General features: G+C 37.4%; 1 protein-coding gene across 7 annotated transcripts; it reads right to left on the reverse strand.

Annotated features, from left to right (window-relative positions):
• Positions 1-8,052: 8,052 nt before the first annotated feature.
• On the reverse strand, positions 8,053-59,610 carry FSD1L (fibronectin type III and SPRY domain containing 1 like). Of its 7 annotated transcripts, XM_036433143.2 has the most exons (14): positions 59,399-59,610; positions 44,481-44,576; positions 42,606-42,737; positions 41,497-41,598; positions 34,207-34,229; positions 29,842-29,963; positions 28,429-28,638; positions 25,250-25,348; positions 21,715-21,844; positions 21,055-21,087; positions 18,046-18,146; positions 17,385-17,636; positions 13,479-13,567; positions 8,053-9,738 (listed from the first exon to the last, which is right to left on the reverse strand). In XM_036433143.2, the coding sequence occupies exons 1-14, from the start codon at positions 59,411-59,413 to the stop codon at positions 9,616-9,618; spliced, it is 1,527 nt and encodes a 508-aa protein (XP_036289036.1). In that variant the 5' UTR covers positions 59,414-59,610; the 3' UTR covers positions 8,053-9,615. The 7 variants fall into 7 exon arrangements, with proteins under 7 accessions (XP_036289036.1, XP_045435902.1, XP_036289042.1 ...); XM_045579946.1 differs by lacking the exon at positions 28,429-28,638; XM_036433149.2 differs by lacking the exon at positions 25,250-25,348.
• Positions 59,611-62,314: the final 2,704 nt, after the last annotated feature.

Below are 62,314 nucleotides of genomic sequence, written 5' to 3' on the forward strand. Positions count from 1 at the left end.
AATAACGCATTAAATAGCTGTAACTTTGTAATTTCTACAAAAATTATCAGTTTATAGTAAAAACTGAAAACATCCCCCTCATACATTTGTTTTCAAAACTGACTTTTGGAAGAGTATAAAATGAAAAATCTTTTTATTTCCCAGGGTTATGACCTATGGCAGTTTGTTTTTCCTTCCAGAAAATTTGTGTACGTACAAGCTTATTCTGGAGATTTATTACTTAGAACTAGTTTTTCTTTATTCTTAGAGCCTCTAGTGGGTAGGTTAATAAAAAAAAATGTAACATCCAGAAGAAGGAAGTTATCACACATTAATGGGACCACCGGACACAGGTGTTAACTTTAGGGACCTAAACTGGGAAATTTTGAGCATGCAAATGAGTAACTGCTATTTGACTGAAACACATCAAATATATAAAAAATGTTGGCTTCATAATGCTTTCTTAAAACTGAAACTCATTAGTTATGATTGAAAAGTGTCCAGGGCACCAACTCATTGTGAATCTTGATAAAGGAAAAAATAACTATCCTGCTTTTCTTGTATGAATTGCATTTCAGTGTAACTAAAATGCTAATGAAAATCACATCTAATAATGATTGAACAAACACCAGTTTGTTACTCCAATGAAATAACACAAAGGACAATGCTCATCAATAGATGCTAAAATTAAGGTGAAATGTTGATGAGGAACTTTTTAATAGATGAATTAGGCTGCCACCACCTGAACCCACTGATCAATCTTACCATTAAATCTGGGACAACCAGACATTATGTAGGTCCTAAGGTGATGCAACCAACAGAAAATACACAACATCACCTGTAAAGGATTCTTGTCTAAAAATTGAATCTGCATTTAATAAAACTCTAGATTTAATGTCAGGTATAGAGAAGTGACCAGCATTTAATAAGAGGGTAAGTAACTACTACAAAATCAGAGATTGAAGAGACATATAACCAAATGCAATGTGTGGACCTTGTCTGGATCCTAATTTGTAGAAAGCCACCATAAAAACAAACAAACAAAAAACCCCACCTAAAACAATTTTGAGCCCTAGCTGGTTTGGCTCAGCGAATGGAGCATCAGCCTGCAGACTGAAAGGTCCCAGGTTTGATTCCAGTCAAGGGCATGTACCTTGGTTGTAGGCACATCCCCAGTAGGGGGTGTGCAGGAAGCAGCTGATCAGTGTTTCTCATTGATGTTTCTCCCTTCCTCTCTGTAAAAAATCAATAAAAATGTATTTTAAAAAAACCAATTTTGAGACAACTGAAATTTTAACATGTACTCAGTCATTAAATATTATGATTGCTGTTAATTTTACTAAGAATGTTAACAAAGTGTGGCTTTGCTTAAAAGAGAAAATAATTATCGATGCATATTACAATTCTTATCCATGCCATTTTTAGTTACTTTAAAGTTTAAAGGATAGCAAACTTTAATAACTGATAAATCTAGGTGATGAGCATAAAGTTATTCATTTTCTGTATGTCTGAAAATTGTATAATAAAAATTACTAATAGCCCGGCCAGTGTGGCTTAGTGGGTGAGCATTGATGTGGGAGGGGTGTGGGGGGAAGCAGGAAGGGGGAAGCAAATCAATGATTCTCTCTCATCACTGATGTTATCCCTAGCTCCCTCATCCTTCCTCTCTGAAATCAATAAAAATTTATTTTAAACAAGATCCCTTCTAGCTTTCACAGTAAAAAGCGGGGGTGGTGTGAATCATTAGGTTCTTATAAGTAAATACATTTCAAGGTATTTGTTCCATGTAAATCTAAAAAAAGATAGTTAAAGCAGAGAGTTTACACTGGCCAATCTTTTGATTCCAGCTAAGGTCTTAAGTATGGATCAACGTACTGGAGTTTCTGTTTTTCTTAAGTAAATCACATCTATAATTTTTAGTGTGTTTCTTTAAAGTAGACCTGGAACTTAAAAATACAATCTGAACCGAGAGTCTTAGATTTTTATTTTTTTTGCAGTCCTCCCTATTATTTACAATTATATTGAACTCTTGACTTGACAGCAACTTTTCTTAGATCTTCATCTCTAAAGTTTCCCCAACTTTCCTCATAAGTAATTTTTCATACTCATATTTCATTGGTTTATGTAACATTTAACATAACAGCAATAACTGCTATTGCATTTGCAGAATAAATTTGCAGATTTGGGGATAAACAATTCACTAGAAGTAAACATACAGCTTCTGCAGGATACTAGAGGGGAGTCTGCAGGGAGCCTGCTAGTCAGTATGCTTTCATCTGGTTGGCCAATCCAGTTGAAGATGGGGTACAAGGATAGGTAAAAACAGCCTTATTATAAGCAAACAACCATCTTCTAAAAATCACTCAGTTGCAGGCACACACACATCTTAGACTACCCAACACTGTAGGGCCTGAAGCAAGAGTACAAATGGAGGCCAACCCTGACATATTTTAAGTCTCAACAGGTAAAAATTAACTAGATTAGCCTGTTCTTCCCCCCAAGCTCCTGGGTCTGTCTCCATTTCTATCTTCACCTTTGCCAGAAGAGCCCTGGTATGCACATATGTGGACTCCCCAGTCTGCATTACTAAGCCACACTCCTCACAAACTTCTGCCCCTCAAGCATGGAGGTGTATACACCTGCAGAGCATTCTGTCCAGGATGGACTGGGAAAGTGGCCTGCATGTGTTCTGGAAACAAGCTTTGTGTTGGTTCAGCAGAGGAATGCAGGCTCCAGGTGGGTGCAATCCCTTGGCTCCTTCACTTTTTCAGTCCATGGAGGAACCGCCAGAGTGAGGATCAAGGCAGGGGCCCCTCCTGCCCAACTCTAAGTGCATGGATATGCTCACAGTATAATATATACACTGTTAGACTTGCTTTTTCCATTTCATATCATGAATACTCTCTTCCATTAGCAGAATATTCTGTAACAACTGTGTAAGGTTTCTTAAAAACTCCACAATCTAATCATGGATGACAGGCAGAATATACCTAAACAAATACATAGCAACAGTAGCTTGCTACTGCAGCAAGTTAGAAAGGAGAGCCTTTGGAATACAAGTAGGCCATTCTTTTTGCAGCTAACAATGAGCTTGCTCATAGTAGATATATATATGAGAAATGCCTAGAAATGGAATTACATTGTCAAAGGTAAGTGTATTTAAGCTCTTGCTATTGCTAAATTGTTCTCTAGAAATGTTGCAGCAATTCACCATCCATCTTTAATATGAAAGGCTACTGGTTTCTCAATATCTTGATCACACTCCGCTCTCTATGACTCAAGACTATCTAGTTTCCCTTCATTCTTCTCTTAGTGAAAATGATCTTAGTTACAGGAGCTCCCCTTCATCTAGCCAATGACTGGTTTTCTTTTTTCCTCCAAAATTGTTTTCATGTTAGAATACACATTTTAAGAAGTTTTAGGTTCTAGTTCTTACTCTTAGCTACCATCTACCAAAATGCAATCTGAGATGTGACAAGCTCCAAAGTCCCTAACTTCAAGCATGTTTCATCTTCCATCATAGCTGCACTGTCCTAAAACGGCAGCTACCTAGAACTTTCCCTCATTGCATAAAATTCTGTTGAAAGTAGTGCCCCTTTTGGGGCAAAGGAACTATGACTTTTTTATCTTGACATCCTCAAAAGCACATTGTATATTTTTAATGAGAACTGATAAAATGCACACAATGAAGCCAAAGCAGAAAAAGAAATTTAATTTTTAGATGATATATTCCAGGTGCTTTTGTAAGAATTTAACTTGGTCATTCTACACAGAGCACACAATCATTTCAACATACAAATTACTCCACTTTGAATACACTATTTTAAATTTAAAAACGATTTAAAAGTCTTTGTCTTGTTTCCAAGGAAAATGAGGCAATATGTGTATTAAAACACTAGTTTGCAGCACTGAGTGTATTATAAGTAGTTCATGTTTTTCATCCACAACTTAAAATTTTAACCTGAGGAATTAGGATTTTTATTATCAGAACTGCATAGCAAAACCATGTCCAGATGATAACATACCAAATAATCAATAAATAAAGATAACATGTAAACCATTTAATAAATCCAATTAAAGCAAAAACAATTTTCCTTAGGATAGACACAAAATGATATCCAGGTTAAGGTTTTGAAATGCTTCATATGTGTGTGTGTTTTTAAATGACAGTGCAACAAAAGTCTAATGTTAAATGGGCACATACACCTTAAATCATTTATCCAATAACAACAAACTTTAACCATTGGTTGCTTGGAAAGAATTATTTAGGCCAAATTCAGTCTTTGCATATGTGGCATTGAAGAGTCATAAACAAAGTGCAAATGACTGGATGGAAACATAGCTTAGATCACTTACTTATGCTACTATTCTACAGTGACACACACTACTGCTGTGGGGGACATTTTACAGTTCTAGAAAGTTGCTACTGAGTAACAGGCCCAATGAGAAAATACAAAAAGGCCAAATCATGCAAACTAAAGAATGTTAAAGGGCATGTAGTCAGGGTTTTGTTTTTTAAAATCATGTTTAAAGTCCTAGTGATACACTTTAAGCACACTTTAACAAAGTAAAGGACATTTAGAAATATCCAAACATTTAAATTCATTAACTGAAAACAATCCCTTACATTTATGTAGCATTTTACTGTTGGAGCAATTTCATATACCCCATTTCATTTTGTTCCTCACAACAGCCCTGTGAGGTAGGCTGAGTAAGTTACAATTATTTTATGTGAGGCAATGGATGCCCAAAGATGAGAAATTATTTATATAGAGGATATAGATCTAGTGTATGGTAGAGTTAAGGTGATTAATTTTAAATACTTTTTAAAAAATGAAGCCAAATATTTTTATATCGAGAAAGTGTAATGACTAGTGGTTTTCAATATAAATTACTTTAAAACTTTGGCTATTATATATCTTATAGTATGAATTAAGTATAAATTTGATTTTAAAGAGTCTCCCTTAAAAGGCAAACTAGACTCAGTGCTTTGGTACCTAAGATATATTGGAAAAGTTAAATCAAAGCAAAACACATTCTCCTAGCCCTTAGGCTCTCAAAAAAGTTCCAATACGAATAGGAATGCCTTTTACCAATTACTTACATTTTGACTTAACAAAAATTGGTCTAAACTTAAGAAGCTCCAAGCCAAAGCGAACATATTCACCTACCTTCTGTCCTATATACTGTGAAATCTTCTGTATGTCTATTCCAAAGGACCAGCTTTTACTGGATGGGTGCCATTAAGGAAACATATCAGTTTAAACTAACATAGCGCAAATGGTTATAAATAAAAAGTTATTACCTTATATTGACCCAGAAATAGCAAATACTGTTTTAATTTAATTGAGTAGTCTGAGGAGAAAGTACTATGGCAATCTCTGGTATTTATAAGCCAATACTAACCTTTATATGGCATGCCCAACACTATCTTTTCAACAAAATATACTAAATGTAATGCTTAACTCCAAATTACTAAAAAAAACAACAATTAATACTCTTTTCTCAACAACAAAAAACCAACCTTAAAGTATTTGCATTAATCAAATATTCCAAGTAACAAAGCTATCATAGGTGACATATCAGAATCACAAGTATTGGCATAATGTGAATACTGTAAGATACAAACAAAAACTACACTGAACATGAGGTATGCTTTCTGTGATGATTAAAGAAACATTCATGATCTCATAATGCTCTAGCACTGGCATTATGAAGTGTACATTTTGTTTAAAAGTAACAAATAACTTTATGGTTACTTGATTATTAAGTAGACTTATGCTGACCATTCACTTCCCTAAAAGAATATATCCAGTGTAAAGATAAAATCAAGGGAGAAACTTTTATAGATCTATTTTATGTGACTACATAAAAATGAACATATTATGTGTAATACACTTATCAGAATTTGAATTTTTAAACTATAACAGATTTACCTTTTAAAATTTCTGATTTTTAAGATGTAAACTTTGTCATCACACTACCCAAAAGCAGCAAAACTATAAGCACAGTAAATCAATCTTCATTAATTTTGGAAATCTGAATACAAAGTATTACTGTCACATCACAGACTTAAAAAATAATTGTGGTATTACTTAGCCAAAGAATGAACACTGATCTAACAAATATAAGCTTTCTGAAAGAGAATTATAATGATTTAAAAATACAGTTCTTAGATTTTTTTCAATCTGGAACCACATATTTTATAGTAAGAAGTCTACACTTCCCTCTTCTGAAATTAATACTCTTTTTAAAGTAATCACTTTTCATAATATCCTTTTCCATTTGTTAACTATGTTTCTGAAAGAAACAATATAAATAATAATAACTTTATGGAAAGAGTATATTGAAAAAAAATCATTCTAGGTAAGTCATGAAATAGAATATTGTCATCTAATTAAAGTATTTCATGACAAATTATTTGCTTTAATTAGTCCTACCAGCAAGGATCAGTCACAAAAATTCAAATTATACATGATATTGTTCATGTTTTAATTTCATAAATGAGTTAATAAAACTAAGCCAATATGTTTCTTTAAATTATAACATGGGAAAAACTTTATAGAACAAAGCAGGCCAAGTTTAGCTGTACAGCAGCAGTTCATGGTTTGTCATAATGGTACACATGCCATCAATTAAACCCATGTACAGACAGGCATCCCTCTAATATTTTCCATTTGTTTACCTACACCGGGAACATTCAAAGAATCACTGTATATTAAATTTCTATGTGCAGTTATTAAATGTTTGGTATATACATATTTACCAAAAACTAAAGATGTATGTTACATGGTCAGCCCAAAGAATCAAAATGAATTGTAAAATTCTTTTTCTAAAGTGCTTAAGGCAATTCCTTCATTTCTTTATCCAATTTATTAAAACTGGTTTGGGATTCAACTGCTAAAAGAGAAATACAATACTAAAAGCATGTTTTTATAAAACAATTGTTTTAGACCTTTGATACATCCATTACTGTCAACCTCTCATGCATTTCTTTTACAGAAAGCAATCATGTTTGACCTGTCAAAACAAAGAGTAAATAAACCAATAAAAAATGTTTGAAAGGGTATACCAACTTAATACAAGTATTAAATTGAGCAAAAGAGCTCAATCTTTTTAATTTAAATGTCAATTATATATATATATATATATATATATATATATATATATATATAATTGACATATATATATACACACACACACACACACAGAGAGAGAGATGGTCAAGTTGAAATAGTTGATTAATTTGAGACTATTTAATTAGGCACTATAGCTCATTTTACTCCAGTGTGAAATGAAGGTGGCAAATTTTCTCCAGTTTAACACAAATAAACTTATAAACAACTAAACCAAAACCCCACGTATTTTGCTCTTTCCTTTTTAGAGTCCTTTAAGAAGCAGAGTAAGAGGTAAGTAAACCTCAGATTCTTATTTTGAAGTAATAATAGTATTACTTCAAGTGCATTTTCCAAATGAGAATTAGAGAATTTGTTATGAAGGGTTTTAAATGATAGCATGAGTACAGGAAAGAATCATATGCACTCCAGCAGCCCCTGATTAGTATCTCCTTTCCCCATGCCCCTGCAATAGAAGCCCTCACCAGTATAACATAATGGCCTCTGGCTTCAGTTGACAATGAATGGGATATGGGACATGGAGTAAAAAAGAGCATCCTTAGAGGAAGAAGGCACTGAATTAAAGAGAAGACATTTATATAAGATATAATAGTAAACAATTTATACAAGAATTTCTGGCTTTTTCTGTGTCATTTTTGCTAAAATATATATGTATAACAGTTCATAAAAAGCAGCTCCACCACTAAATTACTGCTTTCAGGTTTGACTCTATGAAAGACAATTATAACTTCCTGTTTCCTTAGGTCCTGGATAATCTGCTGTAGGAAAGAGAACATCCAAAAATTTCTATCAAAATCTTGAGGAGAAACAAAAACCAAAATTGTATTTGTTTGAAGAATCAAAAGAATATCTATTAATAATATTTCGTTCTCAAAATTCTCTCAGTCTTTATACTTTCAAATATACTATCAGTGGTGCAGGTATGAATATCCTCTGGAAAAATAATACCTAGTTTAAATAAAATTCCTCATTTAGATTTGTTTCAAAATGAACAAAACATCCTATCAGTAAGCAGTAAAATTCAAAAAAGAATGAGCTATTCCTATTCCGCAGGACTTTCTGTGATAACAACTGATGTAAGCAACGTCATCACTTCTTGGAAGAAGGTTGTCATAGTACAACATACTTAAAATGAGAGTGAATGTTAAAATGTTCCAAAAATTAAGGAACATACCAATTCAGATCTCTTTAAAACACTCAAGAAATTCTTTAATACTACTATTATTGCAACTTTCAGTTTGGCTCAAAGGACTTGTGTTATAAATTTTAACTTAAAAAAACAGGTATGTTCTCAATAACCATGGGTATTACTAGTTGTTAACACATTTTTCCTAACTTTGGGGAAGATTATTCTATGTTGATTTTTTCTAAGTAATGACTGAAAAACTTATATGCCAAGTAAGTCTCAGATAGGTTTCCCCCTCCCTCAAATACTTGTTTAAACTATTCCATATCTTACCAAAAGCATATATAAATGACCAGTATGGAATAGTTTTAGGCACCTCCCGTTAGAGCCTATCTTTCTTAGGTAAAATCTGAGTAGTGTAGGTTTTCCACCTTCCATATAATTTTAATAAACTTCCTTCCTACTAAAAATGTTAAAAATCAGTATAAGTATATTATCAGTTATTACCAAATCCAAGTGGGAATTTTACCAAAGATAACTACTAAAGATAGTGTTAAACTAGACAGCAAAATTAGAAAATATAAAGCATTTAAAAATCTTACCAATCATCCAAAATGATGGAATGCAAAGCAATCTAATTAAATAGGGCAACATATAAAAAATATCATTTGCCATAGTTAGCGCAGCAGGTAAAAAACTGAAATGTGGGTGATTTTAAGCTATTATGTTTAGAAACTCTTTCTACCCATTTTTTATTTTGAGTTATAACCACAAGAAAAATACCACGACATTTAGAAAACAGAAAATTACATATAATTTAGTCAATAAAACAAAAGAAGATAATTTGGCAAAACTCAACTTATTTATAAACGGGGAAAAACAAACCATTGGAAGAAAACGTGTCTAGAATCTCCAAACAATTTTAATATTTTGGAAACCTCAGAGGACTGTATATTTTTAAAAGCTTCAGTGTAAGAACTAAATGATATGCAGTAATAAGTGGGGGAAAAAATAAAGACAAAAGAAGGCCAGATTTAAATGCTTATTCTTCAGGCCCTAGGGCTACCATATGTAACTAAATATATCAGAAGAACCAAAGTAATCCAAGAAACACAAAGATGAGTTTCTAATTAAGTAACTATTTAAATACTGCCTTTTTCTCCATTTGCTCTTCAAAATATCAGTTTCTTGCTCAATCTCTGCTTGCTTCTATGACATTGCACTGTAGGTTCCTGTGAATATGTGGTACTAGATGCTTAATGCTAACAGATTCCAGGCCGTAAAGCAGAACGTAGCAAACTCATTTCCACCACTCACAAGTTCTATGATTAGACCACCCAATCAAAAGGAAAGGTGAAGCATTCTGAGTAGGCATTATTGAGTAACAATGTTTAGGCTGCTAGCTGAACCAGTCATTCCATTTTCACTTTTCTGAAGTGTTCTCACAGCACTTGGAACCTGCATCCCAGTGCTCAAAGAAAGTCCACCACACCAAACCTAAGAAAAAATAAAAACAAAGCTTCAGTCAGATTTCAAATTAGAATTTAAGTGATCCTAAAATTTCCATCTGAAAGGCAAAATGCCAAGTATGTGAATATCAATAAGTTGTAAACTGATAACCGTCATATTTGAGCTGAGGGGAAGTGGAAAGGCTAACTCAAGAGTGTTTTAGAATCACAGAGGCCAGAGGGAGTCTTTCTGGTAGCTGAACCCCCTGGAGTTGCACACCAGACTGAACTGAGGGCTGCAGAAATGTAGTGGTTAAGCTGGATTAATCTAAACAAAAGAAATTGGCTATCATTACTGATGCTAACTTTCACATCTAAGAGAAGTGCACAAAGAGCCAATTTCCTTATTCTAGTAACAACTTTAGATTTTGATGAAGTGTGCCCTGAGACTATAGGAATCTAACACCCACCCCCAATACAATAAAATACATTAGCTTCTTTCCTAATCTAACAATAACTCTTTTATAATTTTGTAAAGATTTCTGAGAAAAATAAAAACCCAAATAGCAATATCCAAATACACTTGTCATATTATATGAATGAGTTTATGAAAGATAAAATTGCTTTGCTTGAGAACAGAGAGCAGTGATTGTTTACAGTGCCTTTATTCAGAACTAGAGGCCTGGTGCATGAAATTTGTGCACTGGAGGGGGGAGTCCCTCAGCCCAGCCTCCCCCTTCTCACAGTCCGGGAACCCTCAGGGGATGTCCTAAGCCATAGTCTGGCCTCCCTCTGCCGAAGGTGACTGGCTGATCAGGGAAAGGCACTGCCCCCATCTCCCCCTTGCTGCTGCTGCCTCTGGCCTCCCTCTGCAGGAGGCGACCTGGCGATCAGGGGAAGGTGACACCCCCATCATGCCTCTGCTGCTGCCACTGCCAGCTGTGAGGCTGCCTGAGCCTTGGCCTTAGCAGCCACTGTAGCTTGCCTGAACCTCACCCGGCCCTCATTGCCAGAGCTTTGAGCCCTCGCAGTGGCAGTGGCCATCGACAGCTGGCCTGAGCCTCGGGTCGGCCCTGTGCAAGCAGCAGCAGCCATTGGCAGCTTGCTTGAGCCCCGCGCCAGCCATGGGCAAGCAGCAGCCACCATTGCATCCCCAACACTGCAAGTCCCTACCTATCCATGCCTGCTGCACACGTAACCTGCTGATCAGTAATTACTGTGACGGTATCCCAACCAATTTGCATCTTACCCTATTATTAGATTGCCAAAAACTGGAATGTCCACAAGTCCTTTAACTGATGAATGGATGAAAAACCTGTGGTGCATACATATTTGGAATACTACTTAACAATAAAAAAGAAGGGGCTACAGCCCAGCAGGTGTGACTCAGTGGTTGAGCATCATCACATGAATCAAGAGGTCATCGGTTAGATTCCCAGTCATGGCACATGCCCAGTTTGTGGGCTTGATCCCCAGTAGGGGGCATGCAGAAGGTAGTTGATCAATGTTTCTATCTCTCTATTCCCCTCCTTTCCTCTTTCTCTAAATTCAATAAAAACGTGTGTTTTTTTAAATAGGGCTACTGACAAACACAACAACACAGATGATTTCAAATGTCTGTGGGTGGACCTGGAGATTATTATGCTAAGTGAAATAAGTCAGAGAAAGACAAATACCATATGATTTTACTTATATGTGTACTTTAATGAACAAAGTAAATTGATGAACAAAATAGAAAAACAGAGGCATGGATCCATAGAATAGACTGACAGATCTCAGAGGGCAAAGGGAAGGGGGACTGGATAAAAGAAGAAGAGATTAGCCAAAGAACATATATGCATAGCCCATGGACACAGACAGCAGTGTGGTGATGGCTGGGGAGGAAAGTGTGGAAGCTGGATGGAGGTGGCCAAAGATGGGAGAAATAGAGGGCATCTGTAATAGTGCCAACAATGGGGGGGGGGGGGTAAAAGTCTACAAACCATATAATTCCTTTCTATGATATTTTGGAAAAAGCAAAATTATAGGGACTAAAAACTGGTTAGTGATTGCCTGGGCTGGGTGTGATAGGAGATGTCTACTACAAAGAAATATGAAGGAATTTTCTAGGGTGATGAAATGTTTTATGTCAGTTATGGTGGTGGTTATATAACTGTATGTATTTGTCAAATCCCACAAAGCTCTACACTACTGTAAATTGTACCCCAATAAACCTGACTTTAAAAGAGAAAATTAAGCCTCACTAGTGTGGCTCAGTTGCTGACCGCTGACATGTGAACCAGGAGGTCACAGTTTGATGCCTGGTCAGGGCACATGCCAGGGCTGCAAGCCCCATCCCCAGGGGGGGAATGCGGGAGGCAGCCAATCAATGATTCTCTCACCCTTGGTGCTTCTGTCTCTCCCTTCCTTTCTGAAATCAATTTTAAAAATATATTAAAAAGTTAAAAAGACACCAATAAGAGAGGGAAAAGGGAAGCCAGAGTGGAGAAGATATCTATAATACATATGTTTGGCAAAGGACTCAGGCTGTATAAGAACTCCAATCAATCAATAAAAAATAGGAAGAAAACCAAAGGAAACATAGGCAAAAAACTTGAACAACCATTTCACAAATGAGTATATTATAATCCTACCTAATAAAAGTGTGATATGCAAATTAACCACCACTCTGCTACACCCATCAACCACGCCCACCAGCCACGCCCACCAGCCCATCAGAGCAAATATGTAAATTAACCCCAACCAAGATGGCTGCCACCACAGAGAGCAGGAGGGAGACTTGGGTTTCTCTGGCAGTGGAGGAAGCCAAGCTTTCCACACATCCTGGCCAGCCCAGACCTCTACTCAAGAATACAAACTTTTAATTATAGAAGGTAAATCCCAAGAAAAATGGCAGCAGCCACGGAGCTGGAGAGAACAGGCTAGGGTTGCCCCCCACAATGAAGGAAGCCAAGCTTTCCACCTGCCCCTGCCAGCCTAAGCCTCCACTTCAGGCTACAAAGTTTCAATTATACAAGGTGAATAAACCCCAGCAGAAATGGTTGCCACCACAGAGCAAGCAGAAGGCTAGGCTTTGCTCCAACCTACGAAGTTTCAATTGTAGAAGATAAATATATCCCAGATACCAGGACCTCCACTTGGGTCGCTGAGGGGCATGACAGACCTGCAAACCACCACAGGCCCCTCACCCATGCTGCCACATGCCCCAAGGGAACCCCCATCCCCATCCTTCAGGGTAAACCAGCTGGTTCCCACTCATGTATCAGGCCTCTATTCTATCTAATAAAAGAGTAATATGCAGATTGACCATCACTCCAACACACAAGATCAAGATAGCTGCCCTCATGCCGAAACAGGTTTGGCTCAGTGGATAGAGTGTTGGCCTCCGGACTGAAGGGTCCCAGGTTTGATTCCGGTCAGGGGCATGTACATTGGTTGCGGGCACAACCCCGGTGGGGGGTGTGCAAGAGGCATCTGGTCGATGTTTCTCTCTCATCGATGTTTCTATCTCTCTCTCTCTCTCCCTTCCACTCTGTAAAAAAATCAATAAAATATATATTTTTTAAAATGAGTGCAATCCTATGAAAAGTCATCAAACTGCATGCTTATGATTTGTGTTCTTTTTGTATTATCATTTACTTTAACAAAATATAACAAAAATACACAGAAAATCAGATTTAAGAGGTGGATTGGTGAAAAGAAGGGAAATATGAAAAAAAATAAAATAAAATCTGCTTCCCAATATGTTCTTAAGTTGCCAATCAAATAAAATATAAATTAGATACTCACCATGAAACCAGGTAGTACTGGCTGAGTAAATTTTGTCTTAAAGGAATACAACAACTGTTTTGAGTTTGCATCATAGAAAGAAAGTTGACCTAAAAGGAAAAGAAAAAAACCCTGATTATACAAAATACTATAACACCTAATTAAGGCTAACATAAATAATGTATCTAAGTGGCAACTAAATGCATACTTTGACATTGTTTTTGCTACAAACTATAATGGATTGACTTAATAATTTTTTATTGAAAATCAGTAGAAAACATGCTTAAGAAAAAGCCAAAATCCAATTTTGTTTCCCAGGTTTTCAAGATCTCCAGAGTGCTTCCTTAATCTGGCAGTATTCTACTTATTCAACTATAAACTATTTCCTTATCATTATTTAACAAATGGTTCCCCAGTAAAAACTAAGGTGATTTCTTCCTCATTTTTACTATAACTAGTCTTTACCCAAATCCTATCACCATTTAAAGTTTACTCTATTAAACTTTGTCTTCTAACTACTTGAAGCCATAGTCAATACCTCAGTCTCTGAAATCATAGTGTAGCTATCATGGCTTCAGCTTTGTTAATTTTTAAAATCCTCTGACAGCTGAAACCGGTTTGGCTCAGTGGTAGAGCGTTGGCCTCCGGACTGAAAGGTCCCAGGTTCGATTCTGGTCAGGGGAATGTAGGTTGGTTGCAGGCACATCCCCAGTAGGGGGTGTGCAAGAAGCAGCTGGTCGATGTTTCTCTCTCATCGACGTTTCTAACTCTCTATCCCTCTCCCTTCCTCTCTGTAAAAAATCAATAAAATGTAGTTTTTTAAAATTAAAAAATAAAATAAAATCCTCTCACAGTTTATCTTTCAAAATGATCAAGCAATTAAAATAATGGTGTTTTTGACTACCTAACTGTCCAACCTGATGGCCTCCTTTCAACTGATATCACTTCTTCAAATTCTTATCCATGACTATGCTCTTGGTTTGTACCCTAACCTGAGGATATCTAATTTTCTCCCTATTCTAAATGTAGATGCTGATCCAGACTCTTCTTTCTCCCTTAATAATCCGCTGCCACATGAGAAGAAATTAAACTAACATTTATCCTACTATTAAAACACTGGGTGCTGCCTAGTAGGCATGGCTCAGTGGCTGAGCATTGACATATGAACCAGGAGGTCACAGTTTGATTCCTGGTCAGTGCACATGCCCCAGTTACTGACTCAATCCCCAGTATGGGTCATGCAGGAGGCAGCTGATTAATGATTTGATCTCATAATTGATGTTTCTCTCTCTCTCCCTCTCACTTCCTCTCTGAAATCAATAACAAAAACAAGGAAATACTGGGTGTTTTACCTAAAAATATTAAGCAGCCTGATATCACAAAGTTGATAAACAGTAAAGCAGTAATGCTTAGTTGTTCTGTGCAATCTTCAGGAGCCACTCTGATGCTGTCTCTAATAATTTGCTTCGGCTCTGCTTTTCTTCTGAGTTCTAGCACTGAATTTCTAAATACTGCCAGACGTGCCATAATTTGTCCTGTTGGCATCTCATAGTTCTCCAGGACTCTGTTTCCTATTGATAACACTATCATCCTCTTATTCATATTGGCTGGAACCTCAGTCATCAACTCTTCTTTGTCTATCCCTCCAATACATATCTAGTTTTCAAGTTCTATGAATTCTACCTTCACACCATCAAATCCATTATTTTTCTTTTATTATTATTTTTTAATCTTCACCCAAGAATGTTTTTTTAAAGTAATTTTTAGAGTGAAGAAGGGGGAGGGAGGGAAACATCTATAGGTTGCCTCCCATACATGCCCTACTGGGGATTAAACCACAACCTTAAATGTGACCTGACTGGGATTTGAACCCTTTTTGATGTTCAGGACAGCACTCTAACCAACTGAGATAGTCAGCCAGGCACCAAATCCATTCTTGACTCTCACTGTTTAGGCCCTACTAACCACTCAGCAAACACTTATTAAGGGAGATATATATATATTTGTGTGTATGTGTATGTGTATGTGTATATGTATATGTATATAATTTATAATACATATATAATATATAATTATATATTATATATATATATAATTTTCCAGACAATCCTATATAATAAAACTCTAATATGTAAATTGGCCAAATGGTAGAACAACCAGTCGCTATGATGTGCATTGACCACCAGAGGGCAGATGCTCAACACAGGAGCTGCTCCCTGGTGGTCAGTGAGCTCCAACTCAGCCAGAAGCCAAGCTTACAGCTGGCAAGTGCAGCACCAGTGGCAGGAGCCTCTCCCACCTCTGCAGCAGCACTAAGGATATCTGACTGATGGCTTAGGGGAGCAAGCCTAAGCCATCAGTTGGACATCCCCCGAGGGCTCCCAGATTGCAAGAGGGCACAGGCCAGGTTGAGGGATCCCCCTCTCCCCTGAGTGCACAATTTTCATGCACTGGGCCTCTAGTATTATAACTGTGTATGGTGCCAGTTGGGTACTGGAAATATTGGGGGAACACTTTATAGGGTATGTGACTGTCTGGTCACTATGCTATATACCTGAAACTGATACAAAATAATGTTCAATGTAAACTATAATTGGGGGGGAAATATTTATTTTAATTTTTAAATATATTTTTATTGATTTCAGAGAGGAAGGGAGAGGGAGAGAAAAACATCAATGATGAGTGAGAATAATCAATTGGCTGCCTCCTGCATGCTCCCCCACACTGGGGATTGAGCCTACAACTGAATCGAATCAGGATCCTTCAGTCCACAGGCTGATGCTCTATCCACTGAGACAAACCAGCTAGGGTGGAAAAAAACTTTTAAATAAACAAAAATGACATAGTGCTAGAAACTATGCTGCCAAATCACTGCCCTATGATGGCCAGAAGTTGTGTGTACTACTTTGAGAATCAATCTTTAAAAGAAATGTTCTGATACAATATACAACCACAGGCAACTATGTTTGAAAAAATTAAATAAGAGGAGTGGCTAATGGTCAGAGGATGATAATCTGGGAAAAACAGGGCAAAAGCAGCAGTATTAATAGTTTTTAAGAAATAAGGATTATCTAGTAAATGTGAATTAGGGAACATAATTCTGTTTTTTTGTGTTTTTTAATGTATTTTATTGATTTTTTACAGAGAGGAAGGGAGAGGAATAGAGAGCTAAAAACACTTATGAGAGAAACATCAACCAGCTGACTCCTGCACACCCCCTACCGGGGATGTGCCTGCAATCAAGGTACATGCTCTTAACCGGAACCGAACCTGGGACCCTTCAGACCGCAGACTGATGCTTCAGCCACTGAGCCAAACTGGTTTTGGCTCTGTATTTCTTAAGATGTCAAAATTTAAGAGCAACAGTCTCCGAAGTTATTAGAAGACAAAGCGAGTCAATTTAAGTAAAACCTTCTACCAAATGCTATCTAACAACCAAAGAGGCTGCTTTTTAAGACAATAAACTTCACATAAGAAAAGTTCATCAAGCACATGAGTGGCAATTGCTTGTAGAGATAATGTAAAAAAGATTTTACACTGTTTGGTAGATGTATTGGGTAATTACTAAGGTCTACCCAACTAGAAAAATCTGACTCCACCACTCTTTACAGGTAATAAAACAAGGTCAGAAGAAATTAAAATGGATAAAAGAAATTTTAGCTTTAAGATTAAAATTAGAAAAATTTTCCTTTCAGACTAAATTAGTATATTATAGACAAGTGCTTTTGTAAGGCTGCAGGTGGACATCACACACCTTTCCAGATAAATCTGGAGCTCAAATTATGCTTATGATCAAATAAATCCTGATAGGTCAAAATACCCTTCCCACAATGTTAATGGAAATTCTCTATAGATGATTACCAGAGAAAAGTACTGAAATATAGGCAACTATGGTGAAATGAATTGTGAAAAAATCAGTAAACTTACCCCCATCAAAATCACAGAATACACCTATTCTCTCAGGAACAGTAACATCCAAGGCTTTGACTTTGTTATTATGCTTTGCTGCAAATGTGTTTTGTAGCCAGTTGTTGACATGGATACACCAACTAGTGTTTGTTTTTCCTAACTGGTCAAATTTCCCCAAAGTCTTGTATGCTACTCCCACACTATAGGATTTACAATCCTTCTGGGCCTTGACCTCCCAATAATGTTGTCCGCTTTCAATAGCAGTGTCTCCTGCAAAAGACCAGAAGGCAAATGTGACTCTTACCTCTTCCTTGTGAGTCACAGAGATTTGTACCTATCTCTTGTCCCATAAAATGGCACAAAAATCTGATTCAGGATGTTAACACTTATATATTTCTTATTAACTAATTTTTCTGAATATAAAAAGCTTCAGAACTTTTCCTTCTTACTATCCCCTCAAGAGTTATACAGATATGTGGAGCACTATGTAAAATGAAGTATGTTTTAAACGTATCAAAATAAGACAATCTGAAAACCTGCCAAAGTAATTAAAAGGGAGAAATTTTGGCAAAGATTCATTCAACAGAGGCAATCACTCCAGCTCAAGGTGAGTAGACAGTCCACCAGTATGATTGTAAGGTCTTTACTATGAGATAATGAAGAAGTGTATTTATCCTACCCAGCACTGTGTATGATTCCCCAGTAAAACGGTCTCTGCTGCCTCTTACTGCAGGTGGTCTGGAGCCTACAGATGTCCGTTTGGGGGATGGTGTACCACTTCTATATAAACAGGAACAAAAAGAAAAACATATATTATTATAGATGTTGTAAATGTTTCATAAACTAAAATTACAAATTACAAAAGGAAACTTTGGAAAGTTTTAAAAATTATGTTGCACAAAGAGCACCATTTAATTTTACATGAATTATTTCAGAGTTGTCAATGATAAACACTCACGTCTAAGTCATTAACACAAAGCAAGCTGAAAACACTAATATCATGCAGACTGAGCAAGGCTTACATAAAGATACAAAAGGGGGTAAAAACTCAAGAGTTTTTATAGTTTACATTTCTTGCAGTTAAATTTAAATAGAAGCAAAAGCAAAAATAAACTTATTACAATAAAAACTAAAGCAGTATTTATTTTTGTTCTGGATCTTTTCTTCTTAAAAAGTGAAACAGCAATTGCCCAAATCCATGCTCAGGATAATGTCAAGTAGTAGAAAACATTTCTCCTACTAGAATGGACAAGATCCAACCTGACCTCCTTTACATCAAATTATATTATACTAGAGGCCTGGTGCACGAAATTCATGCATGGGAATGGTCCCTCAGCCCAGCCTGCACCCTCTCCAATCTGGGACCCCTTGGGGGATGTCTGACTACCAGTTTATGCCCAATCCAATGGGATTGGGCCAAAACCAAAAGTTGGACATCCCTCTCGCAATCCGGGACCACTTGCTCCTAACCGTTCCCTGCCTGCCTGCCTGCCTGATTGTCCCTAACTGCTTCTGTTTGCCGGCCTGATCTTCCCCTAACTGGTCCATCCCCTGCAGGCTTAACTACCCCCTAACTGTCTCTGGCTTTGTCTGAAAAGATGTTCGGTCTAAAAAAGCATATTACCCTTTTATTAGTATAGATGGTAAGCTGGACAGTATTAGACCTTTCACTAACTCTCAACAACTTAAATCAAATCCCGAAGATGTTTTAAATTTAATAATTCTATAATACTGAATCACTGCATTTAAAAACAAAGAATTTATAACTTACCAGTAGTAAAGAAATGAAGGCATGGAAAAAGAAAAACAGACGTAACTACTGAGAACGGCAATTTAAATTTCAGAGAAAAGTTAAACAAAAGAACTCTGCTACTGCAGCATTCCAGTCTTCTGACCCAAAGTACATATTGCAAGTAGTACAATAGCTATTAATGTCCTATGTTAAACATGCCCCCCAATCTCTTTAACTATCTGAATTAAGGCTCTTTGTTACCTCTGCTCTGAATTATTTTACCAGCTTTCTAATGATCTCTTTGCTACCCAATTCACTTTTTTCACTGTTACCAGATAAATGTAACTGTGATTCTCCTCCTTAAAAATCTTCCAGTACTCTCTTACTGCCTACAAACAACTCAGTTTGGCATTTCAGGTTCTTGATTTGGTCCTAATTTGCTTTTCTGGCCCTTTCACCTATAGAGAGCACTATCCAGTTCACTGCAGTTTCTGGAGGAGTTGCATTCCCCTACCCATACCCCCACTCATATGCATATCTGCATTCCTAGCTTAGGCACCTCTATTCAGAGATCTCCTTATAGGTGGGGATCCTCAGCTGAGACCCTTTCCACTGCCTCTGCAGGGACCTCCAAGAAGGGGGCAGGGTTGAGGGTGTAAAGTCACTTTTCTCCCCTCTGTCTCAATACTTTTCTGTGTCTAACCTTTTCTTCTTCCATCTCCTTGGCCTCAGGTCCATTACAAACAGGATGAGCCTTTTGTTTGGGGCTTTCTTAGAAGAGAAACAATATCCACCATCTATGATCTGCTCTGATTTACCTGACCCTCACCTCATTCTGTTGAGAAAAATGGAACACTGGGCGAGCAAGCACCCTTTCCTTTGTGGCCTCTTGTTTACAGGATTATAGTCAGTGAATAAAAGGCTTGATTGTTACTTTGTTTGGCTCAGTGTCCTAATTGACCACTTCAGCACTTGGCAGATCAGAACCTCTTTCTTCCTGTAAATTCCTTTATTCCCACTTATCATTACACACACTCTCTACTTGTATTATTGTTACAGTATTTGTATATAGATAAAGTTCTCATCTACCTAAGTCAGGGATATTTTCTTGAAGACAGAAACAGTGGTTATCTCTATAAACCCCCAAATATCCAGCTGACATCCTAGAGTGAACAAATATTTATGGAAAGAATAAATGTATATAATATTCCAGAAGTAGCCTACATAGAAAATACTCTTAAAAGGAGGAAAGGGAGAAAGAAAAATAATGATATGAAATTCTAAATATAAGCAGTCTAAAAATCTCCTAGTGACCAAATGAAACTTTACTGATTCTACTAAATCTACCAGCATTTTACAATTTACAATATACTAACAATGAAATCATTTTTGCCAATGAGTGAATAAACAAACAAAAAAAAAGGAAGATAATTTTGAAAAGAAGACACATTTTGGTTTCTGATAAAGATATCTTCCAGTCAGCACATTATTACTTGTGCAATTTGAATTAATTCATCTTTTTGGTACTGTCCTAACAATTTCACTTAATAACCTTTACTTTTCATCCTGATGCTTTAAAAAATTGCATGATTCTTATAAAACACAGAACACCTCAAACCTGCCTCTTGTTAAATACAAATAAAAGCAAGAATATAGCACAAGGAAGATGCTAGGTATAAGTAAATGCAGAAAAAAGCCGGATGAGGGAAAGTAATTCAAGAAAGAATTTAAGCAAAGTTTATTTTGTTATCATATACAATATAATCTAAATATTCAGCACACATTAAGGGTGTAAATTCAAAACATAAGCTACTAATAGACAGTCTACACAAAGCAATATTTTAGCTTATGAAGGCTGCTGCAATGGCTTCTGCTTATTGGTTAAAGAAAAAAAATATTAAAGTTATTCAGCCAAGCTAAATATACTAAGTCCTAGAACTAGACAAAGATCATCACCTTGTATGTTTCTTCAATGAAGTAACATGGGCACTGTCAGATAAAAATAGGCAACTGTTAAAGAGTGCTTTATGACTTAAATTTAACAGCTTACAATAAAATCAGGTCAGAAGTCTGTGACGAAATTCTTTTTTTTTTTAAATTTGCCATTGTAACTCACACTGAGATTACCTTATTTCAGTATGAGAAAACATTTCCTCTGATAAAAAAAGAAAGAAGCCCCATACTTTGAGACTGTAAATAAGTCTGGCAACAACTAAAGGTCCCAAGCCTCTGGTTCATAAGTTTGCTGATGGGGAGCAAGGCACTGGGGTTGTGCATGCTAAAAACTGCCATTCGAGGAAGCCTTTCAGGGAAGACTGGTGATCTAAAATTTCGGGACTACTACCAGGAACTTTCCTCTAAGCACTTCAAGTTGCTATAGATATTAACTTTAAAGGAATGAGATACTGAAATAAAAATGTATAAGAAGAGAATTAGGAAACTAAGAAAAAGTAATAAAAATATTAGTGACAATTCAAGGACTGACCAACAATATTAATATATGTTTCACTTTCATGTTACTAACATATCATAAATCATATTGATATATAGAATAAGAACTTCATTACACTGAGTTATGGTCAAACAAGAATCAACAGATTTAAAGAACTAGCTTACCTGCCCTTGTTCTCTTTTCCTTTAACTTTGTTTTCTTGGCCTTTTCCTCCAGTAGGATCCCACTCTACACAGGTATCTTCAACTCTCAGGTTCAAATGTGATGATGAGCTATCCAAACTGAAATTAAGTGCTATAAAAAACATTTCGATTTTGTAAAAATGTAGCATATTCCCACTTTCTGAAGCACAGCTAACCACATTATTTTCCTACCCAATTTTTTAACACTGTATATAAAGATTATAGGAAGCCTAATGTTTACCTAGAATCAAGAATCCTTTTATCCTCTACTGTTCTATAAAGAGCACTTTAATTTCAACCTTGCAACTGACCCATTTTTGGGGGGGTCTTTATTTATACAATATTCTAAATACAAATTTACTGACCATAACTACTTAGAGTAATTGTCATGTTATGCAAGTAAATTAATAGCTTTCAAAATCTCCATGTGAACAGACATGAACTTACAAAAGGAAGAAATAATTCAGCTTTTCAGTAAAAATGGAACTAGAATGCCTAAATAGATAGGTTATTAAAAAAAAATACGCCCTGGCTTGTTTGGCTTAGTGGATGGAGCATTGACCTGCGGACTGAGGGGTCCCAGGTTTGATTCTGGCCAAGGGCACATGCCTAGATTGAGGGCTCGATCCATAGTGGGGGCTGTGCAGGAAGCAGCACGATCAATGATTCGCTCTTATCATTGATGTTTCTGTCACCTGCTCTATCTTTCTTCCTCTCTTAAATCAATAAAGAAATGTGTGGAGTTCAGTGGTTGAGCATCCCCATGAACCAGATGGTCATGGTTCGATTCCTGGTCAGGGCACATGCCTGGGTTTTCAGTGCCTAATGATTCTTTCTCATCATTGACTAGAGGTACAGTGCATGAAATGCTAGCTGGATACTCCTTCCATATCTCTCACCCCAACCCCCCTCCCCTGGCCACCTGCTGCTGGCTGCTACTGCTGCTGCTGCTGCCAATTGCAGCCTCCCTCCGTTCCTCCAACTGGCCACACTCCTTGGTCAAACTCCTAAACTCCTGGTGGAGAGGGCAATTTGCATACTATGTTTTTATTCTATAGAATGTTTCTATTCCTCTCTTCCTTCCTCTCTCTAAAGTTGATAAAAACATGTCTTTATATATAAAAGGCTAATATGCTAAGTGTCTGACTGTTTGACTGTTCAACCAGTAGCTATGACACGCACAACCTCCAGAGGGCAGACACTCAATGCATAGGCATAGAAACATGGAACACAAGAGGGGGGGAAGGGCAGCAAGAAATTAACCAAAGATCTTATATGCATAGTAGAGGGCCAGTACATGGATTCATGTACTGGGCCTCCAACATTCCTCAAGGAGTACTGAATTGTGAGAGGGCGCAGGCCAGGCCGAGGGACCCCCATGAATCCATGCACCAAGCCTTTAGTATATATATAAAAAAGAAAACAGGGTTAACCTCTATATTACTATTAGGTAATTTAATGCATGTGAGGGCATTCATATTTTTGAGAGAATGAAAAAATGGATTTAACTCAAAGATGCCATCAATTCAACTGTTAAAATTGAAAGGCTGGTTTTAAAAAAATGATTTAAAAAATGATTTAAAAAAAGTAAAAAATCCTCAGGCAGTTCTCTAATGTGTCATATGATGGAGAAGGATGGAGTAAATAGTGACAGAAAAGGTATCACCTCCAAGACACTTGAGACCAGACTTATCAAATACCACAGCATCCAAACGAAAAGACATGGGTTTTAATCCCGGGTATGTAATCAATCTCTCTCTCTCTCTCTCTCTCTCTCTCTCTCTCTCTCTCATGCTATCTTTTTTATGGGACCTCAACTGAGTCATAGAGGCTAAGGTAAAAGGGATAACACTGCATAGTTGTTTTGTTTTTTAAAAAGACTGGCTCCAACAGTGAGATGTCAAATGTTAGTCCTGTCTCTTATATAAGCCCTATAATATAGCTAGATGTTAGTTTCCATATCTTTAAAAGTCTGTGATAACAAAGTACTAAGAAACTCAGAGCACAGGAATATTTCAAGGGTTTAATGTGTATCGGTGGCTGCTTTCTTGGTATTGTAAAATATTATAGCCATTACTATTTGAGTCCACAGAGTAAATTGTAATTAGTATCATAGCATTTACCTTTACAAGAAGTAAGAGATACTATACTTTTAAAATTCTGGTCATAAAAACTTACATTATGCACCACTTTTGACAATTCTAATGATGGAAGAAATAGTGCCACATACACTGGGGAGACAGATAATATTCACTATTTTTCACATCAAGCACCATAGGTAGCAGGTTATGAACTTTGGTAGTCCTCAACTATTTAATCTCCATTCCTCTCCTTTTTTCTCCAGTTCTTTGTTTATACACTTATTTCTATTGGTTGGTCAATAAGGACTGCATGCATCAGGCCAAGAAAATCAATAAACAATTGTTCAACATGTCATTATTTTAAAAATCTAGACTTTTCGTCTGGAGCTCCTGCTCTCATTAATAGCTACTCCTGTGCTATGGAATAGCTTTAGAAAATCTGTGACCCATCGATATCTAAAAGACAGTTTATTCTGGATCTCCCTGAAGTTCAAAATCACTGTTCAATAGGCCTCAGGTTCAGTTTCAGTCTATCCACACCCCAGGGGGTCTATCCCATAGTAAGAAATGTTTGAAAACACTAGAATCAACTAGTCTTTCTCTACAAACCCTTAGTTTACAAATCTGTTTAGTATAAATACATAAACACCACAGAGATGTGTGGAATCTGATTCTGGAAGTAAACCACCTCAATTATCATTTCACAACTGGTAAGATCTCCAGCATTATAAACTTCAAATTGGTAAATATCTGAAACATTTTCTGTATTAAAATGTGAAAGCTAAAATAAAACTCTAGGGAGTTTTAATTAATCCAAATTGCTCTCAAAGACTTTAGGCACCAAAATTCATGCCCTCAAAGGGGCTGGCACAGAACTTGAAACAGATCCTTATTCACATCTCCAAGCTAGTTCCAGGTATCATACACAAGTCACTTAACATACTATATAAACTTCACTTTCTTCTGAAAAATGGCTATCAGTAATATCTATTCTACTGATCTCTCAGAATAGTCTTAATGATCAAATGAAGAACTGTGAAGAGTGATTTATAAACATTAATAAGCTATATAAATGTTAATTTCTACAATAAGACTTAAGAAAACAGAGAACCTGAACTAAATGAAAAGACACTTCCCCATTACTGAGCCATAATCCATTCCCTGGGAAAACATTGGACACATCTCAATGATGTTTATGTATTTATACTAAACTGAAATTTGTAAACTAAGCAGCTACCTGAGAATATAACACTATCATCTCAGTCTATTTTACCTATCTGATCACCATGATAAAGGAAAAATTAATGCAAGCACTACTATAGTCCTAATTTCTCCATCTTAAAATTCCTGTTGTTGGGAATTCCGGGTGGGGGAAGGAGGGATAGAACCATGCCTCAGATAAATCCAGATGCTGCATACATAGCTACTGACCTTACCTTTGGTCTCTAGAGTCACTGGGTCAGAACACTCTCCAGCCACAGCTTTGTTACAAGCTCGCACTCTGAAATTCATATACTTTGAATCAAACCTTAAACCTGAAAAAATGAAAATGGTTTTCAGACATGAAAAATAAAGGAATCTACTCCAAAAGTAGGAGTACGAACCTTAAGACAAATATTTTTCCCTTTGTAGAACTTTCTCTTTACTCAGGAAGAATATAAATTTATGTTAAAACAATAATAATGCCTGAAGTCAGAGGAATAATGATTTATCTATTGTTTTCTTCAAAATAAGTTATACAGTTTATCAATGAGTTTTTTAAAACCTAGTGATAAGAGGTTCTGTCAAGCCTTATTAAAAGTAATTTTTGGAGGAGAATCCAAGATGGCTGCTCGGGTAGGCAACTAGCCGCAGCCGCACACAACAATTTCAATAAAATACAACTAAAATATAAAATGGACATTACCCAGAACTACAGGAAAGTTGACTGACTGGAAATTCTACAACAAGAAGCAAGGAGAAAACCAGAAGGAAGCGCGGAGGAGCTGTAAAAGCCCAAGGTACGGAGACACGGGGGGCGCGTGTGGAGAGGACGGAGCCGGAGAGGAGGGAGGCCGAGTGCCTGGCTGGCGGTCCCAAGCGGGAAGGAGAGAAAAGCTCCGACTGTGCTGGGCCCAGCTCCAACTGCTCTGAACCCCAATTCTAGGCCAGACCCCGGGGACCCAGGCTCATCCATAGGGACTCCGGGGAAGCGGCGAAAGGAGGTCCCGGAGGCCCACACACTGCGCGCAGAGAAGGGCCGGCCGGCTGTGCCGCGGGATTGCCCTGATAGGAAGGAGACAGGGGCTCCAGACTGCTCTGAACGCCACCTCCAATCCCACTACCAACTGAACTGAACCCCAATACCGGACTCATTGGGGGAGAGCATAGACAGTTTGGCAGCAGGCGAAAATCGAGGGCACCTTTCTCTCAGAGGCGCTCGCAACAAGTACTGAAGGACCCTGAGTCTCAGGAGTCGCATAGGGCGGGGCTGACGGAAGCCAAGGCTGTAGGCTCCACCCTGAAACTCCGCCCCATCAGGAAAGCTGCCTTAAATGCCTAAACCAAATAGATCACAAACAAAAGAAATGGAGGACAAAAAGCGACTGGATATAGAGTTCAAAACCACACTTATAAGGTTGTTCAAGAATCTCCTAGAAAAGGCCGATAAAATAAACAAGACCTATGAGGATATGAAAAGGGATCAACTAGAAATAATAAGGGATCAACAAGAAATAAAGAATACATTGTCTGAAATAAAAAATATTTTATGGAGTCCTAAAAACAGAATGGAAGATCGCAAGAATCAAGTCAAAGATTTGGAACATAAAGAGCCAGAAGACACTCCTCCGCAGACACAAGAAGGCCAGAGAATCCAGAAAGTTGAAGATGATGTAAGAAACCTCTGGGACAACTTCAAACGATCCAACATCAGAATTATGGGGGTCCCAGAAGATGAGAGAGAGCAAGATATCGAAAACATACTGAAAGAAATAGTGACAGAAAACTTCCCCCACCTGTTGAAAGAATTGGACTTACAAGTCCAGGAAGCACACAGAACTCCAAATAAAAGGAATCCAAAGAGGACCACACCAAGACAAATCATAATTAAGATTCCAAGAGCAAAAGACAAAGAGAGAATATTAAAAGAAGCAAGAGCAAAGAAGGTGGTTACCTATAAAGGAGCACCTATACGATTGTCAGCTGATTTCTCAACAGAAACCATGCAGGCCAGAAGGGAATGGCAAGAAATATTCAAGGTGATGAATAGCAAGAACCTACAGCCAAAGATAATCTATCCAGCAAAGCTATCACTCAGATTCGAAGGTCAGATAAAGAGCTTCACTAATAAAAAAAAGCTAAAGGAGTTCATCACCACCAAACCAGAATTATATGAATTGCTGAAGGGGGTTCTTTCAGAAGAGAAAGTAAATAAAGATAAAAATTATGAACAACAAATACGTAACTATCAACAAGTGAATCTAAAAACCAAGGAAACAAAAAAAAAATCTGAGGAACAATATTAACTGTTGAATATAATAGAATCAGAGATATGGAAGGGGAGTGAACTGTTTATTCTTGGGGAAAAGGGGAGTGGGGGATGTGGGAAGAGACTGAACATAAACTGTGCACCTATGGATGAGGACAATGGGGGGGTGGGGAAAGGGCAGAGGGTGGGGTGAGAAGGGGGGGAAAGGAACATTTGTAATAATATGAACAATAAAAATTTATTAAAAATAAATAAATAAATAAAAGTAATTTTTGTATTCAAGGATAGAAGCTGAAATTTAAAATAACATATTCAATTTCTAGAAAATAAACACCCAAAGGAATTTTATATTTATGAAACACTGTCATTTTTTGTGAAAAATAGATTTAAAGAAAAGTGAAGCATATAGTTTAATAGCAAAACTCTGAAGTTAGTCATGTCTAGATTAAAATAGTCTAAAATTACTAGCTGTGGGACTTTCAACATGACAGAGCTACAGTTTTCAATCTGTAAAACAGAAATAATAAAACCAACCTCATAATTCTAAATGAGATATATTATACTGGTTAATTGAGATGTACTATGAAATACATTTCAGTCTAGCTCCTGACAAATGGTAAGTGTTCAATAATAGTAGTTATTAATGTTATTGATCATTCATAAGAAGCATTTACCAACTCAGGTAACAATTAGTCATTTCAAATACACAAAGTCCCCTATATATGGAGATATATTTTTAAAGACTTTCATAAGGCTAACATACAAATTTCTAATACCAAGTCACAGTTCTACTCTAAGTATTATTGTGAAGGTAATCCTAAAAGGATTAAAGGCAACTATATTTGTGGAGAAGTGTGTACATCTAGAAAGTTGACAGTTTTTGGGTTGTTAGAAAACCAAGGTAAAAATTAAATGTTATTCAGAAATATTGTTTCCAGAACAACTCTTCATGCTTGTTCTACATACATTGTTTTACCAGGCTGCAAATATCCAAAGTAATTTAAATTTTAGAAGAGAAATTCACTTCTATAATGAATACATAAAAAATCGGTTAAAGAAACTTAACATTATCTTTTAAAGTAACATAAAATATTTTCTCAATTACATTTATTTTCTGAGAAAGATTCATGAAATGCAGTCATTTACCTGACAGTGTATATTCGTTACCCTTAATATTATCAATTATATCCCAACACCGCTCATCTTTTACACGTGGAAGTCCATCAAAATTAGTTTTCCTATATTCCAGTATAAAATGGTCAATCTTATTATCTTCTTCTGGCATTCTCCAAGCTACTGTTATAGCATTGTCAGCCACCAAACACTCTACTGGATCTATCTCTGGAGCTTTGGGGACTGAAGGAAAAAGAAAAAGGCTATTATAGTAGTAACCCAATATATAATCTGTCATTCAAACTATGGTTTTTCATGTTGCTTTTGAATAATTCAATTGAATCAGGCAAGAGAAGAGATATCCTATGCATACAATATGTTTTTCAAAGCTCTGTTTAAAAATTCATGTTTAAAAGTCTTTTCATATACTTATTCAAAGTTTATTAAATCCTAGTTAGCAAAAAGCAATTCAAACACGCTAAGAATAAAGAATCAAGAATGACTTGTTACTTCTCAACATGTACTTTTAATCTATTTCAAACAGCTATAGATTACAAATTAAATAACTATTGAGAAAATAACTTACTTTAATGCCAATAATTAAAATAATTCAAGGTATTTTCAATGTATTTTAAAAATCTTGTTTATAAAATAATTGTAATTCCTCAGCACTAAACAAAACTAAATTCCTCAACACCCAAATACTTAAGAATTTTAAGGTGTTTTTCAAAGAGTTTTCTGACTCATTAAGATAGGGATAAATGTGTCACAATTATCATGTATGAACACTGATCAACTTCTTTTCCATAAGATTTTTCCATAGCTCCTCAACATTAACAGATGTTTCATTTACATATCAACAGGCTAACTGGAGACTATAGTCTTTCACTGATACAGATGTGTCTGAAATGTGTGAAACTGTGCAGGTATTGTATTTAAAAATTTTGTCACTGAAAAAAGTTTTAGTGACACTGCTATCTATCAGTGTACTGAAAGTTGTAGTAAATGCAGTAAGACAAGAAAAGAAAGTAAAAGGTATATAGATCTGTCTTTATTTGCTGATGACATGATTATCTATGGAGAAAACCCAAAGAATCAATGAAAATTTTCCTGAAATTAGCAAGCAATTACAGCAAGTAAGTGGCAGCCAAGATTAAAATCTATTGTAAGAAGTCTGGGTGCAGGATCCAGTGCATTAAATTGTGGTGTACTGCTATGTCAAACTAACAGTAAAATGTATTCCTTAATGGGATTCTTAAAAATGGAATTTTAACTACCAGTAAAATAATTCTCTAAAAATTAAGTCTAGCAAATTTAATTATTCCTAGAATGAAAAAATTATGCTATATTTCTTTAATATTTACCTTCCAATATTTATACAGAAAAATCTTGCAGAAAATATACTTTTATATATAAATTTACATGAAATATATGTAAATTACTCACCTGGCAAAAACTTCAAAGTCTGCAACATCTGTCTTTCCTGAGAAAAATCCACCATTAAATGAGTCATGCTGTCACTGACTTTTGGTTTCAAAGAAAGGCGAAAGGCTGAAGCCATCGTTACTCTACGGCAAATATAAACATGCTTTTAAAAATAAAAGAATGGGAAGTACCATATATTTCATTTATAAAATGAAAAGATAAAAATGATTTCGCTCTAATGATTTCAGAAATTTTAATAAAGATAACAAAACTAAATAGAAATTTGTTTAGTCTTTGAAAATTAACTAAATAAAAAAACTGTAAAGTGTATCTAAATTTAAAGAAACTTTCCTCCAGTCAGTTTTATAAAACTGCATACAAATACAAGTATCAAAAGAGACAAATATTCAGTATAAATAATCTTTAACAGACCCAACAGCCATCTAAATCTCTGTATACTCAAGCTTACTGACTTCCTGATGCCAGCCTCACTCCTTTTCATATGCCAAGTAGTAACAGCTACTCCATGTGTCCTCAAATAAGAGTAGAGGTACACTGACCAAATACTGCATAGCTTAGTAGCTGCTAAGGACAGGTCATTGATGAGAAAGGAGAGAAGTGAAATCACTAGTAGGTGTCACTCTGATTGTCAACATCGGCTACATGGAAGAATATAGGAGAAACACCACTGCGAAACCACACATAGAAATAGCAGTTCAATAAATATTTATTAGATGAATGTGGTATAAAAAAACAAAAACAAAAAAAGAAAGAAGCCATACCAGACCTCATTTAATCCACAGTATGGGGAACCTGTTCTGTCAATTAAAACTGGGAATAAAGGAAATGATCATATTTGGCCCAGCTAGCATAGCTCAGTGGTTGAGCGTCGACCAATGAACCAGGATTTCACATGTTCGATTCCCAGTCCCATGCCCAGGTTGTGGGCTGGATCCCCAGAGTGGGGTGTGCAGGAGGCAGCCGATCAATGATTCTTTCTCATCATGGATGTTTCTATCTCCCTCTCCCTCTCCCTTCCTCTCTGAAATCAATAAAAATATATTTTAAAAATATGTATTAAAAATTATCATGTTCTATTAATTTGTCATTTTGTCTCAAATTTCAGTTTTTCATATTATAATAAATTTCCACAAGTATCACATAGTAGCTTCCTTTATTATCTTTTGTCAAAGAATAATACAAAGGTAATATTCATGAGTGTTGTCCTCCTAGTACACAATTTGGGAGAGGAAGTAAATAGAGCTGAAGGAACAAAGAGAATTGCAGGTCTAGTCATTCAGATCTGCCAAATCTACTCTAGAAATCAATTATTTAAAAGATATCAAACTTGTTGCTGTAGTCAGTCATTTTAGGATGAAAAAATGTCTAACTATTGCTGTATTCTATTACTTTTAAAACTAGGAAAGTAATCACTTTATTTAGAAACAAAGTTAACTGATATATTTATCAAAAAACAAGTGTTATACTTAAATACAATTTATAGAGAAGGAAATTCACATTTACTGAACTCCAGTCATAACACTGTTTCTCACATATTATTTTAAGCTGCTGGTTCTCAATAATAAAATTTCAGATGGTATCAATAAGGAGTTAAGAAGAAAGGCTGTCTTACATACTTTTGTTCTTTACAGCCCCAACTAACTTTTGATTCAAAGACTTCTGAAAGAGCTATATTCAGATAGTTAATTAGTAAATGCCCATAGGATCAACGAATGGGTTTAAACCTACTTAGTTGCTTCTAAACCTGATTATTAAAATGTATTTTTTGAACTTTTGAGAAAAAATATCTGAAAGTATTTTAGGAAAGTTAATTCTAAAACTTTACCTGCAAAACTTTATTTAATCACTAAGGCCTCAAAGAAAAAGAATGTTCTCCCATAAAGCAACAGAAAGGTTTATCAAAGTCTAAAAAAACAAGAATAATGACCTTCATTTTCTAGTCAATGAAAATGTCAGTCTCCATAAATCAAGTTAGATATATAACAATGCTATAATCTTTCAAAAGACTGAACATTTTATTTCTAAACTGAATACATTTAGACAATTGTGCCTCAAAGCCCAAACTAATAATCTGAAATCCATAGATAATTGTATTACAGGATCCATGTCATTACAAATCTTTTAATTCACCCTGACTTTCTTGATTTATTTCTAATGGTAAAGCCGAATACAAGGCTCACACTTCTCCATTTTATTTCTGCAAAGATAAAATAGCTGCAAAACATATAGATGGACATTTTTAATTTCCTCAAACTACCTACCTAATTAACAACTCTTCCTTTCATGACCCCTTTCCTTCAAGAACTAGTAACTCCCACAACATAACTCAACTAATCATCTTCCAACATTACTAAGCACCCAGACGTGTATACCAGTGCTTTATAAAGAGATCTGCTATGTATCATCTTCTCATTTCTGTCTTCAGTGTTTCCTGTCACTCCATTATTCCTCCTGTGTACAACTTCTGTCATACCAAATGATAATACTGAGTTCTCACAGATACTTTCCTTTTCATATATTTGATTCCTTGCTCAGATGTTACACACGCTTCCTTAAAAAACCACTTTCAACCTATGGGAATAATCCTTTCTTCAGTTAGTAAAAATAATTATTATGATTCTCTGTTTTCATATTATGAACAGCAATAATGTAATTCCAGAAGCTTGCTTCCTGAAAGTACCTAAAAACTGTATCAGAGAAACTGGACATTATGAAACTAAAAATCAAACTTAAAAAATTAATCCCAAACCCAGAAATGTTCCTTAGGTAAGAAGTAAACCTTTTGTGGGCAGCCTAAAAAAACAGTATAGATTCTGAAAAAACAAAACAAAATAAACAAACAAATAAATGGAGTTTGCTCTGGCCAAAAAAAGAAATTATGATTTCTGAGATCCCTTGGATACTGATGAAATCAAGTCAACCAGTTGGCTTAGAAGAAGAGGAAAAGAAATCAAGTTTCACTGAAGAATACATTCAGCCGTGAACACTGATCATTACATTAAATTCTGGCCAACAAATCTGGATGGTCAGGGGTAAGGACAGAATTCTGGGAAGCACAAAACCATAGAGAAGAACAAGGAAGGATATTGCAAGGTCTCTCACAAAGTCTTTGGACAGCCCAAAGCCTGATTACGCCCAGATAATCAGGGACCAGAGTTCGAATGGAGTAAGTGGCTAAATTGAATAATAATTTAGCCAGCTTGGGAAGAAGGATCACTCACAGTGAATTCCAACAAACACAACCCAAAGCTACCTTATCCAAAAAAACTACCTAGTATCCAATCCTTAAACACCCATACTTTCACCTTCAAACTCTCAAACTCTCATAATCTCCTTTCTAAATTTAGGATTTATAACAATGATCCATGTTTTTAATCAATCCCTCATATAAAATTTACAAAAAATATAAAAATTAATATTTGTACTAAAAATGCTATGGCTGTCATGTGAATCTTGCCTCTAGTGAAATAAACAGACATGAGAGAAACCCAAAATTGAAGTCTTCAGCTAAGATTAACAACAGAGACACTGGTTTTCACACAACCTACAATGAATAATTTTTAAATTATCTGATGAATAATTTCATCTAGGATTCAGAGTAGGTATTTGAAGAGCTGTGCCTTTCGGAACCTCTCATAATCCTCCAATGAAGAAACCTAAGTGATCACCTCAATGGAGTCAATGGTCAGTGACTAGCCAAGCAGATCAGAGCCATCCCTCTTGCGGTAACCCAATCCAAAATTGCCAGCAGCTCCTTTAGCCTTTTGGTGTATTCATTATAGCAAATACTCAGTTTCCTTTCTTAATCCTGACTCTATCAATGAGAGAGACCTTATAAACTAGAGTTTTTCATTATTTTCTGTAATAGTCTCTTCCCATAAATGGGTAGTAGTGGCATTAGAAAGAGAAAGAGATGGCACCAGGAACAGGATGAAATGAGAATACAAAGGTGTTAACCAGGAAAGCAGTGAGAGAGCTTTAACTCCTGAAGATGATATAAAATGCTGTGACACCCATATAAAATTTAAGAACAACAAAAAATGCATTCCAGGAATATTTTTTAATTATTCAAATTGGTTCCCCACCATTAGCATAGTCAATTAAGAACTGTAGTAAAACTAATACTAAAACTAACTATATTATACCAGAAATGAAATTCTTTTGGAAGTACATAATTGTCCAGAACTATGTTTTTAAAAAATCTTGCTAACATATTGCTTATTATTTAAAATATGCAGAAGACATTTTTTTTATTTGACCTTCAGGTATTTTTGTTTTTACTAAGAGCCTAGCAAGAAACTGTTCTTGAATTTCATTTCTGATTTCAATATCAATATAAATAAAAATGTAGGTTTTATTCCATACCTATCTTTGATCTGTCTGGCAGCCTTGGAGCAGATCAGGGAGGAGAGAAAGAAGGCAGTTAGTGCTTTTCATGCAAGTTTCAATGGCAGTGACATGCAAGAAAAGTTAGGATATAAACCCTGGAACAGATTAGTTCATATTCACCAAAACATAAATTATAGGAAATTTGTACAGTTTGTATCAGCTTGCATAATGTGATGTTAGAATTATAGTAGAAAATCTAGAACTCATATATACCACCTTAAAAGGAGGGAAAACAAACACTTCCAACTAAAACCAGATGACTACAAATGTTTTTTCTTACCTTAAAATTATCATAACACACTTGCACTTTCACTCAGTCACTCCTCCACTAGAACCACCCTCTCCTTCCCGGGCACCCATTTCTATGCATTCTGATGTGTGTTTTTTTTTTTTGTTGTTTTGTTTTTTGTTGTTGTTTTTTTTACATATTTCAAATCTACTCTCCAGTTTTCTTCAGAGACCTCTCTCACCACTTCATAATGTTTGTTCCAAGTTTTCTCTATCTGCCTTCACTGAGCAAAGACTGTATTCTGAGAGCTTGCCTGCTAACATAAAACTAGGCTGCAGTTCTACATTCCTTTACCCTCAAAAAGTAAGTTCTAATGGCAAAAATTCAAAGGAGAAACCTGAAAAATACTTGGAGCAATGGGATCTTCTCTCAGATGACTTTTTTTTTTTTTTTTTTTTTTTTTTTTTTTTTTTTTTTTTTTTTTTAGAATGCTAGCATAAGTTTAGGAAGGGGACAGAGCTATTACTTGCTGACAGTCACAGAAAAATACAAATAAAAACTATTTTCCCCTTTGTATTCACATGCAATATAATATATCCACCAAAAGTTTTTTTTTCCATACTGACCAGAGTAATTAATGATATATCCATGAAGATCATGTTTTACTTGACATTCCATCCCCAGTGTCTAGCATAAAGCTTAGCACACAGCAATACTTAATAATTATTAAATGTAAATCAACAGTAAATATATATAACAAAGCTTCTGTTGCCCCTCGTCTTCGGTTTTAACATTGTCCGTACTAACAATCATTTTTAAACCCACCCTAGAATATTCTGATATGAGAATCTTTCTATACAAAAGAACAAAACTGCAATTTAGATCAGCATATGATGCAGTTCCAGCACTATCATAATCAATCCTGTGGCCCAGTATACTAATCATTCTATTTCTTTATTGAGGGATTTGAGTCCTTACTGTTTCTAAAGACCCTTTTTAAGCTCCACATTCTGCAGCAGACAACCCAATGCTATGATATCTATAATCATGACACTATTTTGTTACTAGGATAAGAAATGTTATAGTGGTCAATTACATTGTTTGTTTGTTTTTAAGCACCTGTCATTACAGCTAGTGTTACAAACCAAAGCTTTTAATATGTGTCAACGGGAAGAGGAGACTCTTCTCTGTAGTTGATGTTTCTTCACATAGGGAGAAGCTCCACTAGCATTATCCCTTAGCCTCTCTGCTCCCTCATTTCTCTTGGAAAGGCGCTATGACCTAATCTGACTGACTGACTTTGGAAGGAGACACTAGAAATAAATAGCTCAGCACCTTTCCCTTTTCCTGACAGCTTGCTTGCCCACAGAGAACATATATTCTGTTCTTTCCCTTGATGCAGTAAGTTTCATTGAAACAGATTACCCCCAAAGACACCTGAGGTAAACCTGTCCGTTTCTACAATTAGGGAAGTTTGCCCATTGATATAAGCCAAATTCTCCAATATCATTTTAACAATATTTGGCCTATTATTAGCTTTATTGTTTTATTTTATTTCTCAACTTTTTCGGAACTTGGTTAAAGGGATATTACTAACCAGTGTCTCTCAAATAACCCAACAATATAAAGCCCATCACAATTTTTTAAACTTACCATATTTTTGTTTCTAGTGGTACTTAACTTACTAAAATGTCATTTTTAGTGTGTGCAAGTGTACACATGTACACATGCATATAAAGCTTTCATGTTATCATCTAATGTACCTGGCTGTTTGTGACAAGCAGAAATGAATAGATAAAAAGCCAACTGATTTAGGAAAAACTGTTGGTTTATACCCGGTTGGTAAAGCTGGAGACTCAGTGCTTCTTCTTTTATTTAGGTTCAATTTTTTATAGTACATTCACTGTGCAAATGCAGGAAGGTTGAAAAAGTTATTCTGTACAATGATAAAGAGTAGAAAGTCTCAAATTCCGAAAATATTTCTCTAATAAGGCCCAATTTAAAAAAAAATGTCTTGAATTGGAAAACAGGTTAATTTTTTTTCCTGGAATTTCTTCTCCCAAAGCTGAAAACTGTCTAAAAGATACACATTGCAACGTTGCTTGATTCCTCTAAGTTTCAATTTCAACTGTTAGGCATTTTGTCACTTAAACATCTCTGCTTTCTAAGTACATTTATTAGCAACTACATAATTCCACTTAGTAAGCTATGAAGAAGCATCAGTGAATACTTAGAATTTTAGGTTATGATACTGTGTATCACTGGAAAGCCTTCAAGAAGTATTAGTCATATTACCTTGCTTAACATGATTATTTTCTATTTCAATTTCAATCACTATTTCTATTTCAACTTTCTAATGAAATATCGTTTGCCAACATTTCATTTCCCTCTGATCATATCAGACATGACTCCTTTTATCTCTTTCATTCCCTTCCTCCATCTCTCCATTAATTGTTTTCAAAAACCTTATAATTCTGATCTTTATCACCTAAGACGCTAAAAAGAATTGTAGTAAGGGTACAATGTAGTAGTAATCACAAATGATTCTTCATAATTACAAATTAAATATAAAGACAAACAAGATCTTTTCCTAATTTCTCATTTTTAATCTGCAATTAGTGGATATAAAAACTTTTTTCTTCCAAGACTTTATCCAGCCCTTTGAGGGTTAAGATCTTATTGTTTCTATGTTCTTTCTTAAACTCTCATTTTTCTCTTTTTATAGAAAGACTAGAGGCCCAGTGCACAAATTCATACACAGGTGGGGTTCCTCGGCCTGGCTGGCGATCAGGGCTGACTTGCCTGGTCCAGGGTGAAGGACCACAGGAGGTTGGCCAACCACAGGAGGTTGGCTGAGGGAGTGCACTGACCACCACCAGGGGGCAGCTCCTGTGTTGAGCATCTGCCCCCTGGTGGTCAGTACATGTCATAGTGACTGGTCATAACAGTCTCAGGCTTTTACATAGATAGATAGATGTTAGAAGCAAAGTATTCTAAAATAATTCTAGTTATGGAGCAGCTAAATTGAATAGTGTTTTCTAAACACAGGTAAAAGAAGTTTTAGGCTTTGCTTACTGTACTCAATGAATCATTTTCCCAAATAGAACAAAATTTGAGATTTCCAAATTTCTTCCCAATCAGTAGAGATTGTTTTAACTCATCAGCAAAAAATAAGAAGCAATGACCAAAGTTTAAGAGATCTGAGTTTCAGCCCATTACATGAACTTAGCAAGTTATTAATAGTTAACTCTATTAGAACTCAGTTATCTCATATATAAAATGATGAGCACTAAGCTATCTTCCAAACCTGAAAGTCCATCGTAAGCCATCTTATATGTAGATAACTTTTAAAAAGTATCCAAAATAAATTAAGCATCTTAACAATAGAATTTTCTGAAATATGGGCTGAAATGGAAAAGAAGCAGCAAAGAGTTAAAATCAGAGAGCACTGATAATCAGGAACCAAAATAAGAATATATCAATATCTATTTCTAAATTATAATTGCTGAGAGAAAAATACATTAACCCTGTCAAACGGATGAATCTAGCAAAAGCTAGATGTCAAAACTGGTATTTTCCTGAGAGGATTTATCTTTATTTTGATTTGCAGTAAAGCCCAATAGAATTCCTAGTAAAATCTGAATGCCACACAACACTGAGAAACTTTTCCAGCCTTATCTACATGTTCCCATTGTTTTATACTTCAAAATTTCCTACTGGATTTGGGACAGATAATTTTGTAATGTTTCCTTGAGATAATCTGAAAATGTATAAGGGGAAAATATTTAATACTTTTTCAATACTTTTTTATAATATATAATTGAGAAATCTACCCTCACCCCCAAAATGCCATATTAAGAAAATAATTTGGGGAATAAAGGAGACTTAGTTACAGAGAGTGAAAAGAGGTAGCTTTAAAATGCTATTTTTTCTTAGGCAAAAATACCAACTTTCAAAGAAAACAACACTGCATACCAAGCTTCCATACATTAGAAGCTTTATAATTTCAATATAAATGTTTATAAAAAGAACTATTTTTAAAAACACATTCACAAAGTCACAGTAAATAACTTGAAATAAACTTTGAATATAGTATTGCTCACATCTGTTCTATGACTAAGGACATTTATAGAATAGACTACATTTTTATAGAACATAAACATTCAAATTAAGTAGAGGGGGGAAATTGTAGCTTGAGCTATTCTTAACAAATATTTAGATTTTTTTAAAAACTGCCTTCATAACTGAAACATTCATGCTTTTGGTGAAGGTCCTCTCCTCTCCCACATTCCTGAAGTTGGTCCATAGAAGCAGCTTCTGCTCCCTTGGAAATACTGAGGGAGCTTCTATCCCTTTCCTTATTTGCTCCTCCCAGAGGTCAGAGCCTGACACTCACTGAACAATATTCCAATGATTGTGTGTCAGAGGTGGGAAGTACACAAAACCCAGGCTCATTTTTCATCTGTGATCAAATGTAGAAGATATTTCCTTTTTGCCTTAATCTGTAACATTTCATTTCATAGTAGGCAGCTGGGCAGGTAACCATTCCATCCTTTCCAGTCTAAGAAGTGGGTTATGTGTGGCAAGATTGTGATAAAATGTCTGGTTAGTTATATTGACTTGAAAATTGTCCCCCAGACTCAGCTCTTCATAAGTAGAATTCAAGTTCTAGATTCAGAGGATGGGAAAGTTAGGGATATTAATTTTGGCAAAGGGTCCAAGCAGTGTGGTGCAGGCCAGCTATTAGCAGAGAACCCAGATTTGTTGGGTTTTGGCTATTCATCCATCCAGAAATAAAGTTAATGATCAGATCTCATTTGCTGGTGATCTTTCTTCATATATTTTCTGTCAACCAAACTTATAACAAAAAATGTGAAAATATGTTTAAAATATTTTTCCATTTGTGCTATTTTTATTGGTAAGTAGTATAGCTTCATACACAATTTTCATATTGAAGGACAACAATGTGATCATTTAAATATCAATACTTAAAATTCTTTTTTTAAGATAGCAAAGTCTAAAAAAGATTAATGGTTTGGATATTAGCCTATGATATTTTTTTGCCTCCATGAACTATTTATATTAATTGGATTTAATCACTTTAATATGGGACATTTGTAAACAGTATACCTTAGAAGGACTTCTTTTTTCCAAATATCTGGCAATATACTGCTAGTCCAACAGTTAATCTTCAAAGTCATCTTTTCATTTTCTCTCAGCAATTAGGTGTTTGGGGCAAGCCTATTATCCATGTAGCTGGCCAGGAAAGTGAACTTAGGTTCTGACTTGGAATCAAACATTTACCTGGATCCTCTTTGGAAATACTCAGAAAATTGCAAGCAATTCTCAGTTAAGCATTTTTTTTTTTTTAAATAAGAAACTTAGATTTCTGGCTAGGAAACACTGAATTCATTTCACCACATCTCCAAATGGTTTAAGCTATTAAGCAATACTGCAAAATGCTGGAAGACAAAATTAAAACTATTAAGATAAGCCAACTGGCACATTAAAAAATATATTTAAACCACAATGTGATTTATTTTATCAGAACCTTTCTATTTACAAATAGCTGGGAACAAGTTTTAATTAACAAAGATGGAAAGAACAAAAAGAGAAAAGGAGAATAATAGCCTTTGAGAGGAAGGCAAGAGAAGGACTCAAATGTGAATGAAGAGAGAAACTTGGAAAAAACAAACTCTTATCAGTTTTTCCAAGCATCAATACCTATTTAAATTCAACTGGAATGCAAGTTATCTTTGTATTTGTGCACACATTTTATAGTTGTCCTGTTTGTTCCTCATTCTCAGGCTCTCAACTATTAATTCCATGACTATGCCTTGTCATTAATAGCTGCTCTAGCCACTACAAGGGAACTCCTGACAGCTAGAAAACAAACAAACAAACAAAAAAACCTAATAATTTTAGTACTAGGTACATATTAATAGCTAACAGATTCTGAGGCTATTGAATAGAGGGTATGTCTCTTGCCCATGAACTCTGTGACGCTGTTCTTGAGAACTCAGACATCTTTTGCTTTCTGCATGTATTTGGCTATAAAGTTATCATATATACATCCTCTAAATAGGAGACATATTTATATTTTTAAGTACCTTAAAGTATGATACAGTTCCCTCATAATTACTTTATATAGTACTGCCAAATGCAAAGATGAATTTCCTCACAACCCACCTACAAATTAAAGAATTAATTAGCTCACTGATTTATAGAAAAATAACTTTTGTTTTGATTATTTTTGTTAAAAGAAATTAGTTTTTAGAGTTCATTTTTAAAATGTAGGGATATAAACCAACAAATGTTACCTTCTCAAGAAAGATTTTTCTACTTTCAAGTTCACAGAAAAATCATAAAAATGCAAACATTCGGTGGACACAAACTGATTATAAAGCCACCTTTCTAACACTAATGCAGCTCACTGGTTTGTCCAGGAAGACCAAGAAAAATAACATCAAACTAAAATATTTTAGCTTAATAAGATTACTAATCTATATTTTTATAATTATATAGCTTAATTCCCACTCTTTTCACACCATTTTCAATATATATAACATCCTTATTGTATATAAAATATAACAGAAATGATCAATTGGTAATCATTGGAAAACTCTATATAAAATAAAACTAGAAACTAGAATTCAAAATCTCTTAAATACCAGGACCTAGGTTAAAACATTAACAGTTTTTTTGCTCTACTGTTCATATTTTTATACCAAACATTCCGCTAAACAAGGGAGCTACATTTTCATATTTTAATAAAACGTTCCATTTCTTAAGATAAAAGATTAATAAGAACTTTAGTATCAAGATCTCACTAAATTGCAGTGCTCATCTGCATCAAGTGATGATGTTTACCAATCAGCTCAGAGAAAGGAATTCAAAACTAGACTTTATATTTTTTTTAGACTTTATATTTTTTAGATTAAGTCCAAAGTTAAAAGGGAAAATACCATTTTTTTTAAAAATCAAAACTTTCCTTTTTAAGTGGCTTAATTTAGATTTTTTGGTTGATTTTTTTGTACCTTTGAAAATTCTTCAGCCTCCTTTATATCTAATGACCGTGTTGCAAATTCTAGCAGTTCTTCAGAGTTCTCCAGGGCATTATTACATTGACTAAGCTGACTCTAGAAAAAAAATTAATCATTAAAATAAAATTTCCTATTGCCATCAGAATCTTAAATATACAGTACTGTTATAATGAACTTACAAAGAATTTTAATAGAATAACTGAACAAAAATATTGTAGAGAGTTAATGAAGCAGATAATCACAAGTCATATTTTAAACAAATTTTTATTATCTTAATACATTATACTTAACATCATAAGCAAAAATAGACAAAGGGGACTATACCGAAACTTCTCCACTGCTAGTGGGAATGTAATATTATAGCAGCATGGAAAACAGTATGGAAGTTCCTCAAAAACCTAAAAATAGAATTGCCCTATGAACCAGTAATACCACTTCTGGGTATATAAACAAAAGAATTGAAAACAAAATATCTTAGAGATATTTGCACACCCATGTTCACTACAGCATTATTCACAATAGGCAATACGTAGAAGGAACCCCAAATATCCACAGACAGACAAATGAATTAAGTGTGGTATGTACATACATTGAAATATTATTCAGTCATAAAAAAGAAGGAAATCCTAGCACATGCTAAAGATGGACAAATCTTATGGACATTATGCTGAGTGAAATAAGCTGGTCACAAAAGGGACAAATGCTTTATGGTTCCACTTATAGGAGTTACCTAGGGTAGTCAAAATAATGAAAACAGAAAATACAATAGTGGTTGCCACGCAGTGGAAGGAGGGGCAAATGGGAAGTTGTTCCAAGGGTATAGAGTTTCAGTTTGCAAGATGAAAAAGTTCTAGAGATCTGTTACACAACTATGTAAATATAGTAACACTGAACTGTACATTTTAAAATGGTTAAGAGGGTAAATCACACATTGGTTTTTATTAGAAATTTTAAAAAATGAGATATTAATGACCCCAAAAAAGGTAAGAATCATTCTTCTACAAGATAAAAGCAGTTATACACAAGAATTCACTAATTTTTGCTTTCAATAAATCAAGAATTAGATTAAAATTATTCATATTTAAATAGTTTTATGATCTCACCTGTAACTCTTGTGATTTACGAGCTTGTTCCTGCTTGATACTATTAATCATACTTTCTTTCACTTCATCCAATATAGAGTATAAACTATCAAATTCTTCATCTAGCTCTGAAAGTATGTTAGAAGAATTTTCCTATTTAATAAGCAAAACAAAATTATTTTACTGAAGAGCTGTCAGACATTAAAAACTAAGATATATTTATCAAAAGAGAGAATAGATACATATTATAAAATCTCAGCCTAACATCATCAAAATAACAGAATTCTAATATTTGATACAAGACTTTAAAAACACAAAAAATCGAAGAAGCTGGTTGTTAATGCTGATAGTATGTGTTTCAGCTGTACTATGAGTTAAGCAACCTTTTATGGAATAGCCCATACTCTCTTCACCTTTTATAATGCTGTTTCCATAGGACAATGTGAAAGGCTGTCTTGAGGTTGACAAGTTATCTAGACCTTCAGGCTCAAAGGCAGACCCTAAGTCAGTAGTTCTCAACCTTTACTGTGCAACAGAATCATTAGTGAAGCATTTTAATAAAACATTTCAGAGATTTTTATACAATTTATTGTAATATCATAATTCAAACTTTTGCTTATGTTAATAAAAACCAGTCATCATCACACCAGAGTCTTACCAAAAGTGGTATTAATCATTTTACTAGTTTATTTACAATGGTAAAAAACAAGCTGTGGAAGAAAAAATATGCAGTCTAGAAGGCAGAAGACTTAAATCCCACATCAATCATTCAATAATAATACAACTTTGGACAAACCACGTAAATTCCTTAACTTCAATTTACTTATCAAAATTGGACTACTCTTTTTCCCCTCAATAACCAACTGACACATTCTTATAGTGTCTGGCTTACTCACTCCCTTGTATGCACCCATCTTCAGTGACCAATCTAGTTTAATTACCCTTCTATTTTTTTTTCTGGATGCCAAGGTATAGTTCTATTAATCTGGCAATCAGAAAAATATTTTGGGCTAGTTCTATCTTTTGGTCTCTTTGTTCAGATGTCAAATGTCATGATTCTCTTACCCATAGATCAAGAGTCTTAGAACTCTGAGTTTTGCTTACTTTAAAAAAGTGGATTTGTGAATTCACCAAATTTTCCATTAAAATAGTTTGTAGTTTGAGAAAGACTGCTAAAGTGGTGAAGTGAACTGACTTTAATTACAGTAAACTAAGTAAGTGAAATACAATCACTATTAAGTCCAACAGGCCAAGGACCAGGCAATTACCTAGGTTAAAACAAACAAAAACCATAGAAAAGAATTCACTGTTGACAAAAAAACAAACAAAATTGTCCTTTAAATTCATTAAGACACATTCATGGGAAAGCATCACCAGCTTATTTGATTATTTACAGTATGGATTATCTCCCCAAATCCAGGACCATTTCCTTACATATTCCTCTTCTTCCTGTTAGACAACTATGTAAATATAGTTAACACTATATTGGGCACTTGACCTTTTACTTTTATGTTTTACATTCATTTGATTTTATGAGGAGACTTTTACTATCTACATTTTCCTTCCATTATTTACTGTAAAGAATGTTTAGCTTCTCGGTACTTTTGAAAGATACAATTTGCTTAGTTAGAAATAGAAAAGACAAAAATAAAATGGAAAATGAACACTACAGTATTCCTAGAACTGTAATTCGTTTTCTTTTTTCCTTACTACTTGATCATTCCATGGAGAATGCAAGAATAGCAAAGAAAGTATTTTTATCTGATGATTAAAAACCCTGCTCTCATCTCCACTAGTTTATAATCTAGAGCTGATAGGGTGTTTTTATACTTCTGATTTGATCCAACAATCATTCATTATAAAATATTTACACAAACTTTTAATAGAAATTCATACCTGAACTCCTTTTAGTGTTTGATTTAGTGTATCAATAAAGTTCTGAATTTCATCATTTTTATTTGCCAGAGTTGAAATGATCCTTTGTAAAGCTTCCTAGAATCAAAAAAAAGAAACATCTTGATGTTTTAATAAGATAAAATTATAACATTCATTAACAACAACCCTATCTAATCTAATAATCTAATAAAAGAGTAATATGCAAACTGAACATACCTCTGCTACACTCACAAGCCACGCCCACCAGTCAATCAGGAGTGAGTATGCAAATTAACCCAACCAAGATGGCTGTGGCCAAGGAGCAAGCAAAAGGCTTGGGTTTCCCTGACAATGGAGGAAGCCAAGCTTCCTGGCTGACGCAGGCCTCTGCTCTAGGCTACAAAGTTTCAATTGTAGAAGGTAAATAAATCCCAGATATCAGGGCCTCAGCTTGGGTCACCGGGGGGCATGGCCAGCCTGCAAACCAACACAGGCCCCTCACCCAGGCTGCCACATGTCCCAAGGGAACTCCCACCCTGATCCAGGACAACCTTCAGGACAAATCAGCTGGCCCACACCTGTGTACCAGGCCTCTATACTATCTAATAAAAGAGTAATATGCAAATTAACTGTCACTCCAACATACAAGATGGCTGCCCCCATGTGGTCAAAGATGACTACCCTAATGTGGACACAATATGGCTGCCACAAGAAGGCCAACAGGAGAGGGCAGTTGAGAGGGACCAGGCCTGCAAGGGAGGGCAGTTGTGGGCGATCAAACCTGCAGGGGAGTGCAGTTAGGGGTGACCAGGCCATTAGAGGAAGGAAGTTGGGGGCAACCAAGCCTGCAGGGAAGGGCAGTTAGGAGCAATCAGGCTGGCAGGGGAGCAGTTAGGCATCAATTAGGCTGGCAGGGAAGTGGTTAGGGGGTGATCAGGCTGGCAGGCAGAAGCAGTTAGGGACAATCAGGAAGGCAGGTAGGCGAGCAGTTGGGAGCCAGCAGTCCTAGATTGTGAGAGGGATGTCTGACTGCCCATTTACACCTGATTCTACCGGAAGGCACCAGGCAGTCGGACATCCCTTGAGGGGTCCAGATTGGAGAGGGTGCAAGCTATGCTGAGGGACACATACCCCCATGCACGAATTTCGTGCACCAGACCTCTAGTTCTCTAAATAAACCCTTTATTTAACCCTTTATTTAAGAGAATATATATATATATATATATATATATATATATATATATATATATATATATTTATTTATTTATTTTTAAAGCCTAATCAACCATTTGACTGGTAGCTATGATGCGCACAGACCACCAGGGGACAGAAGCTCAATGCACAGGCATGGAAACTGATGAATTTCAGAGGGGAAAGGGGGAGGGCAAGAAGAGATTAACCAAATATCTATATGCATACTAGAGGCACAGTGCATTCTGTGCACAGTGCATCAGTGGGTTCCCTCAGCCTGGCCTGCGTCCTCTCACAATCCAAGACCCTTGGGGGATGTCGGAGAGCTGGTTTCGTCCTGGTCCCCGGAGGTCAGGCCAAGGGATCCTACCAGTGCATGAATTTGTACACCAGGCCTCTAGTTATACAATAAATAGGTGCAATCTAAAGCTTCTTGTTCAAAATTTTCTAAAACCTAAAATTAAAAAGATGGGATATGTACATGTACTGTTCTAAAATATTTTATTCATAATAAACACATTATGGGATATGTACATGTACTGTTCTAAAATATCTTATTCCTAATAAACACGTTAATCACCATACCTTTCACAATGAAGATGATCACTATTAATTAATATAAATTGTTTTATTTTAGGTTATACAGCTGTGGCAAAGAAATAGAACCAAACCTTAAATGCTGCAAAAACAAATGGAAATTTCTAATACAAAATCAGGATACTAGGAATAAAAACAGAGATAATTTGACATTTTGTTTATTTATAAAAACATAAACATATTTTAGAAATATGAAAGGTAATACACGTGCAACTTAAGTTACAAAAATTCATTGTAACATTTATAGATATTATAGAAGCATAACAAGTATGTAATTTTAGTAGCAAATACCTCAGACTTTTTGGTAATGCTTCCTACTTAAAAAAACACTTGGTTATTTCTCATACACTCTAGTTCAGTACTATCCAATAAAATGTTCTGCTATAATGGAAATGTCTTCTACATGTGATGTCCAATATGAAAGTCACTAGCCACATGAAATTAATGCACTTTTGAAATGTAGATAGAGCAACTGAGAACCTAAATTTATTTTTTAACTTTAATTTCACTTTTTTTATAGCATGTGGAACAAATAATGTCATATTGGACAGCACAGGTATAGCTGTTTAATAACTCTCCATCGGTAGTAACAGCAAGACCCAAAGTATTTGTATTCCCAGTAAAAAATCAAATAGAAGTATTTATATTTTATAATTTTTCCAGACACACAAGCCTTGTATTTGTAAACATCTACAAGTGTAAATATTTTAATAACTAGAGGCCTGGTGCATGAAATTCATGTGGGGGCAGGGGAAGGAGGTGTTGCTCAGCCCAGCCTGTACCATCTCCAACCTGGAACCCTCAAGGGATATCCAACTGCCCATTTAGGCCCAATCTCACAATCTAGGACTGCTGGCTCCCAACTGCCAGCCTGATCATCCCCTAACCACTCCCTGCCAGCCAGATTGATGCTTAACTGCTCCCCTGCCAGCCCAATTGCCCCTAACTGCCCTCCCCTGTTGGCCTGGTCACCCCTAACTGCCCTCCCCTGCCAGCCTGGTCACTCCTAACTGTCCTCCCCTGCCAGCTTGTTCCCCACAACTGCCCTCCCTGTAGGCCTAGTCCCCCCAACTGCCCTCACCTGCCAACCCAGTCATCCCTAACTGTCCTCCCCTGCAGCCTCATTGCCCCTAACTGCTCTCCCCTGCTGGTCTGGTCCCTCCCAACTGCCCTTTCCTGAAGGCCTGGACGCCCCCAACTTTCCTCCTCTGCCAGCCTGGTCACTCCTAACTGCCCTCCCCTGCAGGCTTGATCGCCCACAACTACCCTCCCTTGCAGGCCTGGTCCCTACCCCCCAACTGCCTTCCCCTGCAGGCATGGGTCCCCCTCCCCCAACTGCCCTTCTCTGCAGGCCTGGTCCCTCCCAACTGCCCTCCCCTGCTGGCCATCTTATGGCAGCCTTCTTGTGTCCACATGGGGGCAGCCATCTTGTGTGTTGGAATGACAGTCAATTTGCATATTACTCTTTTATTAGATAAGAGGATTCCCATAAGATTTTGTTTGATAAAGGTTCTCCTCAAAAATATAAGCAAATATTGATAAAAGGCTATAAAAGGAGCTCAGGCAGTAATCTGATAAAGAAATAACACTTTATATAAATGCTAATAAAGCATTATGGAAGTGAAAAATTAAAAAGAATTACTACAGTTCTTATTTAATTCTCTCAACAATCCCTGTAGATAGTCTTATCATCATCCCTTGGGCTGACTAGGGCTCTGTGCAGTATTCTACTTACCTATACTATTTCTTCCTATCCTCACCACTGGTGGTATTTTAATACAATAATAGCACAATAAAAAAAGGCCCATATCAAGAGTTAGCTGTTTATCCTGTTGCTGTAACTACCAGAAACAGGTGTACCAAGATTTGAATACAAAGATGCAGTATGGAGCTGAACTTGGGGGAGGAGTGGGCACAACTGGAGAGACATAGAAAAGGAAGGCAGAGGACTTAAGAGTCTTCCTAGTAACCCTGGCCAGGTGGTGCAGTGTTGCCCTGTACACCAAAAGATTGCAGGTTGGATTCCCAGTCAGGGCACATACTAGGTTGCAGGTTCAATCCTAATCGAGGCGTGTACGGGAGTGTCTCTCTCTCTCTCTCTCTCTCTCTCTCTCTCTCTCTCTCTCTCTCTCTCTCATCAATAAAAAACAAATCCTCAGGTAAAGATTTAAAAAAAAAAAAGAAGAAAAAACACACCAAGTACCAAACAAGTATTTACAAAATTAGTCAGTCCATTATGACATATATCTGACTCATTTATTAGCAAAATCTGATGGTGAAAGAAAGCAAAGAAAACTTTCATCTGCTCCATGGGATCCTATCAATCTGAAAGGATGCCTACAAGGGTCTCAGATTTCATCTCAGATCTCAAGTCTCCTATTACCTTCCAACATTGATGGACAAAATGATAAACAAAGATGGATAAAGGCAATATACATTACACAAAGCTCGTCTAGATAATTTAATTGTATTTTGCAAGATGTCAAGTAGCCATAACTAAAAATTCTAGGTGATGTACATCTGAAGATATGCTTTGACAAATACCAATTCTGCTGGATCATAGTAAAATATATAGGGCAAATGTCTTCAGAGAAGTGTGCACAGGCAATCTCAGACACAATCTTTTGGTCACATAACCCAATCACTAGGGAAAAAATTCTGATTCCAATTCTACATTAGTATTTCAGACAGTTGAGATATACAAACCTAGAACCATTGCAAATATCACTAATTACTAATTGACCTACCACTTAAGAGGGTCAAACTATTATTATAGGCATTTCAATTAGTATAGTTTAAGCACTTTATGTGCCAAGCAATGTGCTAAGGTTTGAACAAGAATGTCTTTTTTAATTTTCACAACAGATTTTTGAAAAGTAATATGTTAGTCTTTGAATTTTATGGTTGAAAAAGGGAAGGCTAAACAAGTTAAGAAATGTTCTTAGATCACACAGCTATCAAATGGCAGCTACAATTCAAATACAGGAAGCTGCTTCAAAGCCTGTACAGCTGTACTATTTAATAATGTGGATTTTTTTCAATGGATGGAGTTACACATATGTTGATACATATACGATTTGATATGTATGCTATTTTGTTGTATTGAAAACAAGCTTCAAAATTTCACATGTCAAATTTGCTCAAGGTATTAACATCATAGTTATTTTTATGCTTAAAAATGTCAAATTTTGTGCCCCAAAAAGTGCATTTGTGGGAAGTTTGAATTCATTATTTTATTTTAAAGAAAAGTGCTGCTGAGTATTTTGTAATTGAAATGCTCCATCTCAAGATACTTGTGAATGCTGGTTAAAATGTTTTAAAAGTGATGATTTCAATGTGAAAGACAAAGAATGTCCAGATCAACTGAAAAAGTTTGAAGACCAACAATTACAAGCATTATTGGACGAAGATGCATGTCAAACTAAAAAACAACTTGCAGAAAGATTAAACATTACTCAACAATTTCTGATCATTTATAAGCAATGACAATTTCTGATCATTTATAAGCAATGGGAAGGATTTTAAAGGAAGAAAAACGGGTGTCCCATCAACTGAATGAAAGAAAAATGGAAAACCTAAAAGTCATCAGTAAAATGTTGCTTCAATGGTACAAAATTTTGCATAAAATTGTGACTGGCGATGAAAAGTGGATTTATTTTGAGAATCCCAAAAGTACAAAATCATGGGTTGGCCCAGGTCAACCATCAACATCGACTGCAAGGCCCAATCACTTAGGAAAGAAGAAATTGCTCTGTATTTGGTGGGATGAGGAAGGTGTGGTGTATTATGAGCTTCTAAAAACAAGTGAAACTGTTGATACTGATCGCTACCAACAACAAATAATCAATTCGAACCACACTTCGATGGTGAAATGACCAGAATGAACCAGAAGACATGGCAAAGTAATTTTGCTTCATGATAACACAGCATCACACACTTCAAAACCGGTTAAAGACACCTTAAAAGATCTTTCCTGGTAAGTACCGTGTTTCCCCGAAAATAAGACATCCTCCAAAAATAAGACCTACTTACAGGTTTCCTTCTGAGTGAAATATAAGGCATGCCCCAAAAATAAGCCCCCCCCCTCCCCTAGGCTAAACATGAGAGATTTGGTCCACTGATTCTGAAAGAAATGGAGTCACAAGAAATTCACCAGGAAATTCAGGAATTGGATTGTTATGATGATGTTCCAGAAGATGAGGACATGATTGTCATTGAATACATGAGTAAATTCTTGATACTGTAGGATTCACAGTTTGTCTGGTTTGTGTGGACAACTACCGTACTACCGTACCATATACAAGTAATAAATTTCCTTTATTTTCATTTAACAATAAATGTGTACCGTATTCTTCTTCATGGAAAAATAAGACATCCCATGAAAATAAGACCTAGCGCATCTTTGGGAGCAAAAATTAATATAAGACAATGTCTTATTTTTGGGGAAACAGGGTATTAACCCACCCACTGTATTCACCAGACCTTGCTCCTGCAGATTACCACTTGTCCCAATTGATGGCACACGCACTTTCTGAGCAGTACTTCAAAACATACGAAGAAGTGGAAAATTAGGTCTCTGAATGGTTTGTCTCAAATCAAGAAAAGTTCTATTGGGATGGTAACCACAAATTACCTGAAAGATGGGAGAAATGTGTAGCTAGCAATGGACATTACTTTGAATAAAGTACTTTTGATGTTTCTCTTGAAATTATCATGTTTTCTTTTATTACAAAATCCACATTATTAACCGATACACCTAGTAGTTTTACACTATCCTAGACTGGTACTGTACAAAAAATCATACAGTTCCTACAACCAGAGCAAATGAATCAATGAAACAAACAGAATTCCTGAAGAATATCCTAATGTCACCAGGAATGATACCACTTGCATCACTCTACACCAGCAATTTTCAGGCTTTTTTAAATCTTGGCACAAATCAACTAATCTGCGGCACACCAAAATATATGTATTTTTGCCACTCTAACAAAAAAAGTATAATTTTTATTCATTCACACCAGGTGGTTATTGTTGTATTGACTGTTGCTGTTGTTTTTTTGACAATCTAAGGAAAAAGAGGTCAATGCCACTGACTAGACAGGAATTGCATATTTTAAAAATTCTTATGGCACCCAGTGTGAGTGTGTCTGCTGCAGCACACCAATAGAAAATCACTGCTTTATACGACAGACCTCTCCTTTGAATTAGGTAATGAAATCCAGAGAGCTCTATCCACCAGAATCTTAACAGCTGACCATACCTATGGCAACACAAACCAGAGTACTATGCTCAGATGTAATGCAAGGAGATGAAAAATGAGAAATATACCGGTATATTGTTGAGGAATACAGAAATCTGAGCATCATAAATAGCTAGTTAGTAGTAGAAACCATGCCCTCTCTAAGGATGAAACAAGCTGGAACACTATCTGTATGCAACTAAGGTGATCCTCAAGGAAAAAAAATCCAATTTTCATTTGATCTGGCAGGAATGCACATATTATGGTGAACATGCTCCATTTCAAGATACGGTACTTGTGAACACTGGTTTAAATGCTTTAAAAGTCATGATTTATATTTATAAATATTTATACTTATAAATATTAAATATTTATATTTATATTTAATTCTGCTGTATTAAGATTTATGTGAAAGACAAAGAACATCCAGGTCAACCGAAAAAGTTTGAAGACCAACAATTACAAGCATTATTGGATGAGCCCATTTGCAAGCTATCAGGGCAAAACAGGAGGAACTCTCCCATCTAAATTTAAGGAAATACAGTGTTTCAGAGGCTGAAGAAGTCTCATCCATGTACAGTGACCTGTGAACTGGCTATGCCATCCAGTCAGGTTTAGGAAGCTGATATTCTGCCAAGGAAATCAGGGGTCCCACCATCTAATTAAGGGTGGTGGAGTGGCAATAGAAGTAGGGGTACTCTCACATACTGCAATATAACCTGATAAAACTCTTCTGAAGGGCAATTTGGCAATACACACCAAAAGATTTTTTTAAATATATACACATTGACTCTCCAATTCTATTTCTACTAATTTTTTAAGTAAATTCTATTTATACTAACTTAAGTAAATAAGAGTTTAATCAGAGATTTGGCTACCAGGATGTTCATATCAATGTGATTTATAACATTAGAAGGTAGGGACCAAAATATATGTACAACAAAAGGGTCCTGATTAAAATTCAAGTAACACATCCATACAAAAGAATTCTGCTTAATAGTGTTGTAAAATTAAATTCACATGGTAAAAGATTCATAACATGTTAAGTGAAAGGCAAATTATAAAACAACTAGAGGCCCAGTGCACAAGATTCATGCACGAGGGAGGAGGATCCCTCTCAGCCCAGCCTGCACCCTCTCCAATCCAGAACAACCCTGTTACAATCTGGGACCACTGGCTCCGAACTGCTCACCTGCCTGCCTGCCTGATTGCCCCAAACTTCCCCCCCACCACCGACCTGGTCACCCCTAACTGCCCCCACCCCACCAGCCTGGTCTCCCCAACTGCCCTTCCCCATTAGACTGATTGCCCCTTACTGTCCCCCCTGCCAGTCTGGTTGTCCCCAACTGCCCCCTTACCAGCCTAGTTGCCCCTCACTGCCCCCCCATGCCATCCTGGTCGCCCTTCACTGCCCCCCCCACCAGCCAAGCCGCCCCCAACTGCCCCCCGCCCCTGCGGGCCTGGGCACCCCATGCAGCCTGCTGTTCAGTGGTTTGGTTGGCCCACACTAACCCCCCTGCCAGCCTGGTTGCCCCACGCAGCCTGCTGCTCAGTCATTTGGTCCACCCTCGCTGACCCCCCTGCTGGCCTGGTCACCCCATGCAGCCTGTTTGGTCGTCCATTCAGTTGTGATGGTCAGTTAGGCTTTTATATCTACCGTTTCCCCAAAAATAAGACAGTGTCTTATATTAATTTTTGCTCCCAAAGATGCGCTAGGTCTTATTTTCAGGGGATGTCTTATTTTTCCATGAAGAAGAATACAGTACACATTTATTGTTAAATGAAAATAAAGAAAATTTATTACCTGTATACGGTACGGTAGTACGGCAGTTGTCAACACAAACCAAACTGTGAATCCTACAGTATCAAAAATTTACTCATTTATTCAATGACAATCATGTCATCATCTTCTGGAACATCATCATAACAATCCAATTCCTGAATTTCCTGGTGAATTTCTTGTGACTCCATTTCTTTCAGAATCAGTGAACCAAATCTCTCATGTTTAGCCTAAGGAGGGGGCCTTATTTTTGGGGCATGCCTTATATTTCACTCAGAAGGAAACCTTAAGTAGTAGGTCTTATTTTCGGAGGATGTCTTATTTTCGGGGAAACACGGTATATAGATATACTGAACATGATACCATAGTTTTTTAAGTTTCTATATGCATAAAAAAAGACTGCAATGTAATACATACAAATGTTAAAGAGGTTATCTCTGGGTGGCAGGATTATGGGTTACTTATTTTTATTTATCTATATTTTCCTACAATAAACTTGTATTACTTGTATTTATAATGTAACAAAAATACACAGGTTGGCTGTGGTAACACTTTATTATAAATTTGTTAAAAATATAATTAGCTATCAATCTACAAGTATCAATAACTGAGATCAGATGCTATCAGAAACTTGTGCCTGGGAAAAAGTGCCAACTAAGGGTATAAAGCATAAAAAGAAAGATGGAGACAAAATCCACCGACTTCAAAATATTGTACATTCTAAGTTGAACACTAAGGGAAACATTCAATGTTTTTGCTGCATGAATGATTCTTTGTATATTCAGCTAGGCATTACAAAGAAGCATGATGTCAAAAAAATTTTTTAAAGGTCTGCTTCACTATATTTCTAATTTCTTAAACTGTCAAGTCCAATGAGAAATGAAAACATCTATATTTAAATATAGTGATCATAAGTATGTCATTATGGTCCTGTGAGGAGGGTACCTCATGCCTTGTATATCATCCCAGATTACTTTGATCCATTCCGTAGGAATGCTTGCAGTTGTGATTAGCTGGGATGTATAAAAACTCACTTATTCCTGTTCATAGGTCTACTTTAAAAAAAACAAGACCCTCGCTCAAAAAAGAAAAAGAACTGTCCAGTCTTATACAGTCAAGCCTCACCTGACTGTCATTAACCGTTTCCAAGCAGTAGAAATTAAATAATACACAAGAAAAAGTAGAGAAAAGCAAACAATTGACAATGTCTGCATTTGGTAACATCCTTCCTCTGGCATCCCTCCACCTTCCTCTCTACCTTTTTTATTGATACAGCATCTACCATTTCCTAGAAATAGCAACCCCTATGAATGTGAAAGAACTCCTGTACAAAATTTAACATAAACTATCAAATTCTATGCGCCAACATTCTTAAAAGGTTCACGTCTTATTTGTATCAATGGTTTCTTTGAATATACACATTTCATCAGGTAAAGAAACCTTTGGGATTTTATCTTAAAACCACTTACGGACATAATCAAAGATCTGAGTATCAAACAAAGCCACCTATCCATAACACATCCTGTTCACAAAAGTGTCCCAGAAACTCAATATAAACAAAATCCCTCTGTTTATTTCTAGGAGATAATACTGTGGTTTTCCGTATCCAACAGTATGCCTTACATACCCAAGGCAATTATGCTTTCTTCCTCTACTCAAACAGAGCATCTGTTGCTAACAGAACACTGAAGTCCAAGTTACTTTCACGGACAAAAGAGCAACTGGTCAAACTAATCCATTTGCTGACTTGCCACCATCAAGCTTCTGTAAGACTGCCCAGTTAACTTAATCTCTATTGTCAGATTGCATGAATCAGAACTTCCAAACCTCTTTCAAAAAGGATTTCACAATTCTTCTTTGGCACCACCATTTGAAATCATTTATAATAGATAATAAGACAGAAAACATACTTTAAAACTTAAGGATAAAGGTAACAAATGGCTGGATTGAATTAGGAAAATCCTATATAATAAAAGGCTAGTATGCAAATCGACCGAACAGTGGAACAACTGTCACTATGACGCATACTGACCACCAAGGGGCAGATGCTCAATGCAGGAGCTGTCCCCAGTGTTCAGTGAGCTCCAACAGGGGAGTGCCGTTCACCCAGAAGCCGAGCTCATGGCTGGCGAGGGCAGTGGTGGTGGCAGGAGCTTAGTTATTTAGTCACCCCTCACTGACCCCCCTGTAGCACTAAGGAGGTCTGACTGACGGCTTAGGCCTGCTTCCCTAAGCCATCAGTTGGGCATTCCCCAAGGCCTCCTGGTCTGTGAGAGGGCATAGGCTGGACTGAGGGACCCCTCCAACTGTGCACAAATTTCGTGTACCGGGCCTCTAGTAGTTACATAAATTATCAACAAAAGGAGGAAGTGATTTTAAAGGTGAAATCATGAACTTTATAACAATACTAACAGAGTTCTCATGGGTACTAGGTACCAAATGATTTTTAAAAATTAATAGCATACTTACAATAGCCCTTTGAGATAAGAACCATTATTATCTCTATTCTGTAGATGAGGAAACTGAGACACACTGCAAATTACCCATACTCATTCAGCTCATAAATAGAACAGGAGACGTGGCTCCAAAGCCATCCTCTTAATAATTTAAAGCCCAAATCCCAAAGCCTTACAAAAGGTATATATTTAAGCAATCCTCTCTTTTTGCCATTTGCAATATCTAACCATTTTCCTTATACTGCCACTATTTCATTGTAACATTTTATAATAGGAAAGAAAAATCATGCCAGAGATGTATTACTTACTGTCTTATTCAAAGAGAAATAAATATTCAGTTTACCTCATTATTAATTGAAGTTCAATGTGGGGCAAAAGTAGGTTTACAATTGCTTGTATGGAAAATAATACAATAATTAATATATAATAATCTGATCTAATAAATGAGTAATATGCAAATTGACTGTCACTCCAACACATAAAGATGGTCACCGCCATGTGGTCAAAGATGGCTGCCCCATGTGGACACAAGATGGCCACCACAAGATGACCAGCAGGGGAGGGCAGTTGTAGGCGATCAGGCCAGCAGGGGAGGGCAGTTAGAAGGGACCAGGCCTACAGGGGAGGGCAGTTGGGGGACCACAAGTCTGCAGGGGAGGGCAGTTGGGGGCAATCAGGCCTGCAGGGGAGGACAGTTGGTGGGGGGCAGGCATACAGGGGAGGGCAATTAGGGGTGACCAGGCCTGCAGGGGAGTGAAGTTGGGGGGAACCAGATTGGTAAGGGAGGGCAGTTGGGGGTGATCGGGCTGGCAGGGAAGCATTTAAGCGTCAATTAGGATGGCAGAGGAGTGGTTAGGGGGTGATCAGGCTGGCAGGCAGAAGTGGTTAGGGGCAAACAGGCAGGCAGGCACACAAAGCAGTTGGGAGCCAGCAGTTCTGGATTGTGAGAGAGATATTGGAGAGGGTGGAGACTGGGCTGAGGGACCCCCCACCCCAAGCATTAATTTCATGCTCTGGGCCCCTAGTACAAGAATAAACTGTTTCATATAGCCAAAACTGTAAATTTACTTTTGCCCCACCCTGTATATAATTGATTCTGTAGTAATTTATTATAACAATTTATGGTTATAAGTATTAACACCAGATACTCATTTTAAGCTATAAAACAAGAGTTTTTTAACTTAAAAATCTTATTTGATACCACCAATGAAATTCAACACATTTTTAAAAAAATATATGTTTTATTGATTTTTTTACAGAGAGGAAGAGAGAGGGATAGAGAGCCAGAAACATCAATGAGAGAGAATCATCGATTAGCTGCCTCTTGCACACACCCCACCGGGGATGTGCCCACAACCAAGGCACATGCCCCGACCGGAATCGAACCTGGGACCTGACACTCTATCCACTGAGCCAAACCGGTTTCGGCAAATTCAACACATTTTTAATATTGATAAATTGATTATCAAAGTTATCACAAATAGCTATATTTGTACCAGTAAGAAAGAGCAGCTAATTCTTTGCTTCCTCTGGGGAAACCGCACATGGTGACATACCAGGTATGTGTTGGTACTGAGACACATCATGTTTGGAATGAAACTAATTAAGTTCAAATCTTAGCCCTATGGCTAGAGATATGATCTTGCAGGAGACACAATTTCCTTGAGTCCTGATGAAAGTGAGGGATAATGCATGCCCTGGCAAAATAAGGTGATCCATATTAAAATACTTTTTAAAATTATATTTTACAGTCTTAACTGGTTTGGCACAGTGGATAGAGTGTTGGCCTGCGGACTGAAGGGGCCTAGGTTCAATTCTGGTCGGTCAAGGGCATGTACCTTGGTTGCAGGCAAATCCCCAGGAGGAAGTGTGCAGGAGGCAGCTGATTGATGTTTCTCCCTCATGGATGTTTCTAACTCTATCCCTCTCCCTTCCTCTCTGTAAAAAATCAATAAAATATATTTTAAAAAATAAAGTAATAAAATAATATTTTACAGCACATAAGAGTGTTTCAGTGCTTATTTTTAGAAACTTTAAAAACACTGTGTTTTCATAATGAATTCTTTTACCTGCTTTTTACAATGTCCCTACAAAATATTCTTACTTCTACTGCATAGATGAGAAAATAGATTAATCACAGTTAAGTGATTTGCTCCACATCACAGAGCCAGTAAACAGCAGCATGGATCCCAAGTCTCTGGATTCCCAGTCTTTGCCCTTCCATTTGCCCTGAACTAATAATATCTGTTCAGTTAACATACGACTTTTTTCTAAAAAGTTAAATAAGCTGTGAGATGTTTTACAAATTTAGGCAGAGCTGTTTTAAATGTATACATATTCAAAATACACAAGCTGTAGCTTTAAAAAAAAATAGCCATAGAAATAAAAACTGAGTATACCAACCTGAGTTTCAAGCGACAATGAAATCACATTCACTTTTGTGAAATACGCTAACGGCCAACATTTAACACATCCCTCCACTGTCCTCTCATGCCCCTAGTGCTCCTCGAGGAGGTGAGTCCAGGCCATTATAGGTCTTTATAGGTCTTTCCAGCGCTTTCTAGCTAATAATAGAAAAGAATGGCCGCTTGGATATGCCCTTGTTTTCCCCTGCTACATTATTAACAACTGTGTTTCCTTACGGTACTATATTTCAACTACCATCCTCTAACAAAGAGAACAGGGTGGGTTTCTATATAGGGATTATGGGTGAATAGGAACAACTCACTTCTAACTGTATTCAAAACATGGGCTATCTTTAAAAAAAAAAAAAAATTAAAATCTCCTTTCATTGGACCTGCTAGGTCTCTCTATCCTTCCCTTAACTTGTTCGGAAGGTATAAAACAGGCCACAAATCACCACTAAGGTAACAGTGATCAGCAACAGCGAACCGGCCAAGGAGGGTGCGACCGCTGCCCTAACAACTGGGAGTTTTTCCGTCAATTCAGCCACCACACCGGCCGCTGGGACCCGCCGGGGACTCGGCCGCGAGGGGGTGGGGACGTCATCTGGAAGGACGTCTGGTCTAGTTAGCATATCATTATAGATTAGCATGGGTATCGTGGAATAATAAAAAGAACATGGATTTGCAGTCAAATAGAAGTGGTTTCAAATCATAGTTCTACTTCCTAGGTGGGTAACTTCTACGTCTGGTTTTTTTTGTGTTTTTTTTTTAATCTACAAACTACAAACTGAGTAAGATTGGGGGCCCCTAGAGAAGCAAGGGCTGTGCTCGGAGTCCTGGGCCAGACTCGGTGGAGGGAAGGGCACTGGCTGGGCGACAGCAGGTGGACTCCCTGTGCCTTGGTTTCTCCACCTGCTCAGGGGACAACCCTCACCCTCATGCCGGGAGGCCTACAGCGCTGCAGACATTATTGATGGAGACAGAGGGACAGACGCCTCCCTGTTTGCTTTAAGGGGCCGGGGCCCAGGACCCAGTGGAGGGCAGAGGCCGGCCGGGGTCACCGGGCGCGGTCCCCGCAGCCGGGCGGGCGCCCCTTGGCTCCCGCGCCGGGAAGAAAGGTGGGATGGAAGGCTGGATGGCTTCCCCTCCGCGGCCCGGCCCGGCCCGGCCCCGGACCACGAGCCCACCGCCCACCGCACACCGGGCCCGGCGCGCCCCGCCCCGCCCACCCTCCGCCCGGCCCGGCGGGCCCGCGCCCCGTCCTCGCTCACTTTCTGGGAGTCCATGGCCGGAGGCTGAGTCCGCCAGGCCCGAGGCCGCGATCGAGAGCCGCGTGGGGAGGCGAAGGGAGGTCGGACACGCCGGACCGCTAGCCGGGGCGCTGTCCTGGGCCGCGCCGACGCCGCCGCAGCCTCAGCCTCAGCCTCCGCCCGCAGCGCTGCCGCCGGCCCCGCCCGCCGGTCCGCGCCCCGCCCGCGCGCGCGCCGTTGTTGCCGCGGTTGCCAGGGTGAGAGGGCGGCGGCGGGGGGCGGGGCCCGGAGCGCCCGCGCATGCGCGCTGCTGCCGGGCGGCTCAGGTTGGACAGCGCCGGGTACCAGGAGGGAGTGATGGAGAGGAGGGACTGTGCGCCCCTCTGCCCCGCGGGTCCTTTTTAAAAAATATATATTTTATTAATTTCTTTTGACAGAGAGGAAGAGAGAGGGACAGAGAGTCAGAAACATCGTGGAGAGAGAGAGTCATCGATCAGCTGCCTCTTGCACACACACCCTCCCTCCCCCACTGGGGACGTGCCCACAACTAAGGTACATGCCTCTGACAAGAATGGAACCTGGGACCCTTCAGTCCACAAGCCAACGCTCTATCCACTAAGCCAAACCGGTTTTGGCCCGCATGTCCTTTGAAAGAGGCTCTCCTTCCCCGCCTCCCTCCATCCTCTTTCCATCGCTGCAGGCCTTGGAATGGACCAGGGGGAACCGAGCAGCCGGCCCATAGGAGGGATATGGGAGGGAAAGCTCTGGCCCTGGCCTGAGATGGGCCCTCTTCCCATCTTGCACGCCTCCTCACACTGGCGCTGGAGGAGTAGCCGGGCTAGCCCAGGCCCAGCTGTCCAGTGAGAAGGAAAGGGCTGGGATGGGGGTGTAGTGGAGACATGGGAACGGCCTGTAGGGACTTGGCCAAAATGTGGGTAGACCTTTTCCAGAGAACCCCACCCCCACCCCACCCTGGGCACCTCTGCTATTTGTGATTTTTGAGCATGTCACTCTCCCTGAGCCTGATTCACCTTAGGTGAAATAAGAGAAATAATGCTGACTTTAGAAAATTCAACTGGGCAATCACATATGACGAATGAACAAAAGGGAAATGTACACTGAGTGCCTATTAGGTACCAGTTCTATAGCTTACAATCTAGTACGGGAGGCTGAGTCTTTCCTCCTCTCCCCAATTTAAAAGATAATGTGAGGTGGCTAGAGATGTTATATTATAGAAAAAAAAAAAAACACACACACACACTACTATGGGGTGAAATGGGCTCAGAGAATTGAGGGGGCTCCATTTTCCATGGGAAAGTCAGGGAAGGCCTATCTTCCAGGAGTGGCCAGAGTGAAGTGAGAGAATGAACCACCCCCTGAGAAAAGTATTCTAGAAAGAACAGCAAATACAAAGGCCCCAAGAGGGCATGAGATTTATGTTTAAGAAACAGTATTCACTCTACAAGGTTTTGATTATCTCTATACAGGGGTCCCCCTGACTAGACTGATTTCCTTGACGGTGGAGATTACTTTACTGCAATCCTGTCTGTATCTGAAGTACAGAGCCACCAGACATCTAGTATGCACTCAATAAATCCTTTTTAAAATATATTTGTATTGATTTCATAGATGAAGGGAGCGGGATAGAAGCATCAATAATGAGAGAGAATCAGGGATCAGCTGCCTGCTGCACATCCTCACTGGGGATCAAGCCCACGACCAGGGCATAAGCCCCCAATCAGAATCAAACCTGGGATGCCTCAGTACACAGGCTGACGCTCCATCCATTGAGCCACACCGGCCAGGGCTCAGTAAGTCCTCATTTAGCTTAACAGATCTATAGAGGAAATGGGCTAAAGGCACAAAAGGGAAAACAGGAACTTGGCTCAGGGTAGGTGGGTAGTGCTTGAAGGCCAGGATCTCAGAACATAATTTCGTTCCTATAGGAATAATGGCATGCGGTATTGCGGAGAGATGTTCCCTTTTTTGGTACCAAGGGAAAGGAGCTGCCCAGCCCAGCTGACCCAATTCCAGGAATGGTGAGAGCCAGCCAGGCGCCCAGCCACTAGCCACTGCTGCAGCCACGGTGGCCCAGCGCTCCCCGCACTGCGCAAACACTGCAGCCGAGTCAGTTTCCCAGGCGGGAGAAGCACAGCCTAGGAATTGGAGAACTTCAGAGGTCAAACCACCAGACTGTGCGTTCCCCAGATTTGGCCCTGTCGTCTGCCCCTCTGACCACCACTAAGGGGAAGAAACAGCATTTACTGCTGTCTTCAGTTCTCTAGCTGCAAGAACATCTCTTCACTACTGTCAGAGGGCAAGTCTTGGGCACTTTATGACTGATGGGCAGAGAGAGGCTTTGGAGACAGGGAGTCGCAGCTGAAATGTGATCCGCAGGTTCTGTCACAGACCACAGTCCCCGGGAGCTCACTCCTGGCTGCTGGTGTCCTCCCTCCCCTGTTCTTTCCCTCCTGCCCAGGCAAGAGCCTGCAGCTTTTGACAAGAGCTTTACCCCATTTGACTTCTGCCCTTGCCAGATCTCTGTCTCTGTAGCCAGTCTGGCTCCCCTGCTCAGCTCACCCTGGCGTTCTGCGTCCCCTCATTTCCATCCAGGAATAGCTAGTCTCTTCTGGCTGTGCCTTCTCTCCCAACCCATACAGGCTTTCACTCTCCTAGCTGGCCACTGAGCCTGCACCCCCAACCCACTCTCGCTGCTTCTGGTTTATGGGCATGTCCTTTGCCTTTTCTGTACTTACCTTTTCATGGCCAAGTCAGTTTGGAGAAATCTCACAAGTAGCTTTACTACCCTGTTTCCCCCAAAATAAGACAGTGTCTTATATTAATTTTTGCTCCCAAAGATAGGCTAGGTCTTATTTTCAGGGGATGTCTTATTTTTCCATGAAGAAGAATACGGTACACATTTATTGTTAAATGAAA

Source organism: Pipistrellus kuhlii, unplaced genomic scaffold (genome assembly GCF_014108245.1).
Source record: "Pipistrellus kuhlii isolate mPipKuh1 unplaced genomic scaffold, mPipKuh1.p scaffold_m20_p_12, whole genome shotgun sequence".
Lineage (NCBI taxonomy): Eukaryota > Metazoa > Chordata > Mammalia > Chiroptera > Vespertilionidae > Pipistrellus > Pipistrellus kuhlii.

Excerpts from the sequence above, each read along its gene's own strand:
- FSD1L (XM_036433143.2), bottom strand. Across the intron at positions 41,599-42,605 it reads GTAAATCACAAGAGTTACAG|AGTCAGCTTAGTCAATGTAA; the intron begins GTGAGATCATAA and ends TTTTTTTTCTAG. Across the intron at positions 18,147-21,054 it reads TCATTGAAGAAACATACAAG|AAGTGGTACACCATCCCCCA; the intron begins GTGATGATCTTT and ends CTGTTTATATAG.